This window comes from Lipophrys pholis (assembly GCF_963383615.2).
Source record: "Lipophrys pholis genome assembly, chromosome: 4".
Taxonomy (NCBI): Eukaryota; Metazoa; Chordata; class Actinopteri; order Blenniiformes; family Blenniidae; genus Lipophrys; species Lipophrys pholis.
The window spans coordinates 9810398-9882486 of record NC_137637.1 but is presented as its reverse complement, the minus strand read 5'-3'; the positions used below and the strand labels follow the sequence as shown (position 1 = coordinate 9882486).

Here is a 72089-nt window from a genome sequence, read left to right as displayed (position 1 = left end):
TTCCTACCGGGATCAGGCTGAGGTTCTCCTGCTGGAACAGGCGGGGAACAGTACACTGACTGGTTCTGAGCAACTGATTTCTTTTGAAATGTAATATTCTACACACTGCAACTAAAATAGCCTCCGTTAGATGAACCGAATAGACGTTGATATTGTTGTTGTTGTTTGAAGGCGAGCTTAAGCCAGGGAATAGAGAGCATTTCCCACGGCTCCAGCTCATTTATGTCCCAAGTTAATTTTATATGAGCGACAACAACAATAAATGTGTTTTTCCTACCTGTGGAAGGTAATCCCACGCAGTTGATTGTCCTTATTTTGTCTGTTTGTACGACCAAAAGAACAACAGTGATGCGGCATCGTTACTGAAGTCCTGACAAATGCCCCTCACAAGATGGCGGACGCACTGACGTATGTTCCTGCCAGTCGGTGAGGCGTCTAGTGTATATGTCTATGGAGCAAGCAATCAAAAAGAACATGCGTTCCTGAAGACTCTAGAGCAGAAGAGGATGGAGTGTCCAAGAGCAGAGGAAGACATCCTGCAGCATTGGACTGTTGTCATGGACCACACCGAGCCCATCACTGCCATTGATTATTTCACCAAGTGGCCGGAGGCATATGCGATTCCAGATCAGAGTGCCACCCCCACCACCGCGGAGAAGCTGGAGGAAGAAATGTTTGATCAGTTCAGGGTTCCTGAAGGGCTCCATAGTGGCCAGGGGCAGAACTTTGAGTCCTAGGTCTTTGGTGAGGTCTGCCAACGGCTGGGAGTGAGTAAGAGCAGGACAAATCGGCTCCGCCAGCAGAGTTGTGACAGGTTGGGGGAGGGATTTCACTGCACCCTGGCCACCCAGCTTGCCATTCTCACCAGTCAACATCAGAGAGACTGGGGCCACCACCTGCCCCTTGTCCTGTGGGCCTACCAGTCAGCTGTTCAGGAGTCAAGCCACTGCACGCCTGCAGCTCTCATGTTTGGTGGAGAGCTTCGGACAACACTCGACTTTGTTTTTGGCGCGCAACTGGAACCTGAGATTGCCGGATTAAGAGAGATGGACTGCTTTTGCAGACTGAGGGAGCGCCTGCATGTAGCACATGACGACGCCCGCCAAGCCAAGGCTAACTCTGGTGTCCAGCAGAAGAAGGCCTATGATACCCGCTGCAGAGAGAACCCCTTCATGCCAGGGGACAAGGTATGGGTGTACTGTCTGGACCGCAAAGAGGGGATTTCTCCTAAACTTCAGAGCCACTGGCAACGTTCTGGAGAAGTGGTGTGCCGCTTGTCCAAAGTAGTTTACCAGGTGCGGATGCCTCGCAGCGGTCGCATGGTGGTACTGCACCTGGGCAGACTCTCACTGTGCCGCCCCCTTGTCTTGCCTCCCGCTGAAGAGGGGCATGGTGGCAGCACCCCATGCCCAGACTGAATTGACTCTCCATCTGGGGCGAATCCTGACACTCCTGAATGGCCAGCTCGGCAGCAGCTGGTTCACCAACAGAGGCATCATGGGGGCAGCACCCCAGCCCACTGCTGGACACCAAAACAGCCCCCATGGTTGTGACGGTCAGTGTGTGTCAGAGTGTCGGAGAGGGAAGGAGACATTTTGGTGAAGACACAGCAGACCGATAAAGTTCTGTTTTTTCTGTTTATTAAATGTATGAACTAAATATTTGAACTGGGACGGTGAAAAGGCTCAGTGGACTTTGTGTTGTGTTGTTAGTCACTCAGGAGTTGGAACCAGTGGGTGACCAGTGGGTGACCAGTGGGTGACCAGTGGGTGATCAGTGAGTGACCAGTGGTTGACCAGTGGGTGATCAGTGAGTGACCAGTGAGTGACCAGTGAGTGACCAGTGGGTGACCAGTGGGTGACCAGTGGTTGATCAGTGGGTGACCAGTGGTTGATCAGTGGGTGACCAGTATGCTCTGCACCAGTGCGTCCAGAGCGCATGGTGCCAGCATATCCACGGTGCAGCATTACGCACGACTGTCACCGCACTATTTATGTGCTTCCTCTGAAATTAGACTGATTGTTACACAACTTGTGAAAACTGATAATCAGTCAGTTCTATCCAGCGCGCTGCATCATTTGAAGATGGAAGTTTGACATATAAACATGCTGATTCAGTACTAATGTTCTACTAAAGAAACACCTTGAACACTGAGGCTTTGCTCTTTATGATTACGTGGATCTTTCAGTCTGATATTTGAAGATATTAAATGTGTGGATGAAAGTCATGCAGCGCAGCTCGCACTGGTCCAGCGTTACGTACCGGGCACAGGTGTCAAGGAGGGTTTTGTGAGATTTGACGATGTTACCGATGGGAAGCGAGCTGATGACATTGCAGGCCTCATCATCTAATGTTCGTAGGAAAATGAATGTCTGGGGAAAGTTGTGGCCCAGTGTTTTGACGGCGCAGCAGTCACATGTTCTGGATTGAATGGGGTGGAGGTTAAAGTTAAGGAGAAAGCACCTTTGGCTTTATTCATACAGCGCTATGCACGTCGGCTCACTTTAGCTGACTCAGCGGGCCTCCAAGCTTAAAGGATGCAAGATCTTTTTCCTTTTTCGTGCACCTCAATGGCCTTGCTGCATTTTTTTCAAGATCACCTCGGCACACTTAACTACTGGATGATGGCACATGCCGGCAGCGTCTTCCTCGAGTGGCACCAACGCGATGGTAATACACATCCAGAGTGGTCAACACATGGCCCCCCTCGCTAGAAAATTTTATTTGGTCCAAAACCGTGAAAATCCAATATATATTTCAATATTGTGGACTTCCTGTTGAATTTTGGTGTGTGGGTTTGTTGTTTTTTGTGTGTCTTGGGGGATTGCATATGTGTGCCGACTTTCGTAGGTCTCGGTGAATCAGGGTCCGGGGACTGAATTTTTCAAATTTTCCAGGTGGCACATTGAGCAATTTTTCTAGTCAAATGTGTGATTCCTCCAAATTATCACATTTTCTGCCTGGCCTGATGACTGTGCAAAGGCCTTAAAAAAAAGGAATATAAGAGTTCATAATATTGATCTTTACAATGTCAATAGGGTCCTTGGGCACTGTCAGTGCTCGGACCCTAATAATCTGGTGCCACCAGTTTTTAACACTTCAATAACTGACACTTGACTTTTGTGAATGCAGCATAGCAATAATTTCTTAAAGTTGTAAAACAAAACAAAACAGATCTTTGCCACTATTCCACGATTTGGTGCAAGAGGATGTTTTTACTTTGATGTTTTCTACATTAATGACTCAGTTTACTCGCACACACGGACATTGTATGATTTATACTCAGTGACTTGACAATAATCCTGTGAGGTGAGAGCGATCCACTACACCAGGGGTGTCAAACTCAGATCCTCGTGGGCCGCAGCCCTGCACGTTTTCAATGTCTCCCTCCCCTGAATGTCCTGATGGTTCATCACCATATTCAGCACAAAGCCAGATAACGAGCTGCTCATTGCAATCAGCTGTGTTGAAGCTGGGAGACATGCAAAACGTGCAGGGCTGCGGCCCTCGAGGCCTGGAGTTCGACACATGTGCACTACACCACAACACAGCCTTCAAGTGACAGTGTGTCTGTTTAGTCTGCTTTGTAATTGACTGGATCAATTTTCATAAAGTATCTTGCAATTTCCAAAGATACAAACACAAATCATCAGAATGAATGTTTAAAAAAAGCATTGAAACATCTTTCAGAAGCATATAGGGCTTAAACACGTTCCATTCCAAAGTATCTAAATGATCACAGACTCAACAGTTTAGGTGGACTCAAGGCTTTCTGGAGAATGTAAGTTTATCATGGAATTAGTGAACAAACTCGCAGTGATCATTGATAGGAACGTTTTAAAGCTTGCAGATGTTTAGGGTATTTCAAAGTTTTTAAAAAGTCAAAGATTAAAACCAGGATGAGCCACATATTTATAACAACATTTAGAAATGTGTAAAACCGCCCCAAAATTGCTTGTTTTTTTTATCATTTAGAGCTTAAGAATGTGTTAAATGTGTCATACAAATATGTTTTTCTCCTATAGTTAAAATATTTGATGATTGATGTGAACATTTTAAATTTAATAGTTTATCAGAGTTTCTAAATAAAAGTATGTGCATTAAATAAATATGTGATTCTCTGAGGCAAAGTAACAAATAAACATCCATGTTTATATTGACAAATGAGAAATTTCAATCACATGTATTCATTTGTTATTAATTACAGACATTCTAAGAATCCAACACAAGCTCTTTTCCTTTTCATGTGTTCTGTTATTCTTATTAAATCAACATTGTTTGTTTGGGAGAAAAGTTTAAGTTAATGTGTGAATACTCAACAAGACTGAGCTTTGAGAGGAGGCACTGATCACCTGGTGATACGAGCAGGTGAAAATCAACATGCAGCAAAACACTGGAACACTCCAGGGAATGTCAACAAAACCCAGAGAACCTGTAATCATCACCACATGAGGGAGGGACACTATCAACAAGAGTGAGAAGGGCTTCAGTTGACATTTATTTATAAAACATCGTTTACAACAAATCCACAAGTGAAGACAAAAAAAAACCATCTGCAGTTTCCTACAAGGAGGATTATCTGCTGGACCAAATCACAGTGACAATAGCCAGGGAATAATCACTCAAAACAGAGAAAAACACTGAAATAATGCAGACATTTATGAATCCTTTATTAGCGCTCCAGGATTATACCAGTAAATCAAATCAGTTTAAATCATCATCGTTTATTAAGTTATTCTGGGTTTCAGGACCACAAACACACAAATGAAACCTTATCCTGCTGTACCAGCTGTCAGCCACAAGGTGGCAATATAACAGTAAAAACCAATGAATGAATGAATGAATGAATAAATAAATAAATAAATAATGCACTTTAATCAGATTAAAAAGAGCATGCGTATTAATATTATTATTATTATTATTATTATTATTATTATTATTATTATTATTATTATTATTGTTGTTGTTGTTGTTGTTAAAAGTTTCTTGCTGTAGCTTATTCCCTGTAATAAAGTGGATTGGATCATGTGAATTTAATCTATATCATTCTCTAAATAAATGTAAATAGATACCTTTATTCTGTCTCCAAATCATGATATCAGAATCACTACTGAAGACACACTTTTATAAACTAATATCATATTAAATTAAAATATTCCTTAGTTTGTCACTTCCATATTTTACTCAGTTTTTCAGTCTAAATGTAACTTCTTTTTTTTTCCGATTGTCTTGTGTGGTTCTTATGACTTTAGACAAGCTTTTTGTAAGCATTATTCTTGAAGGTCTTGTATGAATAAAGTTATTAAAATAAAGATAAAGCTATTAAAATCCTCCAAAGATGAAGATGTGTCATCTACAAGTGCTGTGGCTCATCTGCCCTGGTGGGGGGGTAAATCTGCCGTCACCACGCTACCTTCAGACGACAGATAAACTCTGTCTGCAGGAAGTCTGGTGCAGGCTTTCAGGTGTGTTAATAATGAATAATAATAATGATGCATTGGTTTCATATAGCGCTTTTCTGGACACTCAAAGACGCTTTACATTGCATTATTCATTCACTCCATACTCGATGGTGGTAAACTACATACTTCAGCATGTAGGCAGGCAGAGATGGGCATCAAACCTGCAACCTTCTGATTGGGAGACAACCGCTTTACCAACCGAACCATGCCACCCCATGTTGAAAGAAAAGATCGGTGATCGGACTCTGGATTAGAAATCTGTGTAATGCCCACATGACGTTTTCATCTGATTCAGTTTTGAATCAACAATCATCAACAAAAAGTCCCTCATGCTGCAAGTTGCTGCATATAGTATGTACGACTTTAGCAAACTCTGAAACTCTTAGAAATCCATGGAGAAGGAAAACATTCCTTTACAACTTCTACTTTACTATGAAGGAATTGTTGAGTCTGAGTCATTCGACACTGTGGAATATGGGAGACATCTGATAACAAAACAAACTGAAAAATAGATATAGATTCATAAATCTTCCAAAACTGGACAACTTTACACTAAAGTAACACAAAGTGAGAAATGATTTGAAATGTAGTGGCGAGCACTCATCATGGAGACGTGTGGGTCTGATTCCAGACCCGGGTTTTTCTGGGAGGAGTTGAATATTCATGCCTGTGCTTATAGGTGGCAAAGAAAGAACTTACTGGTACGTCGACCTTAACTTGAATGTCAAGGATATTTTTAATAAATGCTCAAATGACTTTGCATGTTCTTCCAACAGTGTGAAAACATGAATGTTAGTTTGTCATCCCACATCCTGCTTTGTCTTGTTTCTTCAAAACTCAGTATTACAATTTCAAACACTACTGTTTTGGACAAGATCACATTTTCTGTTGTGATGAGAAGAAAACAGCTTTTTGAAGACATTTGATCAGAGCGTTAGATTTTTAAAAGTTTTTCTTTTAACTAAAAGTTGGAAAATGCACGTAATGTTGATCATTTTCACACTTACCAACTAATCTTAGTTGTGTCTTTCAGGTCTGTCTCAAAATAAATCACAAACGATCTCAATGCGTGCATTGTAATGCTGACGCCAAATCTGTATTTCTGTATGTCTGCATGTCCCCGAGGCCTTGTAAGCTTTCTAGGGCATGAGTTAGCTGTAGCCACGGGGCAGTCTGTTGATTTGTTCTGGTGTAATGTAACATCAGGAAGTTCAGTGATAATGTGCAAACAGAGAAGAATGCACCGAGCCTGAGAAGTTATAAACAAATCGAAATAACAGCTTACAAAACACTAAGAGCTACTATTAGCAGCAGTTGCGGACACAATGGGACATGTTGCACCGTCACACCCAGGAAGTGTTGGAGTGTGAGCTCTACCTGTACACACACGCCTAACCTGCTCTGTGCTCAGGAATGTGTGTGTGTGTGTTTGTGTGTGTGTGATCAGTGGTTAAGTGACCTTGTACTCAGGTGGGACCGCTCAAAGGTAAAGCTGGATATCTCAGGCATGAGGAAATGTTTCCATGGAAGACACACACACACACACACACACACACACACACACACACACACACACACACACACACACACACACACACACACACACACACACACACACACACACACACACACACACACACACACACACACACACACTAAAGCGTTGAGGTAATGTTGACACACTTCTCATCAATCACAGGTTACAATGACTCGGTACAATTTAGGGGATTGGACCTGTTCCATGTGTTTACTCACACACACACACACACACACACACACACACACACACACACACACACACACACACACACACACACACACACACACACACACACACACACACACACACACACACACACACACACCTTCATAACATCCTTCCACACTCAGAAAGAATGTGAGCTGCCTCTAGAGATGACAGATGTCTTGTGAACGGCTGAACAATGAGGGGAGTTTATGATGTACGGAGTGCCGGGTCGTTCAGGAGGTTGGACCATCTGGAGAGCTCCACGTCTGTCTGGCTGCATGCTCTGTGTAGAGAAGTTAACAGTTGGGATTCTCTCCTGTTTTTGGACTCTGTGTCACAGCCACAGACTGAAATGTATAAAACTGAGTATTGTAAAGCGTGTGTCGCGTTCCGTAATGCAGAGACTGTAAATCGGTTCTACTTATCTTTCCTGTCTCTTTTTTATTCTTCTGAGAGATTTAGGTCAGTGATTGTCCTGTTGGAGATCACTCATACAAGCACCTGAGCACACATAGGGTGAGCAGGGTTGCCACAGTTACCTTGACAAAGTAATCCAATTACTGATTCTGAGTTACTCCTTTTAAAAGTAACTTAGCTACTTTACTGATTACTTAAAGTAACTAAGTTAAGGGTGCTGATAACACCCCCTCCACACACACCCCCCGATTTCAACATGAGGATTATAACCAGTTTTACCATAAAACTTTTACTGGTATTCATTACTATGTAGTTGTAGTCTGTTTTAGTACTATGTAGCTATTTATTCTTTTGCACAACCAGCTCTATGCAATGTTTTATTTCACCAACCAACAAATAAAGACTTTTATTGATTGATTGATTGAAATAAGGGGGGCTTTGTGGAATGTTAAGGCTTATTGATGATTTTAGTTTGTTCCTATTTGTGTCACCTGAACACACCGTTAGAGCGAGTTGGCCTGTGATTGGCTGAGAGTGGAGAAGGGGGTGGTCAGGCGAGCGTGCAGACTGCATGCATGTTAGTGATGAAGGAAATAAACAATAAGTACACACTCATTTTTCTACATTCTACATTATTTGTGTTGTTTTTGAGGTTTATTTGGACCAGGCTCTAAGTTAAACAAATCATTAAACATAAAGTAAATACCAGGTATCCAGAAGGGCAATATATATATTTACTGTATATATGTGCGTGTGTGTGTGTGTGTGTGTGTGTGTGTGTGTGTGTGTTTTTTTCCTCCAAAATTCAGATTTTCTTCTTACAAATTTCAAAAATAGTTTTACTAGTATTAATAAACAACGTGACATTCAAAGGGCGACGGAACTAATTATAGGGGACAGCATTAAACGCATGACAATACACGCTCAAGTCGTATTTTAACATTATTTGTTATGTATTAATTCATGTAGTAATTCATGTATTTATTCATGTATTTATTTCTACAAACTTTGCGAAACATACAGTGTGTTTTTCCTCTGCCGTCACTCAGGAACTTTCTGAGCGCAGCGCCGCTGCAGACTTTTTGGTCACGGAGGGCTCAGGCGAGGTGAGCGGGGCAGCTCACTAAGCGACTCTACGTACTGACCGATTCAGAGGAGGTGAACGACTCTTTTGAGTTTTAAGGGCATTGAACCAGTGAGCCGAGGTGAATTGAGTGAGCGTGCTAAACGCCTCATATGACCTTAAGGAGCTAGTAGCAGCTATTAGCAGTAGCAGCACGGCTAGTAGCACTACGAGCTGCTTTTAGCAGCTATTAGCACTAGCGGTGTGGCAACTCAAGCTAGTAGCTGCTTTTAGCAGCTATTAGCAGTAGCAGCGTTTCTGCTTATACCACAGGGCAACTAAAGTGGGTAATGTGGTATATTTATACAGGTGCAGTTCGAGCAGCAGCAGCACAACAGTGACATTTCTGTTTTCCTCTCTGCAGCTGGACGACTGTAGCAAGAATGACTCGGTGAACGAGTTAATGAACATTGTGACTCGTGGGGTTTTGAATGATTCGTTCAAACATCATCACTACTGCTTGTGTCTGTGTCAGTTTGGAGGAGAATGGAGGAGGGCCTGGTTCTGTGTGGCTTTGCAGACAAGAAACTCGTCCTGCTGGACACTACAATAGTAACACACAGTGACTTGGATAAATAACTTTAATCTGATTACTGGTCTAAAAATTATATATGTATATATATATATATATATATATACATATATAATATACAGTGTTGGGAAAACTTCAGTTTATACATGAACTACTTCAAAGTTCAGTTCACAAATTTTAAAATGAACTAGTTCAGTTCATAGTTCATAATTCAAAAATTTTAACTAAATTCACAGTTCCAAAAATGAACTAGTTCATAGTTCCTTTTTTTTCCAATATGTTGCTGCGAGCTATTACCCTCAGAATGCTGGCGTTTCCCCATTGTTGCCACCCATTCAGTCCACACTAGTAGCCAGCTGCAGCTTCCCACCCCTACACTTTAAGTACCGTGATTTCCGAACTATTGAATATAAGCCTGACCCACCAAATTTAAAAAGGAAAAAAAGAAAAATAAATCTCGGAGATATGTGATGCACCTGAACATATCACCACCGTATCAGCAGCATGAATCTCATTAGGCCTTAAAAAGCAGAGTCGTCCGATGCAGGGTTCAAAGCATGTAAAAAAAAAAAAAAATAGCGGCTTATCGTCTGGAAAGTACGGTAATCATACGAAGATGAAGTATTAATCATGGAGGCAGAGTCTGAGGTAGTGCTGCTGTCTTCCATTTGCTTTTGGCACGATGCTTCACATTTTGATGAGGTATGTGGCTCTGTGGTGGCTGCTGTTGCCAGATTGGATGTTTTCCCCCCGATATGTTAAGGCCCGTTTACGGTGTGCTTTAGCCGGGTTTTCGACTGGAAGGCTCGGAAATCTGGCAACTCTCTTAAACAGCATTGAACTGTGAGAGCGCTGTTCACAAACGCCAGAATGAGCGCAGCTCACAGTAACGCTCATCAGGCAGAAATGCAGTACGTTCAGTTCACGTTCAACCAAAATATGAATGAATTCATGAACAAGCGTTCACTGAACTCATTCAGGCACAACACTGCATATATATATATATATATATATATATATATATATATATATATATATAGAGGCAAGACATTTTGGCTTATTGTGAGGACCGACATGGGGATTTCTTTATGAAGTGGACATTTTGACTAAGGCCATGTTGACAAACAGTGTTTCAAGAGGAAATGCATTGTGTTTGTATTTTTGTTTCAGAAAAATTTTGGGGTTACATGGCAACATTTTGAAATAATGTCTGCATCCATGGAAACGTCAAAAATGCTGAAAATGATGTAGATTTCATGTTGAGCCACTAGTGGGTGCTGTTGATTGTTTTGTATTGGAACCAACACACATGCAGAGAACAATACGCTATAAACATTAACAATGGGAGTACACGGGCATTGTTAGTGTCCATCTACTTGTGTGAGAAAGAACTTTTTATTACGGCCATGTTGCGCATTCACAGAAGCAAAAAAGTTGTGACTTCCCCCATTTCCATGGAGACAAAGTCGGAGCGTATTCAAAAAGTTAATCTGAAACAATGACTATCATCGAGATCATTTTAGATATCACATAGCCCTACCACTAAAGGCCTGGGGGAATGCATACACGCACACACACACACACACACACACACACACACACACACACACACACACACACACACACACACACACACACACACACACACACACACACACACACACACACACACACACACACACACACACACACACACACACACACACACACACACACACACACACACTTTAAAAACAAAGAGAAGAGAAGAGTCTGAGTGTCAGAGGTTTAATTAAGATGGATGGTTCCAGCCACTCCTTCACCTCATCTGAAACGGTGGTTTGATCACTTCAGGACAAGTTCCCATGTATTAACACAGTTTTTTTATGTTTTTTTTTAGTTTTGACTGCTGCTTGACAGTTTCACTGGTATTAATGTTCATTCTTCCTGAGAGAGATCACAGAGTGAACAGCTCAAATATTCCACAAATATAACAAAGAAGAAGAGAAGCGTCTTGCTGTCACCTTTGAGTCCCAAGTTCATCGTTTCAGCCTCACGGTGTTAACAGCCCAACATTCTAAAGGAAAACGCATCATTTTTGCCTTTTTGTTTCAAAAAAGTTTAGCATTTTGAAAACCATGTCTGCTTACATGGAAACGGCAGAAACGTTTAAGATGATGTAGATGATGTAGTTTTCATGTTGGGCCACTAGTGGGGGCTGTTGTTGGTTTTTGCAGTGAAACCACACACACACACACACACACATGCGTTCAGAGAACTATACGCTATAAACATTCACAGTGGCAGTACAAAGACATTCTAGTGGACAGATGACCAAGATGGATTGTTATTGCGGTCAGTGTCAACTATAAAACTACCAAGTCCCAGGAGAAGATGGACTGGGAGTCATGGCACTTTGGAGGCTGCATGCGCATTTGCAGTGTTACTGCCGTCTCCATGGAATCTGAGCCTGAGCATTTTTAAATAGTTGCGATTTCCCCCGTTTAGATGATGACAGAGCCCAAGTGTTTTCAAAAAGTTCCATCTTGGGAGCCATTTTCAAAAAGTTGCATTTTCACAGGCTCCGTTCACCATAGTTGTGTAAACAGATACCCAAGATGCAATCAAAGTTTTGCGTTTTCACTTCACTTTCACAACGTCCTGTAAACGGGGTCTTAAATAAACTTTCAGCATCCAGAAAAACACTTGGAACTCCTGCACCTGCCCGCCTTACAGCCATGTATTTGAATGCAGAAACCCCTCGTGTCAGTCCCTCATATGTGTGTCAGTAAAGGAGAGGCTGGATGGACAAAAACCAGAAAATGTGCGAAACGTGCGTCTTCTGGTTGTGAGACCTCCAGTCCACCGCAGGATGAACTTTCTGGAGAGCTGCATCGGTCAGCGTCAGCACTTCAAAGAGCTGTGTGTGTGCGTGTGTGTGTGTGTGTGTGTGTGTGTGTGTGTGTGTGTGTGTGTGTGTGTGTGTGTGTGTGTGTGTGTGTGTGTGTGTGTGTGTGTGTGTGTGTGTGTGTGTGTGTGTGTGTGTGTGGGTGTCGACCCCCGAGGAGCATATGGTCACACAACACAAAGCCTTCACCCAACTCCTATCAATACTGATAGCACCTCCCTCCTCCTCCTCCTCCTCCTCCTCCTCCTCAGAGGTGAACAGCAGGACACTTGGACGTGCACGGGTGCACACAGAAACACACACACCTCCAGACTTCTAGACCTCCACCTCCCCCACAGGACTTCACAGTTCCATCTTCATCCCCATCCTTTCATTTTCAGCTCCTTTCACCCGCAGCAGGAGCAGCTGGAGGACTTTCTCCTGAGGGGAGGCAGGACTGGAGGCTGTAATGCTGAGCTGCACATTGTCCCCTAATCAAACACACACACACACACACACACACACACACACACACACACACACACACACACACACACACACACACAGTAGTTAGTATTACCGAACCAGCCATTATGTGATTCTTCTAAGCTTGGACACGTCTTTAGAGAAACGAGAGCTCTTGCTGCAGTCAGGAGAACAGGGTGGGTCCCACATGCTTCAGCTTCATTTATCCCTGTGTCAACTCTTGTGATGACTGATAAACGCAGCTCAGGTTTTGTTTGGTGGAGTGAGTGGATGTGTGGCTGCAGGTTTGACTGGGTCCCTGCTGAAGGCCTTTAGTAACATCCTAACTGTGTGTGGTCCCCGGATGCAGCTTTGCAGACTGAAAATATGGACTTTGTGTACATTTCCAATACATCCATAACCAAAGAAGATGCAATTCATGGTCAAAACACGAACTTTAGATTAAATTCCACATCTTTTAGCTAGTGTCCAGGGAGCAGTGATATTTCTGTTTCTATACGTACAAAATGAACACGTTCCTGTATGTACTGTGCCAGGACATCCTTGATTTAAAAACACTAGACTACTCAACTTAAAAATAAAAAAGACAGAATCTGCAAAACTAGCTGGTTATTTACCTTGTTATTCTCGCACCCAGCCAACATGCATCTGTGGGCCCCTACATGGTTGATGGCTGGGCTACTTGATTACCAAGTGGGCTACAAATGAACAGCTTATGGGACAAACTGAGAGAGCCACATATACTGTAGCCATGCCTTAACTGACTTGTCATATACTGTATGTGGCTAGACTCATTTTCATCTCTTTTATTGTTACTTGTTCCTGTTCTTTCTGATTTAATTTCATACTGAGTTGTGTTACATTGAAGTTACTAAGAGGTTAGACACAATGCTGTATTCACTGGGTGTGGCTCACTGAGGAGAACAGGGCATCATCCAATCCCAAGGTTGAGGAAAGTGAAGTGTGATACTATTTCTTTTCTGATTCGATACAAAGAAAAGTCTGTGAAACGATAGCTGATACGCCAATATTGATACAATACTGTTATGATACTGTTATGATATAGATACTGATACAATATGAAATGATACTGAGACAATTCTGATACAACATTAATATGATACTAATACAAGGCTGATATGATACCGATACAATACTGATACAATACTGACACAATATCCATACAATATTAATACCACACAGCTATTCAGTTCAATATGGAACAGACTTAATGATGAACTGAAAAGGTGTAATTCTCTGTGTGTTTTCAAAAAGAGTTTAAGATGTAAAATAATTACTGGTTATGCTGAGAATTGTTAATTTGATATTTACTTATTATCCAAAAGTGATTTCTAATTTAAACTGCCATTTAATTTTGTATTTGATTACTGATCTTTGTCTGTAATCCTTTGATGGTATGGGATCGGCAAAATAAGCCACAGGCTTCTTCGTCGGTTGCTGGATGATACATTTTTTGTAATAATGTTCTTGTTTGCGGCTTTGTATGAATGCAACTGAAATAAAACTAACTAACTAACTAACTAACTGACTGACTGACTGACTGACTAACTAACTAACTAACTAACTAACTAACTAACTCACATGATGCTGATACGATTCCAACAAGAGCCAGAGAATTCAAACTAAAGCCTGTGTTGTTTTTATCCAATGAACATATGAAACAGTGCAGAACACTTGAGACTACTGAGCAGCTGAACGCACGCTTTATAATAGAAGTCATTCACCACATATTTAGCCACTTAAAAACAGTTTGCATGTAAAAATGCATATTCTTTCCATGGGCCTGTTCAATCATAAGTCCCACAGTGAGTTTTCCATATTTCCAGTGCATACTTTCACCTTTGCAGTCTTATTGGAGGATTTCGCCCTCCAGCCTGGAAGGAAAAATGCTATTTCTACGCTCCTGCTGGAGAAGCTGAGGGGATTACCAGCGGCAGCACTATGCCTGTCTCTGCACGTCCCTGAAAACAAGCCTCAAGTGTTAAGTCGCTCTTCACATCTCCTCCACTGAGTGTGTTTGTTTGTCATGTGGAAGATTTGTACTCTTTAAGGGAAGGACACTGTGCAGGGACACACCTCAGCAGAGGTAAAAGCCTGGTGAGTCAATATTGTTCAAACACATCCAGATCAGAACTGCAGATCAAAACACTGTCTGAGGCTTTCCTCTGTGAGCTGCTGTTAGCCCAGGTGACTCAACAACCGGCCACTGCTGCACTGTGTAAACAAGATTTGGAGATATTCTTATGTTCAGTAGTTTCTGGGATTCATTTGACTTTATTCCCTCGTGTTTGACAAGTTGGTTCAAAGGGCCGAGTTCCACCTTCCAGATCTGCACAATGGGCTGCATTCATGAGCGGTAATTATTACCTTTCCAGCCAAAGGAACTGCTTCCTCTCTGTTGCCTCTGTAGCTAAGCTAAGCTACCTGGCTGTTTAATTTTTAATGACTCGCTTAATTAGCAATGAGAGTGAAATGTCTGTGGTTTTGATAATTCTTAAATATTAATGAGAATGATAAATGTAAGACAGAGTGTAAATCATCTTCTGACAAAATATCAAGAGAAGGAGACAGATAGTTCTTACAACATCAGAAACCAATGTTGCTCGTCAGTTTAACTTCTGGACATCCTAACGCCCGCAAGCCATGTGTGGCCCTTTAGCTCTCCGGCCCTTGGGGTGACACTGGGAAATCCTGGATCAAAACAAAATTACTGTTATGAATGGCTTTGTTATGTCTATATCTTTCATGTCATTGGCCATTATTCCATTATTGGCTGTGCCTAGCACCTTGGCTAGTAGGGCTAACAAGTGGTACTTCACAAAATTAGTGTTTCACAATTGAAAGAAAGACAGTAACAAAAAAGAAAAAAATACTTATTTACTGAACTTGAAATTTAGAAAAATGTAATCAAGATTTACAGACAGACAGGGACTCTGACCAAAAGTGATGCGGAGCAACAGTATCTCATAAAGATTATGCAAAAAAAAAATAAAAAATAAAAAATCAATAAAGAATTCTTACTGAGCAAAGTCAACTTAAGTCTTGGCCATCAATAGTAATAATAGTTTTAATGTGGCCATTTGGGAAAATCAGTTGCCCAAGGTTAAACTGCTCATTGGATCAGGAGGTTTTTACTCCGAGCTGTGTGTGACGCCATCTTGGATGGGGCACCCTGCGCCTCAAGTCAATTTATTTCTACTGAGGAAGGTGTTGTCCAACTGTAATAATCATCACTCACCAAATTTTCACACACAAAAAGTACTGGCATTGTTAATGCTTATAGTGTATTGTTCTCTTCGAACATTTGTGTGTAGTTTCATTAGAAAAACAAACAACAGCACCCACAAGTGGCCCAACATGAAACTACATAGTATTAGTACCTGTCGCTTTCGTGTAAAAGCCAAACTTCTGAAATGAAAAGGCAGAAACAATGTGTTTTCCACGGTAAACGGGCCCTAAAATGACTAAAATACAACCGTTCATTACATACAAACTACAGATACATCAGAATTGTAGAATGTAATTGTAAATTCTGTGTCCATTAGTTCTTTTTGATAAATAGACATGAAAACTTGCGCAATGATCAGTTTCAGTTTAATAACTTGTATAATTGTAAATCCGTCCATGTGCATGTCTTCTTGTCTGTGAATAATGAGCGATGTTTGCAGCATGGTGGAGTGAAATCAAGAAACTTTGTTGTTCTCGGTTCTCGTGTCAGCTGTGTGACGGGTGGAGAGGTCAGGTCTCTCAGCAGGGAGAGGCTCTGTTTCCTGGAAACAAATTCACAACATTTGACTTCGAGGGAAGTGTGTGTGTGTGTGTGTGTGTGTGTGTGTGTGTGTGTGTGTGTGTGTGTGTGTGTGTGTGTGTGTGTGTGTGTGTGTGTGTGTGTGTGTGTGTGTGTGTGTGTGTGTGGTAGAAGGAGCAGGCATCACCTTACATCCTTTTGTTGCTGCTGTGAGTCAGAGTGACTCTGCTGAAGAAGCAAACTGAAACCTGCAGTGACTCACTGTTGGCTGCTGTTGTTGTGGGATGACAGAAAAAGCCTGCAGGTCAGATCATCTCCTTCAAAACTGGCACCATTTCCAGTGTTATGAGCTTTACTAGCTCTGACATCTCATTGTTAGGCACTGATATTAAAATTGTTTTGTTCTCTCTGTGCAGTCTTTAGGGATATAAAGGATATTTAATCCACCTTTGTAACAATTATCAAACAACCACAACTCACTTCCCTGCGTATTATAGCTTCTGGCACAGTGACACACACACACACACACACACACACACACACACACACACACACACACACACACACACACACACACACACACACACACACACACACACACACACACACACACACACACACACACACACACACACACACACACACAGGTCTCAGGAGGGTGGAGTCTTCTCGGAAGGAATCCAAATCGAGGATTCCTTGGATTTACGCACAGCGCGATGCGTTTTCGCTTCCTTACTTGAATGACTTTTTTCCAGGCTGATTTAGTTCTGCAGAATTAAAGACAACGCACTTTGGTGCACGCTCGGTCATGCAGCGTACTGCTCTGGCCGTGCCGCGCGTGTTGCCCTCTCCGCGAGCCGCGCGTAAAAGCGAGTGGCTCCGGAGCGCACTGGCCCAGTACTACCGCCCCGACCCCGACCCCGTCGCCGAGAACGAGATCGTTGTCTTGGCCACGGGGATAGACCAGTACCTACAGGAGGTCTTCCACCACCTGGCATACCCCAACCGGGACGACACGGTGTCGGCGGAGGATTTCTCTGAGCTCTGCGCCGTGCTGGGACTCACCGGAGGAGGGACGCACAAGAAGGCGCTGAGCGGAAAAGAAGAGGGTGATGAAGAGTTTACAGATGTTTGCTCCAGGCTTCCCTGCCAGCTCTCTTTTAAGGACTTTCACTCGCGCCTTTGCGGGTATTTCCGAGTGCGCACTGCGCGCAGAGGAGGCACCGGGGAGTGCGCGTGGCGCCTGCCCGTTACCGAGGACACAGAGCTGGTGGAGCGGCAGATCCGGCTGCGGTGGCCGCGCGTCCGGCGGAGGAAGTGTGTCAGCTTCGATATGGAGAAAGATAAGAGTGGAGCCGCCATCAGATCTGTGAAAGATCGGACATCAGACGCTCGCGAGCCAGGTACAGTGACTGGAGGAGAGCTCAGGTCTGAGCAGTTGCTTTATCTCATTACAAGGCAAGTTCATTTAGAGAGCACCATTCGGACACAGTACACAGTGCTTCACAAAGAAATAAAAGAAATATATTATAACAAGGCGATTAAGAAAGTAAAAGCTTTATTAAGACAAAGGTAATAAAAAAAATCTAATCTTTTGTTTCGTGGAAATCCTGATAATAATGTTTTAAGTTCTGATTTAAAAGAAGTGAGTGTGTCAGCAGGAAGTTTGTTAATATCCAGACAGAGCTGCTCGGGTTCTTCCATCGAACAACGGTTGGAAAGTGTTTTCGTCAGTGTGATAACTGTAAATAGTATATATAGCATCACCCAGGGTATTGTCTGGTTCGAACCTGAAAGAAACTCTACTGAATTTTAGAGTTCTGGTGTTGTGGATATATACCAGGGGGATTTTCCTGATCATTTTATAAATTAAAGCCCTGTTGACATGATTATGTTTTCATGTGAAAACAGAAACCTTTCATTGCGTTTTGAGTGTCTGTGGCCCAAGGCACTGACAACAGTGCCTTGGGCCACTGAAAACACAACTTTTTGAAAATGGCTCTGAAGATGGATGTTCCCTATGGAAAAAGGGGAAAACACAACGTTTTGTAAACGTTTCATCTCTAGGGAAATGGGAGGAAACACAACTTTTTGAAAATGCTGTCTCTGTGAAAACGAGAGAAAATGAAACTTTTTGACAAGACTCCAGCTCCAACTCCATCTCTGTGGAAATGGTGGGAAAATGCAACTTTTTGAAAACGGTCTGGCTCTGTCTCCTTGTACACAATGGACATGCTGCTACTGCACGTGTACCACAGCTGAAGTAAATAGTTCTTCTGCACATGCTAAGTAGACGGACAATAAGAACTACGTTTTCCTCCAGAGTGTCATGGCTCCCAGTCCATCTTCTCCTGGGACTTGGTGGTTTTAGAGTCCATGGTCACTGTAATAACAATCCAACGTCTGTCCACTAGAATGTCCGTGTACTCGCATCGTAATGTTTATAGTGTTTTGTTCTTTGCTGCATGTGTGGTTTCATGACAAAAACAACCAACAGCACCCAGTGGCCTGACATGAACACTGCATTGTTTTCAAAATGTCATATAAATGGGTCCTAATTTGCAGAGTTGAGTTGTAACGGTTGCGTTGTCTCTGCAGGTGAGGCTGCAGCTCTGCGGGAGCTGGTGGAGGATCTCCGCTCAGCGCTGCAGGGGAGCGACGCTCGCTGCCTGGCCCTGGAGGTGGCGCTCCGACGTGAGAAGACCAGCACCCTTCCCCCTTCGTCCCGTCAGAGCTCCGTCTCCTCGCCCTCTAAGACCTCCATCACTCTGGTTCAGGGGAAGCTGGTGCCCACTCAGAGACTGAAGGGCCAGCTGAGCTGTGCGGGGACAGACGGGGTGAGGAGGGCGGCCCGGAGGCGAGACATCAGAGACCCTCTTCTGAGGGAGCTGAGGCTGATCCGCTCTGGACGGGACGGGCAGCTGGAGGAGGCCATCAAGTTCAACCAGCGCCTGGAGGAGGAGCTGCAGTGGGCCTACCAGGAGGTGAGGAAGCTGCAGGCGGTGGAGTCTGCGCTGAGGAAGGAGAACGCTCATATAAGGTGGGACCGAACATCTGTTGCTGGTAGTTTCTTCCTACGCCATGTTCTAGGAGTGGGATGGATGTTGTGACTGCTGATCTCCTCCAGGAGGCGGGCGGAGGAGGCAAGGGAGGCCCTGAGCCTGGGGCTGCAGAGGGTCCGGATGATCCAGGAGCAGGCCCAGACTGTACCGCAGCTTCAGTCCAGGATTAGCCAGCTGGAGACACAACTGCAGCAGTACAGGTAGGAAAGACCGTGTGGCAGGAGGAGGTGTGTCCATGCAGCCTGTTGTACTGCATTTGCCTGATTGGAAATTTTTGTTTTCTAGTTTTACAATATCTACAGGCAAAATGAGTCTCGGCTGAAGCCAAGGTTTATGTTTACTTATCCCTTAAAAAGCCATAAAGTTACGCAGGACAGCAGTGATACAAGAGAAAAAACCCGAAAAAACCCAGAACAGAACAGAAGTAAGACAAAAGAGAAAAACAAGACAAAATGTAACATAAGTCATTTTTCATTGAAACCATTATTTTTTTTTACCTTTCAGTGTTTTTTTGATGCATAACAGGGATTTTAAATCGTCACTAAGTCCATTCCATAAAATGACTCCCAGAAAGGAAACATTATATTTAACATTGGTTCTCACACTGCCTCTTTCAAATACACACAATTCTCTTGAATTATAATTATTTTCTCCTAATTAAAAACAAAAAAATCTGAATACCTTTGGCAAGACTTTTATTCTTCACTTGAAATAGTATTTCTGGTGTTTTTAATTATACAATATCTTTGAATTTTAAGGTACAAGAGTCTATGAATAGTTTACTACTGTTTGCTCGATAGGAAGCTTTACTTTACTTTTCTGGAGTTTAATGATATTTTATATGTGTTCTATATGAATTCAATGTTCTTTGTTTGAGTCTGTGAGAGTGGTGTAGCAGATGTGGTCCAGACGTTTAAGAGTAAAAAGCCTCCAGACAATCATTTCTCCAAACCTCATCACAATATGTCCTATATGCCATAATAAGTGAGAAAATACAATATGCGCAAACATTTCTTGTTGAGAAAGTCTGTTTGGTAAATAATATCAATAGTTTTAGATAATACCTTTTTTATTTATTCTGTGTGGCTCCCAACTGAATTTATGATCTAGGATTACTCTCAGGGAATTTAGTCTCATCCACTCTTTCAATTCTTACCCCATTTAGGATTGATTGAATGTCACAATTTGTCCTAGCCCCACCAAACACCATACAGTTTGTTTTATTTTCATTCAATGACATCTTATTAATATCAAACCACTCTTTTATCTCCTTTTCTACTGATGTCAACAGTTCTTTTATGTCTGATCTTGAGCAATATAAATTTGTATCTTCTGCAAATATTATACATTTCAATTTATTGAATACTGTACAGATATCATTGAAATAAAGTATAAATAACCTAGGTCCCAATACAGAACCTTGTGGAACACCACACGTCACTTCTCTATAATGTGACACTGTATTATAAATTTTTACGTATTGACGCTTATTATCTAATTAACTTCTCACCAAATTTAGTGTAACACCTCTTAAGCCACAATGATCCAATTTCTGCAGAAGTAGGGAGGTTAATTGTGTGGAATCAATACTAACACCTACAGAGTATTGATTCTTTCCTATATCTGAAGATATGTCTTCCATTCCATCACTGCTAAAGATGTTCATCCTCGGTTAATCCTGAACCCATATTGATGGTCACTCAATAACTCATATTTCTCCATGAAATCATCCAGTTTATTTACAAACAATTTGTCGAGTATTTTTGATGACTGAGGACAAGCAAGGACACAGCTCTGTAATTTGATAATATGTGTTTGTCACCATTTTTATAGATTGGGGCCACCTCGGCCATTTTCATCCTGTCTGGAATAATACCAATTTGAAATGATTTATTACATATATAAGTGAATGGTTTCTTCCTTTCTAAGTGTTAATCAATGGTATGATTGTCTGTAGGCTTTTTACTCTTAAACGTCTGGACCACATCTGCTACACCACTCTCACAGACTCAAACAAAGAACATTGAATTGTTACTGCTGAATGCAAAATCATAATTATGGGGTTATTATTTACATCCCTAATCTTGGGCCAATATTTACAAAATAATCTTTAAAAACATATGCAATTTCTTGAGTATTTTCCAGAGCTGAATTATTGTTATTTATAAAATATGTTGGAAAGTCATTTATACTACTTTTTTCTTTTAATGGGCAATGGCGCTCATAAAATAACCAAACTGTTTCTAAAGATGCATCATATGATTGATGAGCATCTTCTACATAAACTCCCGCCACTTGTGATTATAAGGTCGGTCTTGGATGCCATAATTGCTTCTGGTGATTTTATTGTAATCAAATTACTACTCTGTGTCCTTGTTGCTCCTTTTACCCTTGTTGTCATTTCCAACACAGCAAAAATAGACAAATGATGACTTACATCAATGACCAATGATCCACTTACTATTTTTATATCTGTTGCATTCGTAAAAATATTAATCAGTGATTCAGCATCTTTGGTTATTCTGCTAGATTTTACAATAACGGATGAAAACTCAAGTTTCTGTGGATCAATGTCAGTTTCTATTCCACAGAGCTTATTGTCTTGAAAGTAAAAGGACTTCAAATCCACCATATTTGTCAGTCACCAGCAGTCACTGCCGGGCAGTGGGGGACAAATCGGGCTGACCCCATCGTCTGCTGTTCATGCTCTCTCCCGTTTCCCCCCAGACAGTGGGAGGTGCAGCGGCTCACGCTCCTGCTAGTCTAATTTGAGGGAAAAGACAACCAAAATCTGTCAGTGCAACAGCAGCACAGTCCGTTTAAAGTCAGACAGACTCACAGATTCTCATGTTGTTTTAGATCCAAAGAAAACAAAAGAACAGAGTGAGGCCCCCTGGTGGCCAACCAGAGGAGATACTGGGAAAAGAAATCTGACCCGTTGAACCATAAAACAGTGGCGTCCAACATGAGGCCCATGGGCCAAACTGTTACTCGGAAAAAGCTTGTTTTCTATAAGTTATTGTTTCTGATCAAGAACATTAAAATAACTTCATTTATGTTTCCTGCAAACTGCAGCCTTTGAACGACAATCATTTTCTCCCATGTAGGGAATATGTCAACTTAAATCCACAGAGACATCAACTCAAGCAGTTGAAACTTTTAGTTTCCAGTTCAGTCCAACTTGGAGGTTTGAGTCTGGATCAGTGTGAAAAGCTGAGCTCACACTGTTCACATGGACAGAGAGTGATGCCCCCCTAGTGGCCAACCAGAGGAAGTACAGGGAAATAAATCTGACCTGTTCAAGTAGTTTTTAATCTTTAAACATCAGCAAATCGAGAAACGAAATAAAGTCTTTTGGACTGCTTGTCTTTTTTTTTTTTAACCCTTTAAAGTGGAGGAGATTTGATGTGATAAGTTTTATTCTTCTGAATTGACAAATGAAAGAGAATCCTCAAATGAAGGAAGATAGACTGCTAAATATAGCTAAAACCACCTTAACGTTGTGTCCTATTGATCCATTTATCTTAAAATGATGAAGAAATGTGAAAAGTTTTCACTACTAGAAGTGATATTATCTACATTCTTAAGAAATGTCCAATAAGTCAGATAAGGCATATTTACAGTATTTCTTGTCCTATATAACACATTGTATTTGAGGACAGTAGTATTGTGACATGAACTAATAAGTGGGATTAAAGCTCATTTAATGCAGTTATTTAAACTGAAAATGGTAAAATATGTATATGTTTTGTTAGTTTAATTCCAAGTAATCAAAATATGAAATTTAGACATACTTTAGTATTTTTTAGAAACCAATTATAATAATGTAATAATGGACAATGTCATAACATATTTGTTAATTTTCAAACAGAATAAAGTCTTTAATGTAAAGATAAAAGTGTAATGAAATACTTGATCGATTATCATAATGACAGTTTGGCAATAGCTAAATAAGTTGTTCCATTATTAAAATAGATTTAACAGTAATGGATTAAATAAAACATATTTATATCTGCTTTTGTTGGAAATTAAATATTATCTTTGCAGTTTTTGTGCAGTTTTATGTTAAGAATAAAGATAGTGAATAGTACTGTCATCATATTCATTCATTGAGGTTACATAATATGCAGCATTTTCTCTCAGTCGTGGTTTTGCCACACACAATACGTTTCAGGTCGCCGAGTTCAGCTGCTGACATCTTGTTTTATTGGCTTTATTACATTTCAAATTGCCAGATTATTGGGCATCATGAGATTATTGGTTCTTTCTCTTATTATAACGCATGTGTCAGACTGTTTCTGGTCAAATGAGGATATTTTTTGATTTAAAGGTTCAATTCAATTCAAGCCGGCTGGACCCATAAATAATAGCATTTTAATGAATAAATAACTAGAGCTATAAATCTGTGGGAGGTTTTCGTGCCACAAAATTGCTAATATTTCATTAACAAGTTCCCATTTTATGAACTGTCCGTTTACAACAGATGACAAACCCGAAAATACATAATGCAAACTAAAGTGTGCCCCTGGTGGTCAAATATGTGCATTGCAGTTAATGTCATATTATCTTGCAGCAGGAACATTTCATCTTGTGGGCCTGAGTTGAGTCTGTAGCGCCGGTTCTGGCCCATGAGACATCTTGTATGTTTGACACCCCTAGATTATGGTGTTGAATTTGATCTGCACAGATGGTGAAACATGTTTTCTGCTCCTCAGCTCGAGCTGCAGCTGCTCGTCGCCTCCCACCAATCCACTGATGCACCTGGATGGCACAGGAAGTAAAACAGGTGAGTGATGGTGATCCAGCTGTAAAACTTTAATAATGTTATTACTATTACAGCAGAAAAGTCTGTTTAAGGGACAGCATGTTGGATTTCATCTCTGTTAAACCACAACACACCAGCATACATGTGATACTAAAGCCAGAATAAATCAGTGTTCAGTTTGTCATGCTACAGAAAAAACTCTTATAAAAACTCTGCAGAATTTAACAATTGTAACTGTTTTTTTTTGTTGTTTTTTTTTACATATTTTTTAATAATTAAATTTCACCTTTATTTTACCAGGTAGGTCCATTGAGAAGTTATAATATCGAGAGGCAGAAAGGAGGCACAACGATAAGCAAAGAAACAAATATATACATATATTACATACAATAAATCAGTGTCACACATTTTTAAAAGAAGCAAGTGGTATTTACAGTGTTTATAGTGATAGATATTAGGACTTTCAATATGCCACATTTCAAATGTGGCATAACTGTGTTGAAAACCATTTTGATTTGTGTTTAAAGGGGAACTGAGACTGGAAGAAGTCATTTGGATGCTTTTGGCTGGCCTGTAATGAAGACTTTGCTTTTCTTTTCCTAAAAAAGCTAAACTAACAATTTGAATCAATGTTAATCAATGTGTGTGTGTGTGTGTAGACGCAGAGTGTTTGCAGAGAGCAGTGGAGGGAAAGGCGGCGTCTGATGAAGAGGAGGAAGACAGTGGAGAGTGGGAGGAAGGACAGAACTGTCTGAAGGAGAGGAAGAGGCACAGCAGTCCACTGCACCACTGCGGCAAAGGGTCAGCTCACACCAACAGCTTGTCCACTGCATCGCGTTGTTTGTAGATAAAAAAAACCCCAACAACTAATAATTTAAAGGACTTGGGTGTTTTTATCTGATGTCGTTTAGAAGCTGAATAACATTCCACGTCAGTTTGACCAGAACAACAGCAAGAGGAGGACCATTCGAGTGAACGCCACACAGACTCACTCCCCTCCTGCTTCCTCCTCCAGGTGTCACAACCAGGTGGTCTATCACCTTCTGCCCCACAGTCAAACACATGGCAGCAGCCCCGAGGACAGTAGGGGGCGCCGCAGCTGGAGGGCATTGAAGCAGGCAGGGGGAGTCCAAGGCTGTGACCAGGAGAAGGGGAAGGTACAGAGAGTTTTATTCACTATGATGAAGAGTGCTCATCAAGCTGGACACTAGTTAAGGGTTGAATAAGAAAGAAACTTGACTTGTGACTCAATCAGGCTATTTATTTATTTATTAATTTATTTATTAATTAATTTATTTATTTATTTATACATTCATTCATTCATTCACCCATTCATTCATTCATTCATTCATTCATTCATTCATTCATTCATTCTTCTTCTTCTTCCTGGGTGGCAGAGAGCTGAGGAAGAGGAGGGCAGAACGAAACTTCAGGAGAAGAAAAGTTTTTCTCTGCTGGAGGACAAACTCACTGATTCTCTCTCACTGCTCCTGCAGCTCCACAGCAGGGTACATCCACTTCTACATCTACATCTACTTCAACTTCTACATCCACTTCTACATCTACTTCTACTTCTGCATCTACATCCACTTCTACATCTACTTCTGCTTCTACATCTACCTCTACATCCACTTCTACATCTACTTCTGCTTCTACATCTACCTCTACATCCACTTCTACATCTACAGCCCTGCTTACTGTTCACTACAGCTTCTGCTCATTCTGCAACCTTTATGATCAAAGGAGCCGCTTTTGCAAATTTCCACCAAATAAAATCTGAACAAATGAAGATTTCACGGCTCATGCAGTTCAAATGTATTTTATTATTTTGTTATACATACAAATGCTGTATTTATATTGCAAGTTTGTTAACTTTATGACTTGGTTCTGTGTTTGCCTTCAGAAAGTCTCCCGCAGAGTTCTGGGGAAGATTGTGATGGACACACTAGACATGTGCAGCAGAAATAGTGATGGTGCGTCTCTATAACCTCCATTTAATCGCTTTACATGTGGAACTTCAGCTTTTCGTAAATCCTTCTGGATCCTTTTCCCTCACCAGGTCCATCGCAGGTCCACAGGATGGTGGACGTCCTCTCGACCCACCAAACCTCTGAGGGTCTCTCAGTGATGGAAGAGGAGGAGGGGGAGGAGGAGGAGGAAGGGGAGGAAGAGGAGGAGGAGGAGACCGTGGTGAGAAACTCCTGCTTTCACCTCCAGGACATCAAAGCAGCAGCATGAACTCTGCTCATCTCCTGTTGAACTTGTTCTCACCATATTTAAAAGATGAAACCTGTTTTTCGTGTCTATTTAATATTATGATTGAATAAATATTTCTATCCATCATGGTTCTGAAGGTTTGGCTGTTGAAGAGTTCATGAGAACAAAGAATTTAACTTTCTCGGTGGAAATTTCTGACTAGTTAGAAACATGAAAATGAAGGAAAATGTCCGTAATTTTTACACATCAATGTAAAACAAATATAATTTGTCAAATTAAAGTGAATAATAATTCGATTTAATTAATTTGAACACTGTGTGAAACAATTCATATTGTTTGTCAGACTTGTAGTCTTGTGGTCCTGGAGCTCTATACTAATTTGGTCCTGTGGTTCTGTAGTCTGGTGGTGTGATAGTGTTATGGTTGTGTCGTGTTGTGTCTCTGTGGTTTTGTTGTTTTGTGGTTTGTTTTGATGCAGTTACATAAAAGAAAACTGAAGTTATAAGACATTATTTAAAGAAACCAGGTATTATTTTTACATCTTTGATCAAATGTTTTTGGTTGTATCATCTGAAACCTAACTTATCTGTTCTGGTTCTTTCTCATGAATCTCATTTATCTACCATATAAACCTTTACGGTATATTTATATACCGATAAACCTTTGAAACACGTTTTTCTTACAGCTAATGTTAGACACTTAGCAAACATGTCTAAACATGACTTCTTCGAGTTATTGTTTCAGTAGTTTTCTGTCTCCAGTTCAGGTGTTCAAAGATTCCTTTTTAGAATAAATCAGGTAAGGTAACCGGTAAGAGCAGTTTTGTTTAATATAGCAGCACAAAGACGGAGGAATGGTATGAAATAATATAGTCCTTTATTTCCAGCAATTTACAAAGTGTTGCAGTCAGAAAGGCCTCGTCCTGCCTCACCGAGAGATTTTATAAACACGGGCGGCTTCCTCTGCCCGTTCAGGGGCTCGGAGGTGGGAAGCACTGAGGTTAGCAAGGCAGTCGCAGGGCGGGGGGCTCTGGAAGGCAGGCGTGTTTCACACAGGGAGCAAATCTCTGGAATCGCTGGGATAAACACGCTCGGTTTTTGGATCGAGTTGATTCCAGACATCTCAGATTCCACCATCCCCCCCAATAGTCATTATTACATAACAATCACTGTACATCTTTTATTTATTATTAATCCGAGCAAATTAAACGCTACTCTGTGGTGAACCTAGCTCCTGATTGGTTACTTCCAAGTCGAGCTGGGCTCTGATAGGTTAAGGCCATTCTACGTCTTAGAAACATGCTTTTTGTTGTCCCCCTTTGAACTGAGACCTGGGGGGGGGGGTTGTACGTGTGTATATGTGAAGGTTTTATTAGGCACGGGAATTTAACCTTGTTAGCCTCGAGGCCAGCACACACAAAAGCTTGACTGGCCCAAGAGGGAAACAAATCTAACATGTGGAAATGAGGAAAAATTGACAACAACATAGTGACAGAGCCAGCACGGATTGACAAAATAAACAACCTTATATATAGAATAAATATTGTATGTACAATTTGCTTTGTGTGCTTCTAAAAATAAATAGACAAAGCATAACGTGCCTCTTTTGTAGAAGTATTCACAACTTTCCGGGCGAGGCAGAAACGCTGGCACCTGCTCGGTAAGAGAGTGGACGATTCGCACCGAGAAGGACCGAACACGTGGAAACTCTCATACAGACAGAGCTGGGGAGTGGGGGGGGTGGCGGTTACCAGAGACCCCACCCCCCACCCTTGCTGTGGCGCCATCTGCTGGTGGGGCAGATTACAGTACTTCCATAGCGTTTGACGGGCAGCGAGCAAGAAGTTTTTTTTATCGGTGGTAAAAAGTTGTGATACAAAACGATAAAAGTGTTAAGAAGATTAAGGAAAAAGGAATCACAAGTTTACCATCATTGAAACATTAAGAAACAAAAATCAGTCAAAGAAGGAAGAAAACATTTTTTTTTTTTTAACATAACAGAATCAAGTTTTGCATATTCACAATATGTGCCCCGCACATGCTTTCTGCTGGACCCCTTTACAAATCCCATACAGGTCAGTAAGCCCTTTACTGAAGGAGTGATGTCTGACAGTGTGAGCGGGTCAGCTAATAATGAGGTTTGAGAAGAATCAAACTGCAGCAGCAGGTTAAATTAAAGGTCCGGTTCGTGTTCGTGTTGAATCACCCACAGCAGAGAGTGTTGTAACCACACGAACATAGGAAACATGGGTACTTTTCTAAGTACACGTAAATGCAAAGTCTTGGGGGTGGGCGGGATGGAGGGTGGTTGGGGTTTCATATCATTCCGAAGTTTAAAGTCAGGGGTGCCGAATCCCCCCAAATAATGAAACAGCTGGTCAGCGACTGTAAAGTAGCACCAAAACCAAGGACCCGTTTACGTTTCAAGTGAAAACTTCTGTCGCGTGTTGGGTGTGCATTTACATGACACCAGCACCCACTAGTGACCCAACATGGTAACTACTTCGTTTTCAGCATTTCTGCCATTTTCGTATAAACGGACGTCGCTTTCAAATCGTTGCCGTGTAAACGTGAAACTTTTGTCAAAACGAAAACGCACAAAGGAAACGTTGTCGTGTAAATGGGGCCATATTAGGCCAATCCATGCTTAGGCCCCGCCCCTTTCCCCTCCATAACTAATCAGAGAGAGCACAGAAGTCAGTTGATTGACAGATTGAACGTCATAACAATGGTGCCTCCGTTCATATCAACCAGTTAGCATTAGTGTAATGTTGCCAATACGGCACATTACCAGTCAACGTGGACCAGTTGATTCTCCTCAGTATAATTGTACTTTAAAGTGTTTACTGCCACATCAAAAGTTGTTCTGCTGTTGTGATTACACCATTGGACTTTCAGCCCCATTAAGGATAATTTTACAAAATTGAAACCAAAAAAAACCCCATAAAATTAAGATTTAACCAAATCCTGATGCTTTAAAACGGCAACATAACGTCACTGTCCAGTCTGTCCCTCCTGAATATATATATCGTTATTTTATCATCTTCGGCAGATCTGAGTAACTTAAGCATTTCTTAGTGGATGGTGAGTACCAGCTAAGAAATAATCTCTGTACCTGGAAGGATTAGTTTAATTGTGAAATCTCACTGAACTGAATCATTATTATCATTAAGAAGTGATCAGATGACAAAACAATGGCAGCATTCACTGTCTGCTTACTCTCTGAATGCTTCAGATTCACGCACTGAGCCCAAAATCTCTGAACTCTTAGAAAAGCATGTCACCACCGTGGTAATCAAAGCTAGTCGGAGCTTTGATTAAGTCTTGAATGATTAAAACGTCCACGTTGAAGGGTTTGGTAAGAGGTGGTGTGAAAAACATTTGTTCATAACTAAATCCTTCATCCATTAAACCACTGTTTTAATTCTACTGAGAAGCAAATGTAAGTCGAGACGTGACCTTTTATTCCCAAAGCGAACCAATTAGTTCTAAAAACACTAAACTTGTGACAAACTGTAATCTGTTAAAATGGTGAAAAAGTTACGGTACGCTAGTAGCTGATGAACACATTTTTGGTTCCGAAACACTTGGAAGTTGAGTCCGATAATGCTAACATTTGTATGGAGGTGGTGCTCTGGTTTATATATGACGTAACTCATGGTAGGAACACTTCCTGTGGGTTTTCATGGGAGCGAGTCCCAACTTGGTTTGTGATCTTTTTTTTTATGCCAATCCCAACACTAATGTCTCTGCTTGACATTCGCATCTGCTATCAGTACCTTTCATAGAGTCAGAATTCAGTGTCTGACGTCGAGTAAGCACATCCTGAACACACCTTCGCACTCTGAACCCCCCCAGTGAACGCAGTTCATCTGGCTAAAGCTCTGCTTGTTTGTTCCAGTGCGTCGCAGCACGTCTCGCCTCTCTGCACTTACTGTAAGCCTGGCTTGGGAAAACACGACGACAACAGCGAGCCTACTACCAGGAGAGAATGGGCAATGTGCGATTCTCACCACCAGAAACAAGACCTCACGAACCTCCGGACATCCACCAACAAACAGCGAGCTGGGTTTTTACATGTCGGATGTACCGACGCTCTTCTCGAGGCCATTTTCCACGTACGATTTCCCAAAGCGTCCGCTTACTCTTTCTCTCCCTCTCTGACGGTTTTTGCCAACAAGTGAGGTCTCTGTGGTCGACTGACTCAACAACCTGAACGGGAGCTAATGAGGCGAATCTGAAGTGCGAGCAGATCTGAAGGGAATCGGTTCTTGAAGCAATTGTCGGATCGACCTAATCTGATAAGAATTATTCACAATACCAGGAGTTGGGCAGGGGGGCTGTGAAAGCTGAAGGACCAAAACAATCCATTTAGTGTGATTTAGCTCAATATAGCACATTTTTTGCTGCCTACCCTGTTTCCTAGCAAAGCCAAAGCCAAAAAACAATCGACTAAATTGGAAATGACAGTAGACTTCTCATCATCTTCATTCAATACATATAACGACAGAGCACTTGGTGATTAAGCGTTTCAGGCTAGTTTGGATATATATATATATTTTTTTGCTGTCTTTCGTCATGTTTCAAGTGTTAAATCTTTAAAAACAGATTGGGTGAGCGTCCGTCTGAGTCCATCGGACTGGATCCATAAAGTTTTGTGTTGGAGGTTGAGGTTCAGATATGTTTCCTTGTATTTTCTGATCCACTGAGACCAGGGAACAAAAATGCAAAGTGCACTATAGCATCAATCAGAGCCCTACAGGAGATTAGCCCTTTTTCCCCAGGAGTCCAGTTTGACAGATGTGCAGCGGCGGTGTTTATCTACACGTGCAAAAGTGAACAGTGTGCGTGGTTCGATCAGTTGCCCAGGTCAGAGTCTCTGTCCCCGATGAACCAGTGCATGTGGAAGCAGAGGGCGAGGAAGCCAGTCCCCAGCAGGTCGCCCAGCGCCGTCAGGTAGGGGATGGAGAAGTTGTCGGGGTCCATGCCTCGGCCCCACATCCAGTGGACCATCCAGTCTGCCAGGTAGAGCAGGATCAGGACCTGGACCAGGAGCAGGAGCAGGAGCAGAAGGTGGTTTAACACCAAGACCGACGGCTCGTTTCAAAGCGAGGGACATGATGAACGCACCTGCAGCAGTGCAGCAAACAGGTAGAAGACGATGAAGATTGCTGTCAGGGTGGTGTGACCGCCCCGCAGGGAGTTGATGGTATAGAGGAAGACCAGGTGACCCGGGGCGACCAGCAGGAAGAGCACCCGGGCCGACCGAGAGTTCACAGCTGGAGGACAGACAGACAGGAAACTCATATTTACTCCACTGAGATCACCTATAATGTCAGTGAAGCCAAAAGGACTCAGGAGTTGTTTTGTGTCTTTTTGTTGTTTTTTTGCTTTGTTTTGTAGTTATTTTGTAGATGTTTTATCTTTTTGTTGATATATCTTTGTTGTTGTTGTTTTGCCTTGTTTTGTAGTTATTTTGTAGATGTTTTGTGTCTTTTTGTTGCGGTTTTATCTCTTTTTGTGGTTGTTTAGGCTTGTAATTAGCGTCACATTAGATTAACTGTGAGCTGCTTGTGTTTACTGCCACATTATGAGTGCACCATGTTGTTATCGATAGTTTTGTCTTCCATGATTGCATTTTGTTTTGTCTGTGTTTTATCTATCTGTAGTTGTTGTAGGGCCTGTTTACAAAACAACAAAAATGAGTGAAAACACAAAACTTTTGTCGCATTTTGGGAGTCCGTTTACACAACAACAGTGCTATACCATCACTTTTTGAAACCGTCTTGCTATGAAAACTCAATACGTTTCTAAAACAAAAGTGCGTTTTCACTAGAAACTGTCACATGGGGTCTTATATCCACCATTTAAGCTCAGTTTGAGGTTTGTTGGATCTCAATGATCTTGTATCTTGTCAATTGAATTTGAATGACGAGAAAAAAAACCTGTGACTTCAAACAAATACCAGATGAATTATGGGGGATTTGCACTGCATACACTCACAGAGTGCTACCAGTAATCCCTGAGTGGAAAGCTTTTTAATGACTGGAAAACAGTAGTACTTTCCACGGCCGCCCAGCAACTTACATGAGCCGAAGAAGGAGTTGCAGGGTGTGGGGCACTTCCTGGGGGTGAGGTTGGGATCCCCCATGGGGAGACCATTCATGTGCAGGTAGGTGGAGATTCGACTGGCCTGGACCGCCACCAGGTTACCACCCACACCTGGAAAGCACACACAGGTGGAAAGAACTGATAAAAACAAGAACTACTACAGTTTTAATGAAAGATTTTTCATCCATCATGGTGAGGGCGATTACTCAGTACATACGTTTCCTCTTGTAGATATTTCTACACATCTAATACACTGAATGCCATTAAAACACATTTCTGTCTAGACAAAACCTTATTGAGGTTTTGTGCCCTCTGATTCCTCACCATTGATAACTGGAGTGAAGACGGCCATGCCAGCAAAGTTTGGGTTGGTCACAGTCTTGTCGAGGATCAGACCACCGACACTGAAAGACAAGAGATTGTCACAGTGAGAAACAAGAGAAGGTTGTGTGGTTCAGATCAGACCAGCTGTTTTTATCTTATTTTTTATTTCAGTTTTATTTAAACATATCTTTCAAAAGCACTCCTATCTTCTGGCCAAACCAAAGATAAAATAGCTAAAGTGGCTAAAATAGGTAAAAGCAACTTAAAAGTGTAAAACTACCAAAATAGGTAGAAAGGGCTAAAATAACCAAAACATCGAGAGAAGGTCAGAAGGGAGGAAAAACAAAATGGATAAAGGCGGAGATGTCAGGTCTCCTTCTATGTCCTAGTCAAGTCTGCATCTTTTGTCTGTTAGTGACTTCCTGTAGACTCCCCTCCTCCTGTTTCTGTGGTTTTGGCTTCCTTGTAATTATTGAACTTTGCTTGTTTTTGTTGTTTTTTTAACCTTGCCCTTGGATTACCACTCTGCCTTTGATCAATAAACACTTTAAACATGACTTTTGTGTGGAGTCAGCTTTTAGGCTCAGCTGTTATCACCGGCACTAGAAGTGCTAAAATTATATAAAAAAAGAAAAAGAAAAGTAAAACAGCCTCAAATGCTAACATGGATTAAATCACTAACTCCATATATCATCTCATCTATCGTGGTAAATTATAGTTGTGAAATTCGATAAATGTAACCCAAGACATAATTTTTGTATGTATTGCAAAACTATATATAGAAATTCATGAACTCGAGATTCATTTTATTTGGTAGAAAGTGGAAAATATAAACTTCTCATTTAGTCATAAAGTTTCTCCAGACTTCTGTTTTAGACTCAAAGCTTGGAGTGTGACATTGACTGATAATGACCACAATTTAAAAAAAGGCAGAGTTTATGCAATTTAAATATCTAGAAGTTTCATCTTTAAAGGTTTTAAAGTTTCTACTATTCAGTGCCTTTTAACAGTGATGCCGGTAACGCGTTAATTAGTAACGCGTTACTCTGTGATGACCATTTTTTTCAGTAACGAGTAATCTTTAATCAGATTAAAGTTACTTATCCAAGTCACTATTGTAGCCTCCAGCAGGACGAGTTTCTTGTTTGCAAAGCCGCTTTATTATTAAACAGAACCAGGCCGCTCCTCCATTCTCCTCCAAACTGACACAGACATACACAGCCTATGCATGCATTCTGCACATTTGTCTGACCCGCCCCCTTCTCCACTCTCAGCCAATCACAGGTCAACTCGCTCTAACAGTGCGTTCAGGTACAAACTAACGTGATCAATAAACCTTAACATTGCAATCCCCCCCCCCCCCCCCCCCTTTTTTTTAAACAAACAATCAATCAATGAAAGACTTTATTTGTCCCCAGGGGGGCAATTAGAAGATCGCATAGAGCAGGTAGTGTAAATAAATAAATAAATAAATAAATATTGCAACAACAGACTACAATGATTTAACAACAATTTAACTCTGGGTAAATAAATACCAGTAATAGTAAAAATGTGATAACAAAACCGTGAGTCAGGTATTAATACAACAAAGTATGAAGGCTAAAGGTTAAATATGTATCAGCAGGAGGCCAGGCACTGATCAGAACTGAGTTTCTGGTAAAACCGGTTATCATCTTTATGTTGGGGGGGAGGAGTATGTCAGCAGCTGCTGAAAGTAACTAAAAAGTTACTTATTAATTATCATAAGTAATCACTAAAGCAACTAAGTTACTTTGTAAAGGAGTAACTAGTAATCAGTAATCAGATTACTTTTTCAAGGTAACTGTGGCAACACAGCCTTTTAAAGGTAGAGCATCTGATCTCAGCCATTCCACTTTTGACCTTTGGGTGGCAGTAGAGTCTTGTGGGCTAAAAATATGACAAGTCGCTTTTCAACTACTATCTACCAAGAACCAGTGTTATTGTTCTCTTTCAGCGTCATGCTGATGGACAAAGCAAAATATCAAAACCAGAAAAACCAGAACTATTCATCTGCTCATGCCAACATAAGCTTGTACACACAATAAAAAAATGACTGATGTGTCGGAAATCCACTACGTATCTCACCATACAAGGTTTTAAAAATTAGATTTATAATCACATGTGATTATATTTGATCCCTTCCTGTCAGATCCACGTTTCAAGTTGTGGTTGGGAGTTTCCCCATAAAGTCAAGAAGTTTCATCAGGTCTGTATCCAGTCGGTCACGTTGATATGTGAACTCCGTCTCAGCATCTGTCTGGCCACCGATGGTTACACTATCGCCTCTGTACATTAACCTATCGGTCGGCCTTGTGCGTTTCCACGTTCTCAAAAAAAACCACCCCTCCAAACCAAACATGTCTGAGTCGGGTGTTTGTGTCCCAGCTGGCCACGTGAGGTTATCTTCTCTCGGTCTGCTGACTATTACGGTTCATAGGGAAACTACTATTCTGTTGTCTACCTTTAATATCTGTTGTATTGCGCAAAAATGTGACCTGCGAAAGCTAAACACGATTTATCCCTCCAAATAACAGTGCTCTTTCTCTTCCACAGAATCTCTATAAAACTTTCCTTTCAATTTGTTGTATGAAAGGCAGATAGTTAATTTATGAGCAGCTAATTAAACATCATATTTTATATTCAAAATAACATAAGCACTGATTCTGAATTATTCTGAAAGGATTGCACAGTTTGGTTAGCGAGTCAGTGAGTCGTCAACATAAGATAAGCAACCTCACTGCAAGCAAGGTCACCTAGGCATCCAAACCATACAGTGAAAACACATGTTAAAGAAGCAAAATTCAACTATCGTGGAGCATTTCTCTGAATTTTGTACCAGCAATGTCATTTTGGAACTTTTTTAAATTTCCAGGTGTAAAGCTAACGAAACCAAATGACCAACAAAGCTAAAGCTAGCTAGCCTCCGACATGTCAGAATCAAAGATTAAACATACCATACAGTTGGCTAATTTGGGGATCTTTTAAAATATCTCTCAAAAACACAACATTGGAGAGAAATGTTCTCATTCATTATCTCGTGAGTTCACACCGTTGGCATTAACCCCCCCCCCCCCCCCCCCCTTCGGCTCTTGGTCTGGATGTCCTGGGATGATCAGTCCTCAAAAAAAAAATCAGTCGTTCTGTGAAATCTACAAAACTTGCTGATATTTTTCCTGAAAGTGGAGTAAATTATTTTGAAATCTTTTGCCAGAGCTTTGTGAAGGCCGTATGGAAGTGTTGGATTAAGTGAAGCACCTGCTGATGGCCATGGCGATGATGACTGGCTCCCAGCCGGAGTACAGGACCTCTCGGGTGGATGGGATCTTCCGCGCTATCAACACCCAGATGGGGCACAAGGCCACGAACGTGGCACACACCAGCGGGTTGGCGTAGTCATTTCCTGAAAACAGACAAGAGAGAGAGGAGAGATTCAAACACTGAGGGAGAAACACACATGGAACCTACTGGGTTATTTCATGTTCTGGTAAATATCAGCCAGACTCAAATTATCCCTATGGAAATATGGGTTTTTCAAGTGAAAATGCAAAATTTCCGTTGCACTTTAGGTGTCCATTTACATGGCAATGGTGCTCAAAGGCACTGAAAATGCAACTTTTAAAAACATTCCGCCTTCGTCTCCATGAAAATGGAAGAAAACGCAACTTTTTGAAAGGCTCAGGCTCTGTCTCTGTGTTGAGCTGCTAATGCATACCATAACTGTAGTAAATAGTTCTTCTGCACATGCTCAGTAGCTGGACAATAACATATCTTCCAGTGTCATGACTGCCCGTGAACTGTCCATACGAATATTCTTGTACTCCCATCGTTAATGTTTATAGTGTATTGTTGTCTCACGTGTGTACTCTCATAACAAAAACAAACTACAGCACCCACTAGTGGCCCAACATGCTAACAACATTTCAGCATTCATGCTGTTTCTGTGTAAACAGACATTGTTTTCAAAAATGCTGCTGTTAAGTTAGAAAATAAGTGTTTTCACTTGAAATCTTGCCGTGTATACAGGGTTTCAATCTAAATGAATGAAACCCGAGACAGACTTTTCTTCTTCTAATCCTTACATGTTATTTGATATTAAGTCAGACCACTAATGCATTAGATAATCAGCAAAAGATACAGAACATTCACATTAAACTCACTTCTAAAAGAAGCAAACACTAATGTCAAATTCTACTAATTATCCACAGATTTTTCCGGCCTCACAGCAAAAAGTCATTGAAGTTTATACTTGGCTAATTTTTACACCTGATACTCCTGCTACACTAGAGGTTCAAACCCGGTTCCCCAAGACTTAATTTGATGCTCCACCACAGGAAATCTTACAAAACCTATAATAAACATCCAGAAACGTTACTTCCTGGACTGCACAATTTCTGTAGCATGCATGTGATTCACCTTCACAGGATGGAATAATGCTAACGTAGCATCATTAGCACAGTTTCACTGCTTCATCTTGCTGCAATCAGCTGTTTTGTTTCAGGTCGATTTGTTGAGAAATAGCAGTTTATGTCTTCACTGTGAACTATGTGGTCCCTGAGACTGGATTTCACCGTCTGGTGGCCTTGTTTTGGCCCGCAGACCTTCATTTTGACATCTCTGGATTAAACCTGCAGACCGCTCCCAGAAATCATTAAAGACTCTGAGAGCCAGCTGAGAGGTGCTGGTCAGACGATTTTACAATTATTCCCCTAAATTTGACTAAAACGATTTTGATCAATCTCTCTTCTTAAGTCTCTTTATATCCTTGAAAACACCCTCATTCTCCTTCTTCCCCCCTGTTACTCCTCCTCTTTTCTCATCCTCTCCTCCTCCTCATCCTCTGCTCCTTTTACTCCTTATCGTCCTCTCCCTCCTCTTTCCTCCTTCTCCTTCGCCCTCCCTCTCCTCCTCCTCCCTCCGCCTCCCTTTCTCCTTCTCTCCTATTACCCCTCATCCTCCTCTCCCCCTCCCTCTCTCCTCCCTCTTCTTCCTCCTCCTCCACCTCCTTATCATCTCCTCCTATTAATTCTCATCATCCTCATTTTCATCCTCCTCCCTCTCCTCCTCCCATCTAATAATCACCAAACAAAGCCATTACACAATGTTATATTTTGCCCATTAAAATGTAAGAGTCTTTCTGGCAGAACTCAAGCATGGCTGGGTTTGTCTTTAACTCCCAGTTTTCAGCCTGTAGGGGGCAGCATGACGATTCTTCTGAAAAACCACCACAGACGTTCAAGGACTGTTTTAAGGATATTTCAGGAGTTTATTTTCCTCTTTAAGTTAAAAGAAAGTTAAACATCAACAACATTATGTACCATTTATATAGAGACTTATGAAGTGTGTAAAGATGAGCTGATATTTTATGATTGAAGCTTAAAATTCTGTCAAAATCTTACTCAACTTCTTAAGAGAACACTAAAAGTCCTACAATGCATGAAGCAAAAGCTTTTGTAAAAATAATAACCTTTGTGACACAAAAGGGAACAGCATAGTTGGATGGACGGGTCAGATGGGTTTGAGGATCTGAGGAGGGTTTCACTACAAGGGAGCGGCTTCCTCAAAATATGCTGCCTAACTTGAAAATCTCTGAGAAATCAACAAGAAGTCTCCCACAGACGGAGGAGTGAAGAAAACTGATATTGGGCATGCGCACCATGGTTGTTGCAAAAAAGTCTTCTGCACATGTGCAAGTAGATGGAAAACAACAACAACGTTTCCTCCAGAGTGTCATGACTCCCAGTCCATATTCTCAGTTGACAGTTACCGTAATAACAACTGTTTGGACGTGACAGAAATTCAAACCCATAACACCAGCCTCCTCACTTTCATATTTTTCTCCTTTTTTTCAGTACCTCACTCATATCGAGTGCTTGTAATTTGACACCAGCTTCACTCCTTGCAGAAACCCGATATTAGGAAAGCTCTCTTTCACCAGCTTGAACTCAGTGTCTTCGCTTGAACAATCCACGACAAGCTGCTGTCACTAAACATCTCTTCATGAGTGCTTGTAATTTGTTGCCAGCCTCATTTCATATTGGTATTCACAATACGCTCATGTCAGTGAATCTCCTTAATCAACTCATAAGAGCTTGTGATTTGGCGCCAGCCTCACGTCTTGTAGAATTCCATGTTAAATTCCAGGTGAAGTAGATGAGTGAGCATCAGTGACCCGTGGTCTGTGTGTGTTCCGGTCTGTTCCGGTTACCTAGCTCCTTGTAGAGTCCCGTTGAGATGCCTGCCAGCAGTGACAGGGTGATCAGGTCTCCCAGGCTTGCGGCGATGGGCGTGGCCACGTTGTCTGGGTTGATGCCAACTTTTCGAGACGCGACGATCACTCCGATCATGATGACACCTGCGGTATTTCAGATCGGAGGCGTCACAGCCAGGAAAAGATCCGAGGCCAGCTGTGATTACGTAACAGTCTACATGATACACGACGGAGTGAAACCATCTATCACCAGAGCGCTACTGACTGCAGGAAGGAAGAAGATACTTTTTCCCCCTCCCTCAGAAATCACTTTTTGTTACAGACTTTAAAAACACAAGGTGTCATGAAATAACCATCTTATAACTTTTGAAGCTTTCATGGTGAAACTCAGTGTGGTTAGCTTGTTAGCCCTAACACTTGTATATCTGCATCGAACTTTCGTGCTGCAGGATATCTTTGATATAAATTGTCAGAATGACAATAAATTTATGCATCTATCTATTTGGCCTTAAAATGAACAATCTGTGCCACAAAGCGTCTCAGAGTCTCTCAGAGCTCCTATCTTAGCCTAAAAGTTCCTAGCAAGGAATTCTTAGCTTAAAAGTGATTCAGGAAGTGTCTAACAGAAACTCTTTGCAAGGAGTTGACAGCAACTTTTATCTTAGTGAGGAGGTGTGGTTGACCCCGTTGCTCCACATGATGCAGTCTGCTGAAAGCTGTGATTGGTTGTTAGAGGAAGGAAGACAGAAAAAAGCCTCTGTGATCCTTGTAATGAATGGAGAGTAAAATTAACCATCAAATATTAAAAATGTAGAACCATGAAAATTATTTTATGTCATGATGATGAAACTCAGAGAAACTAATTTAATTTGTACACAGCTTAAAAATTATTGAACTTACCTTGTTCATATACTGATTATCATATTGATTTAATTATTGTTTTCTTTTCTGTCCACGCTGGTTATTTTTTACCACTTAATGTATTATAATGATATTAATGGTGGATGTGGACGCAGCGTCACCATTTCCTGTGATTTACCACCAATGTGGGGCTGTGAAAGAACCATAGCGGTCAGACTGACACTCTGCTGACGGAGGGTTGGGACAGACCACAGTCATCACTCCTACACTGCTCCATCTTTCCTGTAGCAACGTATCACAATGTTGTGATCACCTTCATCTCTGGTGCTATTACATTGTTTGGCTGTGGAAGAAATAAGCTGAGGTCGACCACAAACATTATTCCTGTATGATCGAGCAGGTAGCGTGTCATTAATCACTGTCATTAAATCATCAAACGGAGAACATCTTTCCTTTCTCTTTGTCTTTCTGTCATCTTGTCTGTTTAAGAAACTTTTAGGCTTCTTAAAACTCCTCCTCACTACTTAAAGCAGTTTTCCACCTGAGGAGCTCTCTTAGGGCTTAAGATGCTTTGTGAATTACTTTTATCTTAGTAAAGGAAAAGTCTAAGAAAAATCTTATAATTTGAGGAATTCTAAGATTTTTATTTAAGAGTGACGTCACTAAGAGCTACTTTTAGCCTTAGGATGCTTTGTGAATACGGGCACTGGTGTTCAAGGAAACTATTAGGCAGGACACAACAAGTACATAACATCAGCTTTTGTTTGGAACAGATCAAATGCTCTGCAAAAATCCAAATCAAATGCCTTGATTGTGATGCTAAGTTTCATGCTAAATATGAGGATAACATTATAACTGTAACTTTAAAAATGGCTTCCAGCACAATCAGTTAAACATTATCATTTCAGTGTTTTTCTCTTCAAAATGTGATAAATAAGGTGACTTCAATTTGCCAGTTTCATATGAACTTATGCCGCTAGCTTGTTTAGCCATGCTAACAACATGGCTAAAAATGGAATTTGCTCAATGTGAATACAATCACGAGTTTTCTTCGTTTAACATTCTCTCCCTCACTTTTAACAATGAGAAAAATCTTCTCTTGAGAATCTGATTTGTTTTTCCACCGAGTTAGCATTAGCAGCAGATGTGGCATCATCTGAGAGAGCATCATAAACAATGAATTATGTGTAGAGAAGAAATACACTGTACCTATTTATATGTGCTTCAGGTTTTGGATTTGAATTGAATGCTACACTACATTTCCTTTCTTGTTTATAGTTAATTAAACAACTACAAAAAACATTTTTAATTAGATATCATTATTAATTCATTATCATCAAATGACTTGTTGAATTTTGATTCACCAGAAGTCCTGAACTTCATGAAATCTTAAAAACACTTAAAATTAGCTTCTTATTTCCAACCATATTTAAGCTCAAAACGATGATGGGCAACGCTAAACGTGATCAGGTTTTCTTCTTTACTGTGTTGATTTTCTAGGTGAAGTTAATTTCCGTGCTAGGAAGTAAAAACTCGTCATCTCCGAGTCACAGCACACAGAGGAGAACAATATAACTGCAACTGTGGACAATATAAAGCCGTGTCCAACCCACTGAATACACTTCATACTGCAATAACTTCAATAATCCTCTGTTTGGACTGTGTGCAATCACAAGATAACTTATTCTTATTGGATGATGTAAAATAGCTCAATGTGCAACTGGTTTTTCATATGTTGGAGTGTATACAGTGCATTTGACCTGCATTTTCATACAAATGGAAATTAATATTTAGTGTTTTTTTACATTTTAATATTAAATTATGCAACCATACCTTACCTATTTTCTTTTTTTGTTAGATTTTTTTGTCAAATCATTAGAAGTATTGCAAATTTTCTCCATAACAGTTTATTAATCTGCCCTGCTTGTGTAACTTAGCCTCGCTAAATACCACCTAATGTAACCGACCATGGATAAGCCTCATTGGGGTTTAGGTGGCATTTAGCAGCTTTTGTGAGATGTAACAGTGAGACCCGCTGAGCGCCGATGATCCCGATGAGTAAGTGTTTGCGCTGTGGATGAGCTCTGTACCTAGCAGCAGAGAAGCGATGAAGGCTGTGGCCACGCTGGAGGCGCACAGCAGCACCGCGTGGTCCATCCTGAAGTGTCCCTCTGGGATCCAGCCAAAGATCACAGCAGCGATGGAGGCCAGGAACCCCACCACCGTGGCCTGGACCTGCACACGCGCACGCACGCACACACGCACGCACACACACACGCACACACACACGCACACACACACGCACACACACACACACACACACACACACACACGCATTAAAATAGAAAAAGGAACTATGAAAAACAGCCACATGCAAACACCCGAGGCATCCAGACTATCCCGTTGCATCGGAGCTGCTTCCAATCAACCTGTGGAACCTTACATGGCTTTCTCATGCACGCACACACACCTCTAACAACCGTAACATACCTCTCACAAGCTAAATCCAAACACTTGTTACAAGCTCTGTGCCCAGGAAACTTTTCACTGTATTTACACTTCACACACTGTAATTACATCAACTTTAACAGTAACTCAATTCCTGAAATGTGTTTCCTCTGTCCAGCTGGAGCAAAAATAAAATCTGAGCTCTGCTTCATTTTTTGTTTGAGAAGGTTGATTTGTGCTTGCGTGATCTGATTTTTGTGCATATTTGTCATGAAGATATCAGACCAGAATAAACACTTATTCATGAATGCCGGTAAAAAAACTGTCACTGCTAATATGTTAAAGATGTTAAATGTCCTTTAAGGACGACAACATGTCCCATTCAAACTAAACTAAAGTTCAAAGGTTCTGAGAAAAGAAGACAAACAGGATATTGACGACGAATTATATGTAGATTAGTTAGATTAGATTAGTTTACATACTGTCTAACATTATGTAAACTTTTTTTATTTGTATGCGAGACTGACAGCATGTCACCAAGAAGAGTACCGGCACTTATTTTTCTCCACTTAAAGCACTGAAAGACAACTAAAAGACCACAACACACATTAAACCAGAGTGTGATGCAGTCCTTTTTAATGGTCTTTTTAAGTGTGTATTTTTTTGTATTGTTTTAATGTGTGTCATGGTCTTTATTAGTGGTCCTTGTGGTCTATCAGTGTTTGTTGTGTTATTTGTGTGTGTTGCAGTCTTTCTTTTCCTCCTCCCCCCATTACCTCCTTCTCTAGCTCTTCCAACCCCCCCGTCTCGTTTGTTTCACATTGTATGATCAAACTTGTTTTGTGTCTTTTCTGTATTTAATTGGCTTTTAACATTTGTAAGTATGAGATCTAAACACATTGCAACTTGTAATATGTCCTCCTCCCATCAGGTCTTTAACTTGTGATGGAGTGTGTGGTGAGGGAGTTTCCTTTACCTGGATGAGGGCCAAGTTCCCCATGATCATCTTCCACATGTCCTTGGTTGTGTCCATCTGACCAATATTAGCCTGAAGGAGACAGAAGGAGACACAACAAGCGATGATTTCTTCTGTGTGTGTTGTTGTGAGTGTGTGTTACGGTTTGTGTTGCATGCTGCTGTTGTTTCTCGGTCCCATCAGAACAATGAGAGGTCAGTTCTTATGGACAAAGACCCTCTGATCTGATCTCCCACCCTGCGGCCGACTCCTCTTATCTCATTTCTGCTCACGCACGCACGCACGCACACACGCACGCACACACGCACACACGCACACACAGGGTCTGGAGTGACTGAGGCCTCAGTGGACCGCTGTGTGTCCAGAGCAATGATCTTAATAACCATCCAAAGTGAGAGGACACAAACAGACCGGCTCCTCTTCCTCTCTGCCGTCTTCCATTTACATAAAGCAGAAGGAGAGGACACATCTGGTCTGGAAAAAAAAAAGCTGATAGCTGGAGTATGTGTGTTTGTTCAGACAAGTATGAAAAGTTCATCACATCGAAGGATTTTAGGAAATGGTTGTTTTTAGCGGAATAGACTCAAACTGGCTTTAACAGTTTAAAGTGTCTCTATATTATTATGAACGCAGCCTTTCTAATAAACAATAGATTTTAGTTATTCTATGTTATCTTATTAAGCTCTTACTTTATGATTCTACTTTATTTTCTTAATTGCTTCATTTTAGGCCCCGTCTACACGTTTCAAGTGAAAACGCATAATTTCTGTGTTTTCATTTCAGAAAAATGTCATGTATACTCAGCTACGTTTTGAAAACGATGTCCGTTTACACGGCAACTTTAGAAATGCTTAAGGTGATGCAGATAGCATGCCAGGCCACGAGATACCATTGCTGGTTGTTTTTGTAATAAAACTTCACACAAATGCAATGCACCATAAATGTGAACAATAGCGATTACACAGACATTCTAGTGGACAGACGACCAAGTTGGATTATTATACGGTGTCAATTCAGAAACCACCAAGTCCCAGGAGAATCTGGACTGGGAGTCATGACACTCTGGAGGAAACAGTGTTGTTATTGTCCATCTACTGAGCATGTGCAGAAGAACTAGTTACTATGGCTGTGGTGCGCCTGCGAAGTAGCAGAACATGAATGTTGTGTTGCATTTCATTCGTTGTAAACCCCCCCCCCCCCCCCCAAAAAAAAAAAATATTTATATATATATATATATATATATAAAACAGCAACAACAGAAACCCACAAGGATCGCTAAATTGATTAAATCGATTTTTTGCCCAGCCCTAATATATATATATATATATATATATAGGAAACAGGAATAAAATTAATATATATACTCTGCAGTGATGCTAGTTACCTTGGAAAAAAGTAATCAGATTACTGATTACTAGTTACTCCTTTGAATATTAACTTAGTTACCTTACTTGTTTTTAAAAGTAACTAAGTTAGATTACCAGCAACTTTTTAGTTACTTTCAGCAGCTGCCACAACACAACACCCCCCAGCATCTCAACATAAAAACTCTGTGCTGATCACTGCCTGGCCTCCTGCACCATATTTATATATATTCTAAACTTTGACCTACGTTCTTTGTTGTATTTATATATTACTCACGCTTTTATTATCACATTTTTACTATTTAAAAAATGAGGGGGGGGGGATTCCTGACAATATATCTTTTTACCCAGGAAAATTACAAAAATAGTGCAACATCTCTGCAGTTGTGTTCTTGTTGCAATGATGAGGTTTAGTGATTATGTTTGTTGGCTCCGATTCTTTTGCGTCACCTGTTAGTGTGAGATGGCCTATGATTGGCTGAGAGTGTAGAAGGGGGCGGGTCATGTGAGCGTGCGCTGCATGCACTGTGTGTGTGTTTTCGTTTCGAGGAAGGAACGCCCAGCTCTGTTCTATAATAAAGCAGCTTTACAGACAAGAAACTCTTCTTAATTTCTAACCACCAGCGGGACGCTGCAATAGTAACGCACAGTGACTTGGATAAGTAGTTTAATCTGATTACTGGTTTGGAAATAGTAATGCGTTAGATTACTCGTTACTGAAAAAAGTGGTTATATGAGGGTAATGCGTTACTAATTAACACGTTACCAGCATCACTGTTACTCTGGCCCTTTATCTCAAAAAATATTTTCCATTAAAACCTAAACGCAAACAGCAAATATCAAACAACCAAAATGACTATGAAGTTTGAGAGGCCGACATAGTCACGCTTACTTATATCTGTTATATTTCTCACTAATAAAAACAAAACAAAAAAAACCCACTTTGATTCTCCTATGTCATTTCTTTGTATTTCAAGGTTAGTAAGTAAGTCAGGTTTATTTATAAAGCACTTTTCACAGATAAAAAATCACAGTGTGCTTTACATAAAATGGGTGCAATAAAACAGAACATATGAATTTCATAAAATACAGTAAAAGTGAGAGAAATATTTAGCTTAAAGCTTTCTTAAATAAAAATGTCTTCAAGTGCATTTTAAGAGAACTCGTGGAATTGAGCGTCCTGTCTCTCTGGACAGGGGCAAGCTGTTCCATAACCTGGGGGCTACAGCCTGAAAGGACCGGTCCCATCGATTTTAAAGCGAGTCTTTGGGACCTTCAGGAGACTCTAGTCTGAAGATCGGAAGGTGACCCTCAAGTGTAGGGGCACAGCAAGTCCACAATGTACTGAGGGGCCTGACCATGCAACACCTGGAAAGTGAGAATTAGAATTTTAAAGTCAATTTTAAATTTGACTGGGAGCCAATGAAGATTTGATAAAATGGGGGTGATGTGGGCTGTTTTGGGTGAACCTGTCAAAGGTCTTACAGCTGAGTTTTGTAAGACCTGAAGTCTGCCGAGGACGGTCTTATAGAACCAAGGGAAAATGGAATTGCAGTTGTCAAGGCGAGAGGAAATGAAGACATGGATTATCATTTCAAGGTCTGGTTTTGACAGCGTCCTCCTCACTTTAGAGATATTTCTCAGGTGGTAAAAGCAGTTTATGGTCAGCTGTCAAGAGTGGTCCTCCACAGACATGGCCTGATCAAATCTAACCCAGAGGTTCCTGAGGCTGGTTCCAACAGTCGAGCCCAGGGCACCAAGGTGGGTTTTGATTAGGGGAATCTTTTTTATCAGGGGCATTAATCAGGGTTTCTGTTTTGTCAGCATTTATCTGGCGGTAATTTGAAGAAATGCAGGTCACATAATCCAAAAACAGAGACAAGACATGAAACTCTGAGTCAGTGAAGAAGCAGGTGTCATCAGCGTATAAATGGTAGGACACATATTTAAAGCCACCAATGAGACGACCAAAAGGCAACAGATACAATAAAAACAGAACAGGGCCTAGGACAGAGCCCTGAGCATCTCCACAGGACAGACTGGACACGTCAGATTGTTGTTTATGGCAACATCGAAGGTTCTTCCTTTTATGTATGAGGAGAACCACTCAATGACAGACCCAGAAAAACCAGCTCTGATTTCAGTTTGTTGATCAATATATTGTGGTCCACCATCTCAAAAGCAGATGTTAAGTCCAGTAAGACCAGGACAGTGAAGTGACCAGAGTCTGCAGCCATCATCACATCATTTGAGACTTTTAATAGAGCAGTATCAGTGGAGTGCATTTTACAAAAACCTGATTGAAATTTGTCATAGAAAGCCAGAGTCAAGGGAAAGGTTAATCAGTTTTATAACCCAAGGACCGAATACATCGAAAACATTTATGAACAGAGATGTGGGTACAATGTCAGCAGGGCTTGATGAGGGTTTCAGCTTGCCCACTAAAATCTTGGCATCTTCTCGGCGGACAGGAGTAAAGTTTGACCACGAGCACACTGCAGAAGATACAGTACAGAAGCTGTTCAGGGCAGGACTGATGCTGGCCCTAATGTCCTTCACTTTGTTCACAAAAAAGTTGAGGATGTTATTCCATTCTTCCTGTGTGTGCACGGGCACTTGAGGAGTTGAATCGGCCACAAGATGCTCAATAGTGTCAAACAGAATTTTAGGGTTTTTCTTACTATTTGAAATGAGCTTAGAGAAATATGCTGAGTGGGCGTGTTTTAACATTTCATTCAGTGTTAACCTAGTTTCAATCACTTTTTTAAGTCTAACGTGTGTTTTAGACTCTTTTGAGTCCACAACTGAACCACCTTTTACTAAAATGCAACATTCCCTTACTTTTGTCCTAAATGTATTTGGATCTTTTTTTTAAGATTTCTGTTCCTTTAAACATTTTATTCCTCTTCTGCTGCTAATTTATTGAACTCCTCTCCTCATATTTCTCACAACCCAGCAGCAGCGTTATCTTCATACACGTCATCATGTTTGCCGGCCCGTTTGGCCTCGTGATTTTTTTTTTTTTTGTATGTCAACCAAGAACACAGCGCGGCAACATGCTCCTCGCCCTCCAACGCCATGGTAGCATGTGTGTGTGGACGCTTGCTGTGACAGGGCAGGCTGCCATCGACGCTGATAAGACGGTTTAAGGCCAGCAGATAAGACAGACAGAGAGAGAGAGAGCGAGAGAGAGAGAGAGAGAGAGATCTGTGCAGATCGTTTCACACATGAGCGCTGCAACTTCTGTCTTTAAAACCTCAAAAGAAGTGGTTTTTTTTACATGATTATAAAGTAAGTGCTTGAAATCACAAACACACCTTGATGTTATGTGATGATCTCTGATGATGATGATAATGATGCCAAACCCTGATCTGTGCGTGTGTGTGTGTGTGTGTGTGTGTGTGTGTGTGTGCGTGTGTGTGTGTGTGTGTGTGTGGGCAGTGGGATTAACGCTGTTGTGAAAGAGGTTTGGAAATGTCGTCAGAGAAGTTGAAACTGCCCGATTGCACCGCCTCACTGTCCAAATACCAGTTTGTTTACAGTCGCCGCTGAGCTGGAACCTGAACGCAGGTAAAACAATTTCACGCTGGAATCTTCGATACATGTAAAACCAGGACGGAGGAGATGTTTTAATCCCGCATCTGAGCTCAGATTTACGGCACCATTGACACTTTCGTGACTTACTTAGCGATGCAGGTCGGTAAATCAATTAAACTTGACAAATCTGCAGGAGAAATACTTAGAGATGAAAAAAAAGGATGATGGAAAAAGAGAAAAAAATCAAAAGGCAACACAGTCATGTGAAGTGAAAACTCTCCGCAGCCAGCCAGTACGGGGGATTACATTATTATTTTCGGTAATAAGCGCATTAAGAGCCTTACAGTGGTCCTAATCTGATTGTAATTAGCGGCGGCGTGGAAAGAAACGTGGTCCTGCTGAGTTGGGCCGGCGGAGAGCGAACAGTGACCTCAGTCTCAAAACCCCCCAACCAGGGCATCATCTCCATTAATCAAACAGGAAAGAGCCATAAGAGCTGGAGTTTTATGTGACATAACTGCCATAGATCTTCACCCTGCGTGCAGAAGAGTCAGTAAATATTGACCGGCGGTTCAATCAGTGTGGAAGCTGATAAAACATTGTTGAATCAACTTCCCGATGTGGCAACAAGCCACCGCCTGAACTCTGAAATCAGGGGGAAACTGAGCGGAAAGTTCAACAAATCATTATGACAAAGCTGTAGAAAGTTAGTGTCTCCTCATGCGCGTCACTCTTCCAGTCTGAGTTAGAGAAAAGCAACACATTCACAGATTTGTTAACACTGAAAAGTTCAGCCCCGAACGGAGACCAGCTGAAGGAGAGCTGGAGTTAATACATTATGCTTGTTCTGGGGCAAAATACAGTGAAATGTCCATAAAACTTCTCCTATAGCTGTTGCATTATGGGTGTTTTTACAAACTTCCCCTGACATCATGTCTTTAGGTTTGATAGCAACGAGGTAGCTAACTTTCATGAAAGCATCTCTGATATCGCAGCTCAGGTCTCAGTGTCCCATGTTTTCTTTGAAATTTGTACAATTTGCTTGGTAGTTTGCAGGATTAGAGCCTGTTGCAGGATCCTTCTGGCCCACAGGCCGGGGGGGGTGTCACAGATGACTCATCCTGGGCCCCAGTAAAAGTGTCAACTTGGCCTGCTTGCGAGTACCAAGGTAAACTACAGATATCTATCCCAAAAAAGAGCGGACATCCTTTCCTGAGCTGCGTGCACTGTTAACACACGGGGTGTCGCAGAGTAAAATTTTGTGGATTATTAATACTGAACTCCTAAACTCCTAAACTGATTCTATTTCAGAGAAGCAGAATCATTTTGAAACAATATGTGCAGAAAAACTCTGCTTTTAGCTGTTTAGGATTTTCCAGCAGCTGGAAAGGCCTTTACACACTCTCTGTATTTGGACAATCAGATGATTATTGGGAAGAAAACAAATCTCAAAGCACAAAGACATTACACATCATCTATGTACCTGTTTGGATTCATTGGAAATACTCAACAATGTGTGTGTGAGCTGTAAAAGCTCACACACGTAGCTCACTCCTGATGGTGGACTCAAGCAACATGCGCTGAACATTTAATCACCAAACGTGTAAAATGCTGAAACATTTTCTCAAGACTTGTCGGATGTTTGTCGAGGTGAAAAACCTCCATATTCCCTTAGAACTCACCAGTGTGTTCAGGTAAACACACCGGGTAAGGTGGGTGGAAATTTACGGGCTCAGGAATGTCGCTATCAGCTTGTCCAAAAAACCAGAGGCAAGATGACCTCTGACCCCAAGAAGAAAAGAGCCACGGTGGGTGTCTCAACAAAAGAGATTGGGCAACTTTGTGAAAGAATTGGGCAATTTTCTTGCTGAAGAAGAAGTAATGTTAACTGAGATTTCTTACCGCTGTGGAAAGCCTGGAGGCCAGTGTCATCTCCAAGTTGCCTTTGAGGCCCAGCAGCGCCGGAACCAGGATGAAGACCTCCGACACCTCCGTGAACACGGTCCAGTGCTGCGGCGACAAATGAAAACACACTTTACACGGACCATCTTTAACTGAGGGGGCTGCAAAGAGACTCTGTGGCCTTTTTCTGCTTAATGGACTGTCTGCTGAAACCAGACCGGTATGATGGACCACATGGTCGCTCTCTGTGGACCTTTCACACTATGTTCAACAAGAACAAGGTTAGAGGAGCTTCCAGCTGACATGATTTATCTCTGCCTTCTTTTAGATTGCAGTCTTTTTCTCTCGTGGTTCACCTTCATCCAACAATCGCTATTATTAGAAACATGACAGCGCCAGAAAAATCCAGAGTATGATGAAACTCTTACTAATTAAAAGCCAATTACTTCTAACTGAATGTTGGTATAACTGAATAAATGAAGATGGCCAGGAGATCCCGGCCTGGTTAATGACTTTCAACTTGTTACTGTACTGAAACTGTTCACAAAGGTCATGAATCTGGTCTCTTCCTGTATTTTCGTCATGCTTTTCTTTTCTTTTCTTCTTTATTTGTAAGATATCATTCATTTTGTAGAGAGACACATTTTCAGGAACCTTCTGTGTATGGTTGATATTGATACGATATTGAATTGGCAACTCCGACAAAATCTAAAAATGACAAAGAAATACACATGACAACACAATTTCCCAAGCTAACCACTTACAATCACGGAATTAGCAAAGAAGGCTCACAGTGTTTCCTCCATAAGTTTGTTTATTTAGACGCCATTTATTAGACAATGTTAGTAAGTGAAAAGGCAAAACTTCCGTTGTGTTTTGGGTGTTCGCTTACAAAACGATGCTTGGAGCCACTGAAAATGCAACTTTTTGAATCCGCTGCTACTGCTACTGCGCACTATGGCTGAAGCAAATAGTTCTTCTGCACATGCTCAGTAGGTGGACGATAAGAAAAACGTTTCCTCCAGAGTGTCAATACTCCCAGTCCAGATTCTCCTGGGACTTGGTGGTTTCAGAGTTGACAGTCACCGTATAATAATCCAACTTTGTCGTCTGTCCACTAGAATGTCTGTGTACTCGCTATTGTTCACAATTATGGTGCATTGCATTTGTGTGAAGTTTTATTACAAAAACAACCAGCAATGTTATCTCGTGGCACCGCTCATGAGCTCCATCTACATTTCAGCCACTAAATTCTCCCTCATTCCTGATGATCACAGCCCACTCTAATGTGTACGGTGAAATGTCAAACATGAACTAATGTGGCAAAAGGAAAAAGAAGATGGTGCTAAAAGGACAGGCAGCTCAGTACACTTTGTCCCATAGTGGACAAAATGCCATGCCAGAACAGTGTGGCTTTACTATGTACTTTACTGGTAACTAATTCAATGCATCTGCTTCCGATGCTTCAGGATCAGGACAATCCTCGCCCCAATTGGCCTTCATGCCCGTTCATTACCTCATCCTATAAGCCAAATTTTTACGGGATTCAATACTCAAAAAACATATGACCCAGTAGAGAACACTGTCAGCCAGGTGCTAGGCCAGCTAAATCTGAAGGACAGGGAGGGTAGGTGGTGGGCTCACTGAACAGAATCACATGTTATGTTTAGCACATGTAGGAACACGTGTCTCCTCAGCTGTGTTTCCAGCAGATGGACCTGAATGAAATATATAGCTGGTCTTATTATGACTGACCCTCGATAACCTCCTCCCTGGCTGCTGGCCAGTCCGTGAGGGGTGGGTTCCCTGTGTCTCCCTGCACTTGTCACTATGCCGAAGTGCTGCCTCCATTAGGCCTCATGCAGAGGTAGCAGGTCTGCGGTCTACTGTGGCCAGAAAAGAAGCAAGTGACGGGGCTTGGGCCCATCGATCCACCGCCGGTAAAAGTGCTCATCATCAGAGTCCCACAGGCCCCCGGCACTTACTGCCCAGTCTGCCTGGAGCTGAATCAATATTCACGAGGCTGACACGGAAGAGAAATAGAGTAAAGCCAAAATAGGCCAGGGAAGTAAAATCATGGCAGACGCCGAGGTTACTGTATATGCAAACACTTTTGACACACAAGGTAGAATCTCATTTGGTATGTGGTGCACCAGTAGAGGTGCCACCAAATCACCAGTGTGGGTTAAAGTCCCGTCTATCCCCGAAGCTGTCGTCAGGCCAAGCAGAGCTCCTTTCCAACAGTCAGCCCCTCAGCTTGGCTCGCTGCCTTCTGCCAACCCAGCAGCCTTGAGAGCACCTCTGTGAGCACTCCTCTCTTCTTTCACAACCGCATGTTTTCAAGCTTTCTCTCTCTCTCTCTCTCTACTTCTGTCTCACTCCCCTATCTCCCTCTTTGCCTCCCCTGTGGTGATATATGTTGTTGTCTCCATGGAACACTGGCTCGGAGCCAAACAAGCCCTCCCTCCTCACGGCCACCTCCTCGGTTCTAGGAACTCCACTGGACAACCCGAGTACCTCTGTGTACAGACCTATAGGAGCTCTGGTATGCACACCCCACAAGGGTCGGGTTGCCCAGTTGAGTAACATGGCCCCACTTTATTTGTGATCACTGTACTTGCTGTACAGAGCGGGAAGCTGAACATGATGGCGTGCAATGTCAACGCAACTCCAGCGGCGTCACAGAAACTACAGCAGGTGGTGTCTGCTTTCATTTTTCTGACGCTGCGGCATGGATGGTACAGCTCTGGTCCAGTGTTATGTCCAAACACATGGCATGCAGTGTCAGATTATTGTAGCTGTGGCCAAAATGAAGGGTCAAACCAGATTTGAACCTGATAAATGAGTGTCAGCGATACAACAAGACCTTGTTTGTGAAATTATTAACAAACTGGAACTGGTTTTACAGAATATCAGTTATTTTTAACTCTAAGAGCAAAGAGTAGAGTGTTTTCATATATAAAGTGGTCATGAAATGTCAAATATGCCTGAACAAGTTTAAGATCTATGAGTGTCCTGGGACAGGTGAATATAGAGCCTTGGTTACGTGACCAAAGGGGGAGGATATAAACAGTCTGGACTTTTCCAAGGATTTCTCAGTGAAAAATTAAGCCAGGGAACGCAACAGCCCTTTTAACCTGCTAATCCTCTTTGTGTCTTTTAGTCACATCCTGAAGTGTCCCTTCAAGGTGTGGGCAGGTTTTAATTGCTGTTTCCTGATACCCTGTCAATGATTGTCAGGACAGAGATGGACAGAACAAGCAGAGCATCAATGCAATAGGAGGATACAACAGCCTTAAAACATGTCATTTGGTGAATTGTTATAATTTGGTGGAATTGAAAGATCTGACTACAATTGTGTGTGAATGAACAAGCTAATTCAGATTGATTGGGTTTGGTGGGCAGTGGGGTCTTGACTGTAGTTAAACCTTTATGTTGACTATGATTTCCTGTTTACTTGTGCCTGTATTTGTATAGTCTATTTTTGAAGTTCCTCCTTTTTATTCTTTTATTGTGTTTTTGTACACTGCAGCCCAGGACAGATGTCTAGACTTACAGGCAGCCACACACACACCCACTCAGATGACCATGATTACATTCTATTCCGACAAGCTTTTTGCATCCTTTTGTGTGACGACTCGCTGAAAAAGATGATAACAGCACAGGTGCCAGAAGTCTGTGATTGTTTTGTGACTGAAAACCATGCGATTGGCCTTTGACTCTGGCATTTCCAAGAAAACCAACAGTCCATGACCTTTGTGGGACATGTTTAACCTTCAACTCCAACTGCGCCGGACACCCTCAGAGGCCTCATTTCTGGCCCTGGCAGTGAGAGACTGACAGTTTTAGGTCATTCTGCTGCCAAGTCACTAAGCAGAACTATGCAGACGTCTCAGTCCTCTCTATACCAGACCTTTCTGCGCCAACCTCGAGTGAGACGAGGGCCAGAAGCTCTGTGTATGTGTGCTGTAGATGTTAAAGTGACCGAAGAGACCAAGAAGATCACATTTCAAAGAAGCCTGACAGAAAGTGGCACAGAAAGTTCCAGTCATACACCGGTCGAAGTCAAACCTTCAAAACCTAATCAGGTGCAATGTGTTGAGTGAAGGTTCTGGGAGTTTTCTGAATCATTACGAGCAGAGGAACTGGGACGGCGTGTTCACACCAGTAAGACAGAGAACCTGAGAGGGGCAGACAATTACCTTCCTGCAAGGGCAGCGGGGGGTTAGCTGAGTTAGCATTTCACAGAGTCATGGAGGAGGGAATTAGGCTGCGAGATGACCTGCAAGGTGCTGAAGTCATTTCAGACGAGGCTCGCCTCACATCTCTCTTCAAGGTTGGCCCGCAGGTACAAGGGTGGTGAATGAGATAATAATACCCTGCACCTCCAGTGTGTCTTCTTTCCTAGTCTCACCTTTGGAGGAATTGTGTCCCGGGTGCTTTGGAAATCAGAGAAAGAGGCAGCAGCGTGGTGCCGAAATTGAGGCAACATGAAAACTTCTCTTGACCTCAAACCTCTGCATTCCTGGTTTCAGTGAGGATACCTAACCACATGGTAAAGGAGGCTCTGACGCCACACTGTAGTTTGCTTTCTCTCTGACTCCACTTCAGCTACACTGTGCTGCCATTTCAGGTGCTCAAAGAACGTAAACTTATCTCCCTCCCCACGTCTCTGTGCCTCTTCCTCCTCCTCCTCCTCTTCCTCCTCCTTCTCCTCTCCATGCTGAGTTTCCGGGGTCCATCATGTTGGCATCAGTATGCGTGTACACAGTGTGCCCAGACTGGTCTCCTGGTAGCGCGACACCTTCAGCTTTGTCTGAATTACAAGCCGACTTTAAATGAAATATATGATCTTCCAGTACATCTCTTCTCTGAATTTTTGCTATGCACAGTTAAGACATGGCAAGAGCAAGACAACAAGAGCAGTGGATCAACAAGGAAAAAGTTTTTCAATCAAAAGTTCTGCTACATTTTCAATTCCTTTGAAGCTGAGTGGATCCGGGAGCTCCCAGGCAACACGCCGAACCACAATAAACACCTCCTATTGTATCAATGCTTGTCACATTTCCAAAAGTAGGGCGTGTGACAGCTCATTAGATGACACACTCAGTACCAGTATGTGCCAGCCCGGGGATAGGATGCAGGCAGAAGAAAAAGGTTATGCAAATACCCCCATGGTGTGTGACGAACGCCTCATCCGCCCAGCCCCAAAAGAAAGGGAAGCCACCAGATAGGCCAGACAGTACAATGACTGACACATGCCGGGGCGAACCGGCCTCACTAAACCAGTTCATTCATGTGTTTGGTGGGGGGGCCCGTCTCATCGTGCATGTCACTACAACGCACAGTTTTACCGGCAGCTTGCGCGCTTTTTTAAAAGCACAACTGTCAAATGACACGTGGATCTCGTGCTATGAGGAGACTAGACTGTAAGGCAAAGGGGAAAAAGGCAACTGCCAACTGAATTTAGGTATACTGATTCAATCCCAGTCTGAAAACACATTGAAAAACCTAATGTATTTCAATATTTACTTTACTGACATCTGGACGTCTCATTCTCCAGTTTAGTAAGAGATCATCAAAGCTTTCATGTGCCAGATTGACTTTTTTATTATTGTAAATATGCTGTTATTTTGGTAGGTGCTGATACCAATCTGCACTGGTTTATTTATTCCAGCACAATTTATTAGTAGGACGTGTCATGTCATCTGCCCACAGGGATTAATTTGATACTGATATATTTTCTGATGTCAATATTAGCAGTCGACACAGCAGTTATAACCCAAGAAATGTACTATTTACTCACCTGCACTATGTCCAGAACCATCCCTGCGGCTACTGTCCCGAACCCGGCCAGCAGGAAGGGGAAGACCACCTGCAGGCCGATGGAGAAGGAGGTCTCCTTGAGGGGGGGCGGTGGTTCGGGGCTGCGGTCGGTGCTGATGTCGTCGCTCTCGTTGCTCTGGCTCGCGTTCTCCAGCAGAGCATCCTCCTCCCGCTGACCTTTGGCGTTGGCTCGACAGTCCTTCACCACCACGATCTCCGACCTGTCGTCGTCCCCTGTGGTCTCGCCGGCCCTCTCCGCAAAGGACGTGACCTCGGTGAGCTCAAAATCACCCCCGGTCCCGGGGCTCACTTCCTCGGAGCCCTTGGTAAGGATCATTGGGTGGACAGTGCAGTTGGAGTTGAGGAGGGCCGGGGTCAGGGGGCCCCCCTCTTTCTTCACATCAATGTCCCCAGAGGACATGTCGATGTCGGGGAGTTTGTCTTGTTCTTTCGACCAAAGTACCATGCGGAAGCCTTTGCAAGACAGTGGGCGAAAAGGTCAGTGTGCCTCGGCCAAATAGTTTTGGGGTGAAGTCAGAATGGAATTGAACCCCTGATCTGGTTTTGAACCTGACCAGTCTGACTTATTTATCCCATTAAAGTGGCCGATGGGGAGTTGGGGTCGCTATTAAAGACCGGGAGAAAACTGCTCTGTAGGAAAAAGCCTGCAGCAAGGCACTTGCAGCCGTGCTTCTGCAAAGCCCGTGTTCCTGTCGGTGCTTCGGGAGCAGAACCAGTATGTTCTCCATTCACTGCAAGGTGCTCAGGGTAGGCCGGCAAAAAAAAGAAGACATACTGTTTCCAGGCACAGGAGGAGGGAAGGTGATGGACTCTGGGACTCGCCGCAGAAATCCCCTCGGACCTTCAAGGTTCAGTACACACTGAGGAAACGGTCACCTCAGAGGTTGGTGTTGTCCAGATTGCAGCGCAGGGCGGTCACACTCAATCCACCGATCACGCTTGACTGGTCGGTGTACCGGGCTGGGAATGTCTCACCTTACACCACGTGTCTGCTGGGCGTTTTTCAAAAGAGATATTTAAAGGTCTGCAGTACAAGGGTTGAATTACCGGCTGCAGAAAATTACCCCTTCAATCAGAGTGGACAATCACCTGGGAAAACAAGAGAAAAAAAAAAAGAGATCATTCAGTATGAAATCACAATTGAAATCATAAAAATTTTGGATCATTTCATTCAATTGTTGGAAAAATGCTTTGATAATGACAAACCCTAACGTTTTCAAGGACTAAAATATAGCCACAAGGCAGAAAAACCTGAAGACTGACAATAAACACCAGAACTGTCTGTTAACTCACTACTTACTTTATTTTCGGACCCCAGATGCCCTGTAAGCTGCTACAACAGACTGAAAGTACCCCAGCAGACGGAAAGTAACCCGGCAGAAAGCTCTTCACCCTCTGCTGGCACGCAGCGAGAGTTGAAGACAGCTTCAACAGTTTCATCCAGCGCCAAATTTCCTCCCGGCTGCTAAAAATATTCTCCCATTAAGTGAGGTGCTGCTCACATCCTCTGGAAGCATAGTGTCACACCACAGTCAGGCTGCAGCGCTGCGAACACACTCACGAGTCCTGTGGGGACCTTCAAAATAAACAGCCTGGCTCTGACTTTGCCCCCGCGGCAGGAGATCGGGACATGTGACGCATTAGAGGGATTAGAACAGTGATTTCAAACCTTTTTCTTTAGAGACCCAAATGTTTGTCATTCTAAACTTTGGCAACCCCCGATCACATTTTGGGATGATGACAAGATAAAGTTGAAGGAACATTTACCTTTATGAATAGATAATGGAGCTCATACATTTCTGTATAGTTTTGCTATACAAGCAAGAAACAAACAAAAAAGCGTCTCAGGTTACATTTATTGCTATGTTGCCAGTGTGTGAGGCACAAAACTCTTAAGCGTGTAGCATGGCTCAGAGTAAAATCTCCTGATCCACTCAGCAGTTAAACTAAAGAACAACGTCAGGCTAACTCTGCTGGTTCAAACGTCTCTAGTGATTAAGTTGCTGGTGTTGTACGAAATATCTTCCACCTCTATCGATGGGTAACGAATTTGGTACTTTTATAGGTACCGACCGAATTCCATCGGTACTACCGAGTAATGTAAAATCAAATGGTACCGGTTTTCGGCACCTGAACGCATCCTTGAGACTGTGAGGGAGTGGAAGAGAAGGTCATTTTCCAAGCTGGACTTGAACACAGCATTGCACGCACACAAGCGTAAAGGCTGTTTTATGCTTGATGCACTGGCGTGACGTGCAGAACTTAGACGTGTGGAATCAGCATGAGAGAACGTGTGTACCGTTTATACTACACGTGGCTCCTGTTCCCAAACTGTAGGGGGCAGTGCATCGCAAGCACACTTCCACTGCAGTATCAAATTAGAGCAGAAGAAGTAGACTTCTTCTCTTTGACACCAGCAGGTGATCCTGCAGTGCAGAGCAGACCGGAGGATTCAACTATTGTATCAAATAAAATTTTCCCTCTGTTGAAGTGTGACACTGAAGCAATAAGCCATCTGTGACTCGAAGCTTGTGTTTTCAGTGTGAATGTGCAGCTTTATGCTTTTTCTGTCTTTGAAAAACAAGTCTTCAGTCCTCTTCCCCTTTTTTTCCGCGTGTCTCCATCCATGTAGTCAGAACAATTTGGATGCGCACTGAGCGGTGACGTCGTAATATGAGGAGGCACCTGGTTAAGCACAAAATTTCTCTCAAGGCTAAAGAGATTGCTCATTTGTTTTAAACATATTTGCCCCCCATGGATCCTCATCACACAATGTTTTCAGAGGGGAAAAGAAACAGGAGAACGTGGAGCTGGGTTTTAGTTTGTGCATTAAGAAAGAAACACTGCGTAGCTGTAGTGAAGGGTTTTCACGTTGAAGAAATTTGTGAAACAACAGCAATGTTGTTGTTTTGATATATTAGTTAAAGTTTACATATTGAGAAATGAATATGTTAAATTTACTTTTTTAAAGATTTTTTATTATTAAACAAATTTACATTTATTCCCACAGAAACACACACAAGAAAATCGCTACCATTGAGTACCGGTATCGACTCACTTATTTTTAAAACATAAAAAAGAAATGCCCCTTAAGATCAAGAGATTCAGTCATTGACGAACCCTCAAAAACCAACTACATCCATCTGAACAAACAGTCACAACCTGTCAATCATGACATTATTACTGACTCAAGATCATAGAGCAATTAAATGGTTAAAATTAAAGATGTCGGTCAGATTAAATCAACATTGAAAACGTGTCAGTTCAGGTCTTTTCTCCGCTCATGCCTCTTACAGTTTGTTGCAAGTACTGTAGGTAATTTCAGGACACAATTATATTCAGGTTCAGCTGCATTTTTTCAGACTAAATAAGCATCTGCTCTTGAGTCACACTGGGTCAGGGTAATCCATCCGTTACAGCCTGTGACCGACTTTTCTTTCCTCACACTCTTCACATTACTGTGGTGACGGGAAATAAAGAAAATTAAGATATTACTGCACCAAATGAAGCTATGTTTAATTATTCTGTTTCTTGATTTTATTTATTGAACTAGAAACATTTTGAGTTTTGGTGCTTAAATGTAAGTTCTAAAGAAGGAGTGTGAAACATTGAACAAAACTGGCCCTGCAAGAGTCTGGCCAAACCAAAAAGCAAATGGTAAATTTTATTAATAAAAGATAGATTTGTTTTAAAAGAAATTCTTTTAGAGTCGCTGACAAAGCACAATGCTGAGACCCGAGCTGATATCGGAGATGCTGCCATGAAAGACAGCTACCTCGATGCTATCAAACTAGACTCAAAGCCATGCTGTCAAGGAGCGTTTGTAAAAACGCCCATAATGCAACAGCTAAAGAAGAAGTTCTGTGGACATTTCACTGTATTTTGTACAAGAAGGTTTCATTAAAATTGACTTCATGTTGAGTTTATAGTCATGTTCTGTAGTCATCGTTTAGTTTTTTGAAAATATATACCATATGCTCAAGTATACTCTGCACCACAACAAAGAAAAACTTTGAATTGAAAGTTTATTGGCACTATTCTACAAAATGCAATTGGTCTGTTTGTGGCGACTGAAATAAAATGTGTTTGACTCTCCTGATCTGAAGGATTTGTGAGGATCTGCTCTGTCCTGCAGATCTGTAAGTCTCACTGAGTGATCAGCGTTTGTCCTGTTTACTGTGTTTATATAATCTGGATTGCTCAGATTCCTCTAAAACCTCCAGCTTCAAGTCAGAATTTAAAAGCTGCAAACTCTCATTTCTCACAACAAAGCATAAAATGGCCCTTTCCCACAAAAAAATAAATCCATCATAAAGATTGCTGGAGATCCATTCCAAGTTTCCTTTTCTCTCTGATTAAATGAAGAATAAATAAATAAGTTTGGGTAATCCTTCTGTGACCAACAATTGAACATCTATTTTCTAAATCACACTGTGAAACTTGAGTATTTTCCATTTTGGTTTCTTTATAATGTTTAAGCTCATAATCATGAAAATCAAAAATACCAAACAGAAATATGATTTGTAGAATGACATTTCTAACCTTTAAAGTCAGTGTAATGTACATTATTGATGTAAAACTGACCAAAATCCCACTTATTTCACTATATTTAGTTAAAACATCCCTTTAAATAGTTGCTTTTACACAATATTTTATATGCCAAAATTCTCAAAATATGACTTACTGATGTTTAAAATGAGATAAAATCTTACTTTTGGTAGTTTTCTGTGTGCACTGGATATGATGAAGCAGTAAGCGAGCATGATGATGTTTTGCAAAAAAGTTGCCAACATCATGTTGTCCACACGATATTACATGCAATACGACAATAAATAACTCGCATTTTAACATATTTTCCTTTATTCTGGTGTACCCCTTTAATTTCCTACGCCAACAAAAGTTGGGGCAGAAGGTTATGTTTTTGTCTGCACCTATTTATTGGTATGTATGTATGTATGTATGTATGTATGTATGTATGTATGTATGTATGTATTAGGGATGTCCCGATCAGATCGGTAAATATCGGATCGGGGCCGATATTGGTGATTTGTGAGTGATCGGGAATCGGCAAATTCAGCCGATCACCCCGCCGATCTAAAAAAACAATAAAAAAAAAACTTTTTCACGTCAGCTGCCGTAAAGCGAGCCCCGTTTGCGACCTGCCGTAAACTGAGATTAGCAGCCTAAAGCCATTGAGTGGATGAAATGTCATCAGTCTGGAGGTATTTTAAGGTTGACAACGAAACCAGTCCAGTGGCCAGTTGTACTATTTGCTTCGCCACAGTCCCGAGAGGTGGAGCACCAGAGCTTCGTTTAACACAACTAATTTGATAAGACATCTAAAAAGTAAACATGCGGCGGAATACGCTCAGCAAAGACCATCATCCGTGGAAAAAAAGATGACGTAATTGCCCCCCTCCTCCCTCCTCCCCCCACCGCGGTCCACAACGTCACCTAATAACCTCAACAATCAGGGACTACAAGCTCCGGTCAAGCTGCAGAAGCTAGAAGCAGGCGGAGCGGGGCCATAGACGCTTTTTTGGGAGAAGGCCAGGGAGAAAAAAAGATTGTTTTTTCGTTGTGTGGATGTACCCCCAGTTTACAACAACAACTAAAGAAAAAGCCGCACAGAAGCAGCAAACTCTCGACTTTAAAATAAAGGATAAAAAAAAAAAAAGGATAAGTCCCCACAGGGGAGCAATATGGTGAAGAAAATAACCCAGAAGGTTACGCTAGTTTGAAGGGAGACTGGGATATTCTGAATAAGTTTTTGAGAGAACTATGTTCAGACTACTTTTGTCAGACAGGTTTTACCACTTTGAAGTGGAATTAAGTGTTTATAATTCACATTGAAATGTAAATGTTTTGTGACAATTCAGGTCAAACCTCTCATACTGCTTTAAGTGAAACTGAAATTTAATACACAAAGAAGTTACATTGTAGCGTAAGAGCTTTTATGTTTAAGATTTATTTATTTATTTTTATTGTATTTGCACTTTTTTAGGACTTATTTTCAACCCAACCAGCCAAAGACACTTTGAAGTAGAATTGGGTTCTTCTGACTGGTTTTACTGAATACTGTGTATGTTGTAGTTTTTTATAGTTTATATGTTAGTCAAAGTGATTCACTGGGTTTCATTTCATTTAAATTTTTTTTTTAATTTGCCACAAAATCCAGGTGAAGTTGTTTAAGCTAACATAAATAAGAGATACAAGACTGCAGAGTGTAATTTTTTTTTGTTGTTGTTGTTATGACTGAATAAAGTTTAAATAAGTTCTTAAGTCATTCTGAGAAGAATTTTGATTCAATAAGTGAGTTTTACAATAATTTCTAGCGAAACAAAGCTTCTGCCATTAGTGCTTTTAGCTTCAGACATCTTAGTTACTCCAAAAAAAGACTATTGAGTATATTTGCAATAGCAATGCAAGTATCGGATGGGAAAGTATCGGTATCGGCCGATACTCAATTCTGAAAAATCGGATCGGTATCGGGGCCAAAAATGTGTGATCGGGACATCCCTAATATGTATGTATGTATGTATGTATGTATGCATCCAACTTTTCATAAAGGGTTTACTTGTCATCATCCAAGGACCAATCGATTAGATTTTGGGATGTTAACGGCTAACAGTTTCTGTATAAATCCCCAAAAACTGCTAAAAATGTCCCATAGAAGGCAGATGGGAGAGGCACCTTATGGAGAAAATCAAAGGTGATAAAAGGTGATCAGAGTCTGTTGCCATGGAAATGCTCCCTCCTCAGTGTTTCACACAGTGATGTTGCTACCGCACAGGCTAGTTAGCATTGATATGAGCTAATGGCTAACATGCAAGCGATGCTAACTCAGTTCCATAAACAAATGTGCCGTTGGCGAAGGTCTGCGCTCTACCGTGTGCCTGTTCTAGTTTGTCATTAGTTACTCGACAAGAAAGATGAAGCAATGTACAAGTTACTGAAGGTGTTCATGAAGGGTTAAACCTACGGGGTTGTTTTCACACCTGATGACTTTATTTAGGCCCGTTTACACAACAACGCTTTCAAGTGAAAACACAAAAACTTGTAGTGTTTTGGGTGTTCAAGTATATGACAACGGCGCTCTAAGTCACTGAAAACACACCTTTCTGAAAACAGCTCCCAACTTGGAATTTTTCAAAATTACTCCATCTTCATGGAAACGGACAGAAATGACACTTGCTGCAAAAGCACGGGCTTGTAGAAAAAGGAAACGCTGCTACTCCATACCACGGCCGTGGTAAATAGTTCTTCTGCACATATTAGAGTAGATGGACAATAACAACAGTATTTGCCTCCGGAGTGTCATGACTCCCAGTCCAAATTCTCCTGGGACTTGTTTTATAGTTGACAGTCAGTGTAATAACAATCCAACTTGGTCATCTGTCCATACGAAAGTCTATGTCCTCCCATTGTTAATGTTTATAGCGTAATGTTCTCTGTGTAAATGTGTTTGGTTTCATTACAAAAGCAATCAATAGCATCCCCTAGTGGCCCAACATGAAAACTATATCGTGTTCAGCGTTTGTCATTGCCGTATTAACGGACATCGTTTCCAAAAGGTTGCCTTATAAAAGTGAAGCTTTTATGAAACTAAATTGCTTAAAAACAGGATACATATTCCCTCAAAACATGGTATAAACAGGACCTGCAGCTATTTTAAAGTTGTTTGCGCAGCCTTCTATTTTCACTGAGTAACACAAACATCTACTCCGATACCCCAATAAGTCAAACACAGAGAGAAACACGTTACACCTGTTTGTAGAGACCAAAGTTAAGCTCACACGCATGTTCCCGTACCGAGAAGCTCTATGGAGAACATGCAAACTCCACACAGAAAGAATCCACCAGCTTCTCATGTCGAGGCCACTTCATGGACCCATAGGAAAAAACAGAATCTCAAAAAGTAAGAATCTGAGTCAAACAATAATAGAATAAAACTGTTTGGATTTAATAACATAAGAGAGGTGCTTTGTATTACTGAGTCATCCAATATCACTGTTTGTTTTAAATTAAAACTGGCTTTGATTTCTTTTTAATGCAGTTTGATTGATGTATTATCACATCATAGGCCGAGTTATGACCCTTTCAATGATTTGTTTTTAAGGCTACTTCAATAATGTAATAACTTGAGGGGAAAATGTTATTGCAATATTGGCAACTTCATTGGTTTTATTCCATTTAAAATCATCCTGTTGGTCACTTGAAGTGAAAAAAGATGAGTGTCACTTTGTTCTTTTATTTTAACATTTGTTTTCATTTTTGCTTCCAAATAAAGTCATTCGTCTACTAAATGATTGATTGTTTGCCAGGATAGAAAACTGTCAAAACCATGAAGTGTTATTGATATTGTGATATTTTGTGCTCTTTCGGTCCGGAGTTCAGGTCTTACTGTGAAGACCGGAGCAGCGCGCTTCCTGCGGAATTGCGGCCGCCTTGATGTACCTCTCCTCCGGCTGCGTGTTGCGACATCCGCACACGGACTGAGGCTTTCCCCAGCTGAAACAATCCTCTGTTTAGTAGTCAGGACCAACACCACCCGAACCCAACATGGCAAAGGCGTAAATTAGTGCTCCCCTGGTCAGGGCTGAATAGACGAGCCCTCCTTTTCTCTTAAAGAGAGGCAGAGAGCTGCTCTGTTCCCGCATGGGGACACTGTCACGCTGCTTGCCACTGTCACACCACGAGACGCGCCACAACTCCACATTCTTCACTTTCACTCACGCTGCTTTTACGCACGATCCGATGGATAAATGCGTAAAACCGCGCATTTTTTCTCTGGTTCTCTTAAATATGACAGTGACAGAAGTTCAAAAGCTAGAAAGCTTCTCGGAGTGGTTACCTTGCGTTGTCAGCGGTGAATGTTTGAGCGGCGACGACACTTTGTGATGCGGATGTATCCTGCGCCCCTTTGCGCTCACCGAGCTGAGGCGTGGACGCCGGTGCGCACGCCTTTATGTACGATACCGGCTCCGCACAGCTGCCAGAGTGGTTAAAGTGGTGGTTAATGGTTAAACCCGCCCTTCTAGGCAACGTCCCTCTCTCATGCCCCCCCCCCCCCCCCCCCCGGGTCACATTGAGCCAGTCCGGTTGGCCCCCGCCGCCCGGCAGCTTTGGATGCGCATCTATAATACACCCGTCCGGTGTGGGGGGCCAGAAAGCCACAGGACGGGCCCTCCTTCTGCCAACACACACTCACACACACACACACACACACACACACACACACACACACACACACACACACACACACACACCTCCTCCTCTCTATTGCGCACCTTCCCCTCTGCCCACCGGCTGCCCCCTCACCCTCTCACCCCTCCATCACCTCACGCAGATAGGACTTTAATAGCCAGATTCCTCAATGAATGATCTCTACAGTATAACTGAGCCGCTGCAGATTTTTGGTCACTGATCCACCAAACATGGAGGATGAATCAATGCCAACCTTACATAAGAAGGACTTTTGAAATAACTCCAGCATGACCTGAAAAAGAGGTCCTCTAATGCTACTTTTATGTAAGTGAAATTACCACATTTTTTTCCATTTTAAATATGACATTTCACCCTTTATTGCAGAAATGCCAATCACATTTTAGTTCAGCGGCCACAAACTGAACAATGTCATCTTGAGTGGTAAAATAGTGTCGTAGTAACCTTTAAAATTCAACTTTGACGTTTTTCTTTGTTGTGGTGCAGTGCACGTGACGAAAACAAACAATTACTGCTGAAAAGGACTACAATCTCAACATGAAGCCTATTTTAGGCCCCATTTCAACAACATTTCAAGTGAAAGCACATCGTTTTTGTATTTTTATTTCAGACAAGTTTTGCGTTTCCACAGCAACATTCTGAAAACAATTTCCGTTAACAATGTAACCGCAGAAACGCTGAAAATGATACAGTTTTCGAGGAATTTGTTTTAAAAAAAAATCTGTGTTTTCCTGAACAGTTTTAATAAGATGGGCTGGATTGGAGCCTCTTGCCGACCAGTTTTGACCCACGGGTCTCATGTTTGACACTCCTGATTTACAGAGAAAGTAACCATATCCAGTAATATTTCATCCTGTGGCTGACTGATTATAACGCTGTCCTACTTTCAATTCAGTGCTGCTTTTGTGCAATGTGTAAAAATTTTTATAGAATTATGAGATTATCATTACACAACACTTCAGCTCGACATTCTTAAAAAATAAAGTCAACATACTTGTATTTTGTGGCTGAACTGTAATGCATACAAGATAAAGGGAAATGTATTTTGTCATGTATTTTTATGATTTGTTTCATATTCTGTTCTCAGTGATGTGCGGTGAGGTTCATAGCTGGTGAGGGACTTACTCCTCTGGAGTCGGATTTACAATTTTAAGAAGTGAAAAGAGCATCTTATTTCACTATTCATCCAACAGCATTAAGTGGTAATGCTTCATATCCCATCAGCATTCCTCTTTCAATAAGACTTACACCAACACAATCATATACACAGGAACATATTTGTCCTCCAAAGAAAGTTTTTATAGAAATGGATAGAGCTTCTTGTGTCTAAACAATTCATATTTACTGTAAACAAATTAAAGTATAGAGATGTGTGCAGCACAAATGTAATTTGGACCTTCAGTAAAAATTTCTGTTATTTTTCAAACTTTAAATTTCGGTGCTTTAATCAATTTTAATAAAGGTTGTCCATCAAAATGGCCTAGAAAGCACCTGTCAGTTTACGTACGCCCCCTTGAGGTGAGGCAGAGTACTGCCTGCCACCTGCTGACTTTTCTCTGCGCTTGTAGGGATCAGCAGAAAAGTCCTCTCACATACACATTAAAGACATTACACAGTCTGTAGAGAGACATGTTGGCGATATGCTGAGGAACAGAAATGGGCAGCGTCATGTGACCTAGTTTGTATTGGATCCTGCAGTCAGACATGAGGCACAGCTCTCCACTGCCTCACCCGGGATTTCTGCCCTCTATTTGACTGCGAAATACTCAAATTCTGCAATTTTTACTTCGCAAAATGTAAAAAATGTGTAGAGTCATACTGAAAATGCATCTTTAACACAAATCGGTGGAAAATATTTATATTTATTTTACGTATTTTTTCCTTTTTTATCATGATGGCAGGTGAGGCACTGCCTCCCCTGACTGCACGTCACTGTCTGTTCTAGAGTCAACTCTTTCAATCCGGGTGTTGTAGTACACTGTTACACACAACATAAATTAAAAAAAGAGTCCTCCTTTTAATGGTTTTTACCAACCTGCTTTTATCTGATTTGATCTTTTTTTTATTAGTTTGTTTATATGCTTTTATTTTACAATCTTTGCATTTTGCATTTTGCACTTTGAGTTTTATTTTATAAATGTAAAACACTTGACTAATTAAATGTGTCATTGTCATCGTCATTATCATTATCATTATCATTATCATTATCATTATTATTATCCAAATGCATTTCACATGACATCTGATTTTCCTCCAGTATCCAGTTCATCTGTCACATTTAAGGTACTTTTTGGTAATACCACATTATGTTAAATGTTTCAAAAGGATCTGGCGACTGTCAGGGAATTCAGGTGGACCCAAGCACAGACTCACAAGGTTCCATAAGAAACAAAGTTTATTGATGAATAGTTTAGTGGGTAAGAATCCAAACAAGAGCAGAGAACACAAAAACCATGAAGTACAGTCCAGGGAACACAAGGAAATGCACAGGAATCAGGAATGATAAGACGAACCGACACCGGTAACAGAGGGAGAGGGGTTTAAATACACAGGGAAGGCAGTGGGACTGTGCACATGAGTACTGAGGAGGGGAAGAACATGATAGGATAATTGGAAACATTGGTGAGACATAGAGGCAGACAGACGTAGAGGCCTGACAGCAACATTATTCTGAAATACTAAAAGATTTATCCAATTTGAAGCCATAAATTTACCCCAAAAAATAAGTAAACCTTCAGTCTAAGTTAGCATGGTTAGCTATATCTATGATTTGATAAAGAATCTTCTTGAGTTTTAACCGTCTTAAAGATTTTTTTGTTTAGCACATGTTAGGACATAGCATTTTAACACTTTATAAAACTATTGAATTTGAAACCTCTCCGACTTTGTCTCCTGGGAAACCGGGTAAAATTGACATTTTTGAAAATGCTATGACTGTGCCCCTGAGACCCCACTTATCCAAGTTCTCATGTGAAAACTGAAAACTTGAGAAAAGCCCCCAAGGTGGAGTTTTAAGTCTCTGGAGCTGTTTTCAAAAAGTTGCGTTTTCAGTGACTCCAAGCACCGTTATCGTGTAAACAGACATCCAAAATGCATTTTGCGTGTTCACTATAAAACGTTGTGTAAAATGAGCCTTAATTGTACTTCTTTGACTCTCATCTTTCAGTCGGGGTATTTGCTGTGTAAACACGTCAACCTGTCACCGCTGCTCCAGCAACATCCCTGGAGGAACGTGGTGCTCTGTTGTGCCGTTTGTCTGTTGCTACATGAGAAAAGCTCCGTCTGTTTTCACGCTGCACAGACCTCCAGTAACAGATCCTCTGAGGTCTACGGGTCGGTGTGTTCCCGTGCTGTTTCTCAGCCCTCAAGGCCTTTCCACTCTGTCACTTCATTACTCAAGTCTGCAAATAGGTTGTTTCCATTTTTTCTACTTCGCATATTCCTCTAACTCACACTGAGAAATGTGTCTGGTAAAACAAGAGTGACGTTCCAGTCAGCAACAGGTCAGACCGCAGCATTGAAAGAAGTTGGAGAATCTTATCAATGAGACTGAACAAGTTAAACAACTCCTAACGAGGGTTTGAAGAGAGGGGAGACTTTAATCTGGAGGCACAGTGTGCCATCAACTGATACGTGGAGCTCCAGCACGAGATAATCATCAGCCTTCACGTAGTGGCCACTGTTGTTCATTTATTTTTCATGACCCACTTGTTTACACGAGTGAATGTTTATTTTCTCATGTCCCGATTACAAAAAGGCGTCAGATTGTTCTTTATGATTTCCAAGAACCTTTTCAGGAACATTTGTGCAGCGGCTGTGTACATATAGGACAGTCTGAAGGTTTGGATCTGACGTCTCTGTTGGTTCAGAGGAAAGAACACATCCTTCCACATCCCTGTGAGTTGAAAGATGAGCAAACTGGGTGGAGGAGAGTCGTGATCTCCTTTATAAGTCAATACCAAAAAAGACACCACTGGCATTATGTAGCGATACCAGTTTCTGCAAGTACGAGTTATGCAGTGCCCTAGCTAGCGGGGGTCTGACCGCAAGTAAAATTAAGTTTTTTGGTTTTTTTTTAATCTCTTTTTTAAAGTAAAGCTTCCTCCCAGCCCTTTCTCGGCCCCCCGGCTCAATCAGAACCCCCCTCTACTGTGTGGAAGTTGCAGCAATGATCCAATGACCCTTATCCAAGACCCTGCAGGAAGTCATTATGCAACAGTAATCACAGGACCAACGCGGAAGTTGCGGCCGCAAGTCAGGCGGACGTCCATTCTCTGTGACACAGCAAGCGGAACTTTCTCATTGTGAACAGCAGCGTCCAGCGTCCAGCGTCCAGCGTCCTGTTCTGGTGAGGAGTGTCTGCACCTCGTCGGACCACCAGGGGGCTGTGTAGTGCGCCGACATTTCAATAAAGCGAGTTAACAAAACAACCAGTGAGCGCAAAGTAGCATGTGGAAACAACAATGGGAGGGTTCATGGCAGGTGAGCTATTTAAGTATTGCGGGCTTGTTAAGAGTGACGTTCGTCACTACCAATTAGCAGACTGCAGTGTTGTAGCCTCTCCTGATGTGGAAGCATCCGTTTACACAACACCAGTGCAACTGTAACTTTTTCATACCAGCTCCCAAGGTGGAACTTTTAGTTGCAGTCCCACCGCGCTGTTTGTGCCGGGACGAGGCGGGACTGGTTTTCGTGTGCCCCCACTGACAGAAGTTGTGGATGGTACTAAAACAACGGTCACCAATGGTTAGGATTTTTTGACACCCCTCCATTGCGGTACCGAGCACTACAGAACCGGTCTCATGAGGAGGAGCAACTATGCAGCCTCCAATATTTAAATATCTCATCCTTTTATAAACCCGAATGTCGGTTACTCTCGATTTTGTTAATGCTTTTAGTGTATTTTTCTCAGAACACGTATGTGTGGTTTCGTTACAAAAACGAGCAACAGCACGAACCCCCAAATGTGAAGAAAGTTTTGCGGTTACACTCATTTTTGTTGTCGTGTAAATGGGGCCAAAGATTCTACCATCCAAGGTGTGAAAATGTTAAAACCAAGTAAAAATGTGAGGTAGCGCCTAACCTCCAGTGGGAAGCTTAGTTTAGGTAGAAGTTGATGAGACAATTTCAAACTGTGAGCAGTTCTGCATGAAAGCTGTGTATAATCCTCACCTGGCATGACGCGGGCCGCACGTAAAATGCACACCACACGTTGAGTTGAGCTCCCCCCTGAAAAGATTCTGGCTCCGGCCTTGTTATAGACCAAACTTTAGTTAATTCCCAGTACCAATACGAGTACTTATTAAATGCCATAAAGCCTATTTTATAGTCCATCAGCAAACATTATGCGACGGCTGTGCGCTGACGTTATTGACTTCATGTAATACTCGTCGGGTTGTACCTGGGATATTTTTCCAAGTACAAGTAATCCGTGCAGTATCGGACCTGATACCCGATACTGGTATTGGTGCCTCCCGAGTAGCAACAATATATGTCATACTGATACTTTGTATAAAAGCCTTAAGCGTAACAGAGTTTCTGAAATAGATGAGGTCATAACAGAGAAAATATCTTATGATAAAGTCCAAAGATAAACGTCGTGGAGGGCCAGATCAGGACACATCTCACGACAATGACAGCAGTTTCTCTGATAAAGGCTGAGCTGGTTTACGCCTTCTTTTCTCACAAATCAAAAACATAAGCTTAATATCACAATGTCAGTGTGTGTGTGTGTGTGTGTGTGTGTGTGTGTGTGTGTGTGTGTGTGTGTGTGTGTGTGTGTGTGTGTGTGTGTGTGTGTGCGTGCGTGCGTGCGTGTGTGTGTGTGTGGTTTAATTTTTCATTTGGAAAACAAACAACTGCACCCACCAGTGACCCAATGGGGAAACTCCATTGATTCCAGTGTTTCTGCTGTTCCGGTGTAAATGGACATCATGTTCAAAATGTTATAGTGGACACTGGTCCTGAATCAGAAGAGGATTGAAAGACGTATATCTCATCCAAATGGTCGGTTGGTTGAAAGATCCTGGGCCTGAAATCACACACGCACACACAGGCACGCACGCAGGCAATCGATTGCCTCAATTTTTTTAAAAGTCAACATTTTTCCAGAAGTTAAAAGGTTGGATGACTGGCTACTTGTACTTTCTGATAGCAGTTAAATTAAAGTGCTCATTTAGCTCCACTGAAGTACTTGAAGTCCTTATGACTTACAGTTTTCTATTAAGGCAACAGGATTATTTTCAGTTATTATGACTTAAAATTTTCAGTTTTCAAACCACAAAAAAACAAGTTCACAACCACACCATGTCGACCAAACTCAAAGTTTCTTAGTTTGTGTTGTCATTGTTTTAAGTATGCATTAATGAAATATGCCCAGTTTGTTTACTTAAAAAAACATGTGACTCAAAACTAAAAAAATGTAAGGCCATTGATTGCCTCACTTAAACTGAGCTTAACTCACTTAATATATCTAAAAGCCATGAACATCTTGAACAGCACACAGTAGAACCTCTGAGGAGCGGACACGTCACTGTGCACAGACACATATTTAACTGTTAACACACCGTAATGTGGGGACACCTGCCTGACGCGGACAACGGACAAGTTTTCCTGTCAAATTTCAAGCTGAGCGGAGACTAAGACGGCCAAACACACTTGGGCTGGACCCGATAATTGGAATATTCAGGCCACGGGTGATACACGACTGCCTCCGTAATACACTCTGGGCTGACTTTCATGCGCGTTCCATTACGTAACGATCCCAAAAATCCCAGCAGAGGGTCGGAGATGTTTGTTTGTTTGGTCTCTATCTACCCGT

General features: G+C 41.7%; 2 protein-coding genes across 2 annotated transcripts; one reads left to right on the top strand and one right to left on the bottom strand.

Annotated features, from left to right (window-relative positions):
- Positions 1 to 17048: 17048 nt before the first annotated feature.
- Positions 17049 to 27111, top strand: LOC308108271 (EF-hand and coiled-coil domain-containing protein 1). The gene is made up of 9 exons (XM_080461099.1): positions 17049 to 17805; positions 19001 to 19442; positions 19530 to 19664; positions 24180 to 24250; positions 24889 to 25030; positions 25245 to 25386; positions 25627 to 25737; positions 26133 to 26202; positions 26289 to 27111. The coding sequence occupies exons 1-9, from the start codon at positions 17211 to 17213 to the stop codon at positions 26465 to 26467; spliced, it is 1887 nt and encodes a 628-aa protein (XP_080317225.1). The 5' UTR covers positions 17049 to 17210; the 3' UTR covers positions 26468 to 27111.
- Positions 27112 to 28442: 1331 nt separating this feature from the next.
- On the bottom strand, positions 28443 to 64988 carry slc41a1 (solute carrier family 41 member 1). Its single transcript, XM_080461100.1, has 11 exons — positions 64899 to 64988; positions 56004 to 57133; positions 50198 to 50305; positions 43395 to 43466; positions 42061 to 42205; positions 39107 to 39253; positions 36157 to 36301; positions 32881 to 32960; positions 32533 to 32667; positions 31576 to 31724; positions 28443 to 31488 (listed from the first exon to the last, which is right to left on the bottom strand). The coding sequence occupies exons 2-11, from the start codon at positions 56487 to 56489 to the stop codon at positions 31303 to 31305; spliced, it is 1653 nt and encodes a 550-aa protein (XP_080317226.1). The 5' UTR covers positions 56490 to 57133; positions 64899 to 64988; the 3' UTR covers positions 28443 to 31302.
- Between the last annotated feature and the right edge of the window lie 7101 nt (positions 64989 to 72089).

Coding starts and splice junctions, on each gene's coding strand:
- LOC308108271 (XM_080461099.1), top strand. CDS start 17,211: ATGCAGCGTACTGCTCTGGCCGTGCCGCGCGTGTTGCCCTCTCCGCGA. Junction 24,251..24,888: donor TGGCACAGGAAGTAAAACAG/GTGAGTGATGGT, acceptor GTGTGTGTGTAG/ACGCAGAGTGTTTGCAGAGA. Junction 25,031..25,244: donor CTGCACCACTGCGGCAAAGG/GTCAGCTCACAC, acceptor TTCCTCCTCCAG/GTGTCACAACCAGGTGGTCT.
- slc41a1 (XM_080461100.1), bottom strand. CDS start 56,489: ATGGTACTTTGGTCGAAAGAACAAGACAAACTCCCCGACATCGACATG. Junction 36,302..39,106: donor GGGACTCTACAAGGAGCTAG/GTAACCGGAACA, acceptor GTCTGTTTTCAG/GAAATGACTACGCCAACCCG. Junction 31,489..31,575: donor TGTTTGCTGCACTGCTGCAG/GTGCGTTCATCA, acceptor CTCCTGGTCCAG/GTCCTGATCCTGCTCTACCT.